General features: G+C 42.4%; 3 protein-coding genes across 4 annotated transcripts; 2 read left to right on the forward strand and 1 right to left on the reverse strand.

The window, feature by feature from the left end:
* Positions 1-2,800: 2,800 nt before the first annotated feature.
* Positions 2,801-9,385, forward strand: gmeb2 (glucocorticoid modulatory element binding protein 2; the record flags this gene model as incomplete). The annotated part of the gene is made up of 9 exons (XM_080764620.1): positions 2,801-2,952; positions 3,845-3,933; positions 4,056-4,192; positions 4,326-4,429; positions 4,839-4,996; positions 6,459-6,527; positions 6,969-7,106; positions 7,567-7,689; positions 8,274-9,385. 9 exons carry the CDS (start codon positions 2,801-2,803, stop codon positions 9,005-9,007), a joined length of 1,704 nt encoding a protein of 567 aa, XP_080620746.1. The 3' UTR covers positions 9,008-9,385.
* Positions 9,386-15,650: 6,265 nt separating this feature from the next.
* On the reverse strand, positions 15,651-17,020 carry pdyn (prodynorphin; the record flags this gene model as incomplete). The annotated part of the gene is made up of 2 exons (XM_080762873.1): positions 15,651-16,349; positions 16,898-17,020. 2 exons carry the CDS (start codon positions 17,018-17,020, stop codon positions 15,651-15,653), a joined length of 822 nt encoding a protein of 273 aa, XP_080618999.1.
* Positions 17,021-31,699: 14,679 nt separating this feature from the next.
* On the forward strand, positions 31,700-45,928 carry stk35 (serine/threonine kinase 35). Of its 2 annotated transcripts, XM_080764625.1 has the most exons (4): positions 31,700-32,877; positions 36,212-37,046; positions 44,423-44,886; positions 44,923-45,928. In XM_080764625.1, the coding sequence occupies exons 1-2, from the start codon at positions 32,238-32,240 to the stop codon at positions 36,958-36,960; spliced, it is 1,389 nt and encodes a 462-aa protein (XP_080620751.1). In that variant the 5' UTR covers positions 31,700-32,237; the 3' UTR covers positions 36,961-37,046; positions 44,423-44,886; positions 44,923-45,928. The 2 variants fall into 2 exon arrangements, with proteins under 2 accessions (XP_080620751.1, XP_080620750.1); XM_080764624.1 differs by having other exon boundaries at positions 44,423-45,928.
* The last annotated feature ends 26,161 nt before the right edge of the window (positions 45,929-72,089 follow it).

Consider the following 72,089-nt stretch of genomic DNA (forward strand, 5'->3'; position numbering starts at 1 on the left):
CTAGTTGAGACTTGCGTTGCCAAGCGTTGGTGCAATGATTGCAAATAATCTGTCCACAATGTATCACAAGTTCACGACACAATTTATAGACCTATAATTATGTGCCCTTAAAATAATGCTGATCTGATGGTACATAATCATGCTTTGCATGCATCAGCATGCTCATGATGCTGATGATTTAGACATTGAGTGCGCATTGCTCACTCAATGTCTAAATAAATGTCCATTCTAATAGTCATCTCCAAACATGAATGCCCATGCAAAGCAAATGGAACGTTACTTTTTCAGTTTCACAGCACCACTACGAAAGACAAACATTCATGTGAACCATGGCCATTAAATTAAAACTTGTATTTTTGTCAGTTACTCGCTCGCTACAGTGAGTTTAGAGTAGACCTCTAGAGGCGAATGCCGGAAATGAAGGAGGGGACACACACACCGCCGGTAGCTTAGCAGATCAAAAATAGCAACAACGGCCAGCTCTGTATGATCAACCTTTTTTTTAACGGCGAGACGGGACGATCAACCGCTTCTAGTTTAACCCCGAAGACCAAAAGGGTAAGCAGCAGATCCACATGATCCACCTCGGACTGTCCGTTAGGACATAACGGCCGGCGGCTCGGATGGATCATGTTAGTTGTTAGAGAGCAGAGAGTGTAAACAGAGCACGCAGAGAGCGGGGCCGTCTCGTCGTCCCGTTCCGTTACGGCGCCGTGCGTGAAGCCGTCCCTTCGTCTTCACACACGACGTAACGTTTAAGCGTTGCTTATTGTGGCCGTACGTGAGCACACAGCTGGCAAATACGCGTGCACGTCAGCCACCGGTTAGGTTACTTCACTTTATAGCGGTGAAATTCTAGTCATGATTGTCGACTGCTGTGAAATATCACAATCCTGGAGATTTCACACTTGAATTGCTACGTTTGTGCTAACTCGCTAGCGAATGTAGCTTAGCTAGTTATTTTTGAACCAAGGCTTCAGCCATCTTGTATAACTCGCTTTGGTTATTAATATTATTGGAACCTGTTTTTCCCCATGCAAACAACAGATGCTACTATTTTATTTAAGTTATTTTTTATTTAAAAATAGGGACACCAGAGTGGACGTGGTTGTATTGTCAAATAATAAACCATTGGTTAAACATACAATGTATGGCGGGCTGTGCGACCAACAGGAAGAGTGGGCACCAAAACATTCTGGGCACTATAGGCGAAATCTGGGCACCAAAAGTGAATACTGGGTTCATGTCCCCAGAACAGGTTTTGCACATATCTGGCATGGTATTACTGGAATGCAACTACATTCAGAGGATTTTTTTTGTTTTTTTCATCCAAAGAATTTCTGAAAAAATGATTAGGTTAAAAAAGTTTTAGGTATTCCACTACAAGGTTAGGCCGGGTTAGACATAGCTTTACTAAAAGGTGCCCAGTCTTCCCCCATAAATTGACAAAACACTGTTCTCTAGTGCCCAGTCTTTACCCGTCCTGTATTCTGTGCAATAATACGCAAAAACTTGTATTTTAACTGGCTAGAAATGTTAAGGGCTGTTCACACCAGACAAGGTACCATAATAACTTAACTATAACTATAGTTAAAAAAAAAGTTATAACTGAAATGGGTGTCAGAGTCCACACCACAACCATAATAAAGACAATGGTGAATGATATAGTTATCGTCATAGTGCTTGCTTCGTGTTAATCCAATGATATCATCTGTAAGAACGACTACTCTCTCCACTGGGTACACTCCACATTGTTGTAGATTAGAAGAACAACCCAAATATTTTCAAATGGGGTCTGTGCACTCTGTGGCCTAATACGGAAACATTTGGCGGTCCTTGACGTGAAAATGTTTGAGCAACACTAGCTATAAGATAGTCCTTCACCTCCAACAGAGAGCCTGGCTTTGTGCAACTTCTTCTGGGTAATACTATCTTTTGTGTTGTCCCAGCCAGGTGACATGAATGATGCTTTCAATTGTGTCATTGTGATTGTCATAAGTCACTTTCAAACATGTTTGAGGTCATTTTAATGCCTACTCTGGGCTTTTTGGAAAGTTTTTAACTTGATAGATTATTTTGAATATACTTTTGATATATATTTTTATCAGACACGCCCTGGCCTACAGGGCCTATAGTATATAAACCCATTGTAACTTAAAACGTCTTTTAACCATGTTTGATTCATTGCTAACACCCGTTGTTCTGGTGACTGATATTGGCCTTCCAATATGTGAGGGGGCCGTAATTTTTCAACTACTTTTATTTTTTATATTTTTGGGGGAAATTACAAAAAAGAAAACCCCCAGGACATTAGAAGAATAATATCAGTCACTCAGTAGAGCCAAGGACAGGTGTTAAAATGGAGTTTTAAGTTACAATGGGTTTGTATAGGGAGGTCTGATACAATCATTATCAAATATCTAAATACTGAGTCAAGCAACTTAAAAACTGTCTGGTCAGATCAGGTGTGCACACAAAAGCCATAGTAGTAGGAAAGTGAAATGTCCCTTGAAGAAGTACTGTACATCCTGGGCTTTATTATGATGACCATGGCTCATTGTTGTTTATCAGGCTAATTGCTGACACATTCAGATTAAATGAGCATGTTCTAAATACAAAAATGAAAGCATAATAGGAAAATGAAATGAGTGGATAATATAATAGTAGTCGGGTAAAGAAAGGAAACATATCCTTGGCCGAAACTGAGCATTGCTCTTAAACATTAACATGCAGGTGCGAAGAGTAAGACCATCACTAGTCTCTCCGTTCGTTGCCACGCTGCGGTCAACCGTTGCCGCCCATGACAGCCGAAGTCAGCATGCAAGATGTGGAGGAGGTGGTGATTGTGACCATACCAGAAGACACTGGGACAGAGGAGGTCCAGACAGTGGAGCAGGAGGAGGGAGACAGCAAGACGTTACTGGTGACTACAGAGCTCACCCAGCAGCCAGGGTAAAATACACACACACAGGCAGAAAAATGTTCGTCGACTACCCTTTTTCATTGACGAAAACTATAATAATATAAATAAATATATCTTGTCAACAAATTAACTAGACTAAAAGTGGCCAAGAAATCCAGTATGAGTCATTTTATACTTGGTTGCATACTGAAAAACAAGCTCACAACGTGTCGCAGCGGGACGTGTAAAATCAGTCATTTCGACGGCATCAAAGCCCGTCAAAATACATATTAGTCGACTAAATCAACTGTAGATTTTGTCGACTAAAATCTTATGATATTTAGTCGACTAAAACTAGACTAACACTAATACATTCCGGGTGACTAAAATGTGACTAAAACTAAGTGAAAACTATTGAAGAGACTATGACTAAAACTGAAATAGAAATTTGCTGCCAAAAACTACACAGGTATACAGTAGGTGGAGAAGTGGGCAGATACACACGGACACCATTCTTTGGCAGCATTCAAAACTGTGTGTGGAGACTTCCTTCTTATCTTTAGTTATATACTGTATCGTATAGCCTCATGTCACAATGTCTATAATATCTTCATAATGCCCAACCCTACACAATACACACAGTACATGGTAATGAACAAATTGTTCATTCAATCTTAACACGTGATCGGGACATCCCTAGTACCAATATTATATCCATATCGTGAAATTAGACTGGATACCATCTGTGAATTTGGATATTGTACTATTGTGATATGGCATAAGTGTTCTATAAAAATATAAATATCGGCAGATAGTTACTCAAAATCAAATGATCGGAATCGGATCGAAAGCAGAAAATCGTGATCGGGACATCGCTAATCATGCTTTATGGCATGCTTTATGGCCATTTGCTAACATGCTTGGGAATTATTGGTGTTTTAGGGAAGGAGATGTCCTCACTGTGACACAGATAGAACCGTCGGCTGACACCAGCAGCACAGATGCTCTGGAGAAGAATGAAGCAGTCATAGGTAATGTGTGAAATACCAGCGAGCCAAACACTATACCACTGCGCCGAATATTGAACACTTATCTGATATCTTTAGTTGCATGATCAAACGAGAAAGGCTAACTGCCTTCTGTCTGTGTGCAGTGAAGCTAACGGAGGAGGTGGAGTTGGGGGTGGACGTGGAAGCTGACGTCTACTATCCCATCACCTGCGGCGAGGCCAAAGCCACGCTGGTGTGGAAGAAATTCGTCTGCCCCGGCATCAATATCAAGTGTATCCAAGTATGTGTCCTCATCACACGCAGCGGTCTTTATCAAACAATTCAACCTGTGTGCAAATACGCCCTCATATACGCATGGAAGGACAAGAGGCGATATATCTGACACCTCTGATTGTAAATTATTTTTCTCACAGTGTAATGATCAGCTCATTAGTCCCAAGGAGTTTGTCGGTCTTGCGGGGAAATCTACACTGAAGGACTGGAAGAGAGCCATCCGTCTCAATGGCACTATGCTCAGGTCTGCTGGTCTGGCCACGTCAAGTACAGCAAACTTCAAATATCATCACTTTATGTGACAGTATTGAGCACATATTTAAATAGAACACACTACTTGCCTGACATTTGTCTGCCTAGCCATCGTTGAACCATATGCAGTTCACAAATGAGCCACAGGATGGCACTGTTACATCACATATCAACTGCAGTTACAATTTAGTTTTTTTGCAGACATTGTCATTGGAGTTAAAACAAATCTATACATCCAAATTAAGACTTGCATCAACACTTCAACTCATTAGCAATATGTTTGTATTGTCCAGCATGACCGTATACATGAAGCCATGAATATTTGACCGGTTCAGCACTATAGACAGACATTGCCATTAGTAGCTCGTGACCGGCTAAACTAAACTCTTGCTTCCTCACAGGAGAATCATGGACTCTGGTGAGCTGGACTTCTATCAGCACTCCAAGGTGTGTTCCAACACATGTCGCAGCACTAAGATAGACCTGGTGGCGAGCCGGGCGTCCATCAGCAGCCAGCAGTCCACCGAGCTCATCCCTGTTACACCCTCCACAGCAGACTGTAAGCACCCAGAACCATTACCTGATAATACTCTACATGTTACACCCTCCACAGCAGACTGTAAGCACCCAGAACCATTACCTGATAATACTCTACATGTTACACAAATACACACCCTCCAGAGCAGACTGTAAGCACCCAGAGCCATTACCTGATAATACTCTACATGTTACACACCCTCCACAGCAGACGGTAAGCACCCAGAGCCATTACCTGATAATACTCTACCTGTTACACAGCAGACTGTAAGCACCAGAGCCATTACCTGATAATAGTCTACCTGTTACACACCCTCCACAGCAGACTGTAAGCACCCAGAGCCATTACCTGATAATAGTCTACCTGTTACACACCCTCCACAGCAGACTGTAAGCACCCAGAGCCATTACCTGATAATACCCTACATGTTACACACCCTCCACAGCAGACCCAGAGCCATTACCGCCTCACTGATAATACCAGGGGTCGTTTTCTGTGCCATCAAGATAGAGATGAAAGGTTCAGTGCCATAAGCCCATGAGCACTCAGCGTCAGAGTTAGGTCATGACTCATGAGGCCTAGTCACATCCATTGTGGCACAGAGGTTGTTATTCATGGTTTATTTTTTATCAAAAGCACAACACTATATTTTACAGGTACTTAATTGTGTAATGGGGTTAAATATGTAGCCTGACATGGCTGACATCACTGCCAAAGTTTTATTTATGTATTATTATTTATTTAATTATGGCAGATTCGTGTGGTTCCGGGCGATTCTACAAAAAGGCTTCTAAATCCTCAGTTTTCTGAAAAACCCTATATCAGTGGTGCTCACCCTTTTTCATGTCAAGGACCCCTAGAATTATCTGTATTTGGCTGCGGACCCCCAGAAGACTCCCCAGAAGCAAGGATTTGAGTTAAAAACTCAAATCTCCAGTTTTGCACCACATTGTCATGATTTTTCCAAAAATAGCATCTACAAGCTCACGAGCTTGTAGATCTACTATATTTAAATAGCTAAAGTATAACATAATGCTTAAAGGAAACACCAAAAGGGGTTCCCATCCAGAATGACCCCCTTTCCACCGGTTGGTTCCCAATGGGAACTGGTTCTTAGTCCATGAGCCAGAGCTCCAAAATTGGTGGGAAAAACTAGACCTATATTAAATTGTATATAGGATCAATACAAGTAAATTAATGACAACCCTTCCACAGTAGTATCTTTTTCATATTTCCTCATTTGCATATTTAAAAATGTAAAATTTGTAATACAATAAATCATTGTCTTCGTGTAAGTAATCAACTGGTGCAGTTTCATGGTGATAACAATCTAATATAGGTATGGTTTTGCCGGCTCAATTCATAATTTTGGAGCTCTGGCTCATGGAACTGAACCGGTTCCCGTTGGGAACCAACCGGTGGAAAAGCGGCCAGTGAATAAATATGAATAAAATGCTTAGTAAGTTAGATGTTTGTATTCCAGTAAACGGATCTCCCGCCGCGTTCCCAGAAGCAGCTGAGGAGAGCACAGAATGGGTGACGGCCATCGGAGGTGAGCAAGAACCCTCAATGACTCAACTGCATATTTACGCCACCAGGGGTCTGCAACCATTTTAGAAATGATGTGCAAATGCTGCCTACCCCTTGTATTACACTGTAATACCGTTAAAATGCTTTTTACACACCGTTTAAATGAACACTGAGGATCACTGTGTAGTAACACAGCATTTGCTACTCTGGTATGTATATGAGTTTTAATTAATATACCATACCCACTACCCATCGTACTTAAAGCTTTGGTGGGGGTGTGTGTGTGTGTGTGTGTGTGTGTGTGTGTGTGTGTGTGTGACGTGTGTGTGTGTGTGTGTGTGTGTGTGTGTGTGTGTGTGTGTGTGTGTGTGTGTGTGTGTGTGTGTGTGTGTGTGTGTGTGTGTGTGTGTGTGTGTGTGTGTGTGTGTGTGTGTGTGTGTGTGTGTGTGTGTGCGTGCTCCAGAGGACTCGGTAACGTTCTGGCGTGGGATGAAGGAGGCGGGGCTGTTGGGGGAGGTGGTGGAGGAGTTCCAGAAGGAGCTCCAGGACGTCCTGAAAGCCATGCAGGACAGAGTGGCTGAGCCTCCGCTACAGGTCAAAGGTTAACAGCCAGCAGTGTTTCAAATCTACATTTTAGTTTTAGCCATAGTCTCTTGAATAGTTTTCATTTAGTTTTGGTCACATTTTAGTCACCTGGAATGTTTTGGTGTTAGTCTAGTTTTAGTCGACTAAATGTCATAAGATTTTGTATGGTATATAAAATGTATTTTGGCGGGGCCTTGATGCCGTCGTAATGGCTGAAAACAGCAGATCTACAGTACAAGCTCACAACGTGTCGCAAGCTTGTGGATCTGCTATTTTCAGCATGCAACCAAGCGTACAATTACTTATACTGGAACTCTCGTCAACTAGTCCATTGTGCATAGAGCCCATTGAAACAGATATCGAATATAGGTCAAAATTGCAATGATTTCCATAAAGAAAAGCTGCAGTTGTTTCTATTGCATGTCATCGAATGCGTCATGTTTGTTAAGCTGCAAACGTGCAATTTCTGTGGCCAGATGCTGCTCTTCTCAATAACATCGTCCAGAACTTTGGGATGCTAGACCTGGTGAAGAAGGTGTTGGCCAGCCATAAGAGCCAGATGGATCGCTACAGAGAGCAGTACACACGCAGCCTCGCCGGTTAGTCACATTATCCTTATTCACAAACCTTGCATCTCCATATTTCATCTTTTTTATTTAGTTTTATAAATAAATGTCATATGACAGCAGTGTTGATTTTGACAGCAAATTTAGATTTGAGTTTTTGTCATGGTCTTTTGAATAGCTTTCATTTAGTTTTAGTCACACTTTAGTCACATGGAATGTTTTAGTGTTTAATCTAGTTTTAGTTGACTAAATATATGTTTTGGTGGGTCTTGATGCCGGGTGCCAGGGTGAAAGTGAGTCTCTGTGAGTTTTATAAATATTTAACCAATGAAAAGTAATAACCAGAACTAAAGAATAACTCCAATGGATCCATTGGAAAATGTTGTTCTTTATTTTATTTGTTATTTTCTTAATTTGCTGAAAAGCGATGGTTCTGACATACAGGGTTTCCATCCAACAGCGAAAATACAGTATTTTTGAAAACTGTAATCAGGAAATTATTGCAAAACAATGTTTAATTGGACAACATTGGCTGATTGTTTAATAATAGCCATCAAATGTTGCGTGTGTTCCTGTGCATGCTAATGAGTTGTCATCCACGTCACCACTGCCTGCAGCCTTGGAGCAGCAGTGTGACGAGCACAGAAAGCGAGCCAAGGAGTTGAAGAGCAAATCGCAGCACCTCAACAACGTCCTGATGACCCTCGCCCCCGCCGCGCCGGCCCCTCCCACCCCCAAACGCCCGCGCCTGACCCGCGCTGCCTCTGTCCCGGCCGTCAGCTCCGCCCCCACCCAGTTCACGCTGCCCCTCAACCAGCTGAGCGGGCTGCCCCTCGGCAAGCTGCTGACCGTCGGGGGTGGCGCCTCTGCTGGCGGCGGCTACACCCTCCTGACCTCGCCGATCGGAGCGACCGAGCTGGCGCCCGGCACCTCCAACCTGACGGTACTCTCTACAGCCGCGGCGGTTCAGGAAGGCACGGCCGGGGCCACCACCACGGCCTTCCTCAAGGTGGTCGGCGTCGGCGGGCCCCAGTACCAGCTGGTGACGCTGCCCGCCTCGTTGGGCGCCACTCTGCAGAGCCTGAGTTCCGCTCAGGGGACAGTGCTCCAGCTGCCCATGGGGAACTTCAGCGTGGTGGGCAGTACGACGAGCACCACGGTGGGCGGAGGAGGAGACGTGCTGCTTCAGGCAGAGCCGCAGCTCAGCTCCCTGCAGGTTGACAGTGACACGCACATCGTGGTGGAAGAAGTGGGTTCCCAGCAGGTTGAAATGCACCAGGAGGAAATGGTGCCCGCTGGGGCTGACGGAGAGGAGGCCAAAGAGGGGGAGCAGACTGTGGAGCAGCAGTGAGTTTAAAACAAAAAAGAAAAGTCTTACGTACTTCTGACCTCTGGTGAATCCTATACGGAGGTTTTGACGGGGTGCATACGTTTGTTGGACATACCAACGGACCTACAGTCATTAGTCCGACAACACCGTCGCTCCCGACTAGGGATGATGAACGAGCACCTTATCGATCAGGCTTATCGAGCCGGGTTCTTTAAAAAAAATCACCCGTGTCTCCCGGCATGTGCTGCGGGTTAAAACGAACCCGTGGCGGTTACAAATCACCTGTGGCGTCCACGTGCGGTAACGTTTTGGGTAGGGTGTCGGACTCCTGACTGTAGGACGAGGGTTCCCAGTGGGGAGAGTGTCGGACTCCTGACTGTAGGACGAGGGTTCCCAGTGGGGAGGGTGTTGGACTCCTGACTGTAGGACGAGGGTTCCCAGTGGGGAGGGTGTTGGACTCCTGACTGTAGGACGAGGGTTCCCAGTGGGGAGGGTGTTGGACTCCTGACTGTAGGATGAGGGTTCCCAGTGGGGAGGGTGTTGGACTCCTGACTGTAGGACGAGGGTTCCCAGTGGGGAGAGTGTCGGACTCCTGACTGTAGGACGAGGGTTCCCAGTGGGGAGGGAAAAAAGTGCACTTCAAGCTCTGACCAAGAGCTTGCAACGCTTTCATAGTATTTTGTGTTCTCGACCTTTACAATAATTCTAAATGGTAATATAAAGACAGGATCATGTCGTGCCTGGGGTTGTAATGCACTGCCTAATCACAAGCAACACTCTGCATATGAAAGGTTTGAACACGTTTATAGTTCATTGACCTCCTGATGAAATACAATAAGAAATTACTTTATAATTCACTGTCTATCAATCTAAGAAAAATGCCCTTATAATAATAATAATAATAATTGTTACTATAATTTTGCAATACCAGTTCTCTGGTCCTAGAGGACCCAGACTATTATTTATCTATGGTACCGGTCAGTGCATAATTCAGGACACTCGTGGATCAGTTGCAATGGCACCTGTGCAAATCAGACAAATCAGTGTTGTTAGGCATGTGCCATATAGGGCTGAAGGGCAATACCACTGCACTAATGGACTTCAACATTATTCATGATTGTTTTAAAAAAAGAAAATAAAGTCACCTGATCACCTACAGGTATGAAATAGGCCTGGTTAGACTATAGAATGAATACCAGCCCGTGCTGGGCCCGTGCTCAGGAATGGGGTTGAGAAACCACCGCTATACTTCAAAATGTTCTGTCAGACTTCACTGGCCACTCATGAGACTAAACTGACACTACAGAGTGATGGCTGATTTTATATTTCATAAAACTGAGTCACACTCTGAAAATAGCAGAGCTTGATGATCGGGATATTTTCACTGCACGACTCCATCATCACAGTACAATCAACTTAAAGCTGCTATAAGATGTCAACATTTTAATGACCTTTAATTTTTTTTTTTTTTTTTTGGTATTCAGACAGCCAGTAATGGGTAGAACGCTCCACCCCAAAAAGTAGTCTCTGTGACACATCTAGGGGCCACAATCTGCATTCAAAGATATTCCTAGAAGCTTTGTTATTGGTCGGAAAAAACCCGGTCACAATGACTAACCAATCAAAATCGACAGGCAAATCGACCAATGACAAAGCTTCTAGGAAAATCTTTGAATGCAGATTGCGGCCCCTAGTCACAGAGACAATTTGTTTTTGGGAGCGTTCTACCCATTGCTAGCTGTCTGAATACCAAAAGAATAAAAAATGAAAAGGTCATTAAGATTTTGACATATTATTGCTTATAGCAGCTTTAATGGTTATTATTATTGTGTCGCTCAACAAAAAGTACCCATTTTGAACTGTAGGACTGAGTATGACTCAAACCAAATAAATAGTATATCCTACTACTGCTTTGTGTACAAGTAGACGCTGTCAAGCCTGTCATACAAGTTAATCCATTCTGGGCAGGAACCCCTTTTGGTGTTTTAAGCATTAGGTCATACTTTAGCTATTGAAAAATTGCAGATATACAAGCTCGTATAGCGCGGCACAGAGTGCAGCGCTACAAGCTTGTAGGTCTGCTATTTTTGAAAAATCGTGGAATTGTGGCACAAATTTGGAATATATATTCTTTCAGAGCGAACGTTTTTAACTCAAAGGTTTGCTTCTGGAGGGTCCCTTGAAACACAATATGGCCAAATACAAATATATATCATTTTTGGGGTCCTTGAAATGAAATATTTTGAAAACCACTCATATAGAAACATAGGTTTTTCAGCTTTAGAAAACATTTGTAGAATCTAGTGTCAGCCCTAAATGGGTTAATAGGTTTTTCACTTCTTGAAAGTTGGTTGTTTTTGCAGAGCGTCGGTAGTCTGGCAGCCAACAGGTTTCTTTTGTTTAAAGTGGGAAATTTGGTATATAGTTTTTTTTATTGGCCTAAAATATTGTCTATATACATACATTCATGAATCCACTTGCTGACCGGCTGTCGGTATTGGGCCATTTGTTTTATAGGGGTTTATATGTGACCATACCATTAACATCCTACAGTACATAAGGCAAGATTTTAACATTTTCAGTATGCTTTATGTAGCATGTAACTAGGGAGTCTGAATCCATTCCAAGCATTAGTTTTGCACAAAAAACACTCCTTGGGCTAAAAACAACCATAGCCACTTGCCCAAATGTGCCAAAAATGTGCTGACCTCATCACATTTGTGATGACGGCTATGGCCGTTTTTAGCCCAAGGGGTGTTTTCTGTGCAAAACTAATGCTAATTCAGAATCATGAAAACCCCCTGGTTTGACACATGACATGCTACAGTACTTAGAGCATAATGAAATGTTGGCCTTATATAGGATGTTAATGGTATATTCACAAATTGCTCAATGCTGACAGCCAGTCAGCAAGTGGATTCATGAATGTATGTATATAGACAATATTTTAGGCCAATAAAAAAAACGATATACCAAATTTCCCACTTCACACCCCCGGCTGCCGAACTAAAGGGAAAGATTAGGCTTCTGCGATGGGGAGCTCCCATAACACCTCAATACATGGGCTCTATATGCACACAGAATTAGGGTCTTTCCACACTTGGGCAGACAGGCGCGGCGGTTTTCCGCTCAGAGCCGGCGTCTCTTCCCGGTTTTTAGAGAGCTGGTGGATAGAAAAGAGGCTCCACCCACATGGCCATTTAGTGGGCAGTGGTTCTCAAACTTTTTAAATTTCAAGGATCCCCCCATAACTTGAGTTACACACCCGTACAGGGCCATTTGGAACACGCTCAAGGACACTTTGAGAACCACTGGTGTAGCAGAGTGTTTCCCAGACTCTGTTTGACCAGAATGGAACAGAGCCTTCATTGGTATCACCGGTAACAAGGAAGTAGGGAAGTGTCCCAAGTTCTTTCTAAAATGGCGTGTATGCATATAGCCCATTCACACCCATTCAAGAAAGGTGACCACAGCTTCTACGATTTCTATACTGTTGAAGCTCTCAGGTGTTCCAACATGTACAATTTCAAATTTAGATTTGTATCTGTTTTATTGCAGACATTTTATTTATGTTTTTGTAAATTGCCATAAATGCATTACAACTATTTGTCAATGACTTTATGCCATTTAGATTTGCAAACAGAGGGTCAAATTGTACATTTTGTAAATAAATTGTTCATTTTTAAGAATGTTCTGTTGATTGTCATATTCTTTTAAATTTTTTCAAGAGGATGTAGGCTATAGACATGTGTTTTACATTTTATTTAGAAGATGAAACAGTTCATTAACTATCACACAAGGATTGATCATTATGTGACCTGCTATATATTTACTTTGCATGCAGCTTACTAAAATGTCCACAAGATGGTGCCAAAACGATAACCAAATGCATACATGGATCATTATGCATCATCTATGCAGTTAGTTGTGGACTGGACATAGAGCAGTGATACTCAACCTCAGGCCCGCGGGCCACATCAGGCCCGCGGGACCATTATGACTGGCCCACCAATGAAAATCTAAAAAAAAAAAGAAGAAAAATAAATCTGGAAAATGAAATAAAAATAAATAAATCTGAATGAAGTTATCTTTAATTACATTATTATAAGTAATACTATTAGAGTTGTACTATTACTCGAATGAAAATAAAAGCTTGGGGGGGGGGGGGGGATGCAATGCAAATGAAAGACATATACTGTGTATCCCTATTCCCTGACATAATTTTATAGCTAAACGGACAGAATTCTATTTTATTTGAATGATGAAACCCAGCTGCCATTAATAGTTGGAAATGGAAATTGCGGAAATTGCGGAAATGGAAATTGCGGAAATTGTAATTGCGGAAATTGCGGAAATGGTAATTGCGGAAATTGCTCTTCACTTATAGCTATCTATTTTCAGGTAGATTGTTTTATTTTACTCAGTCAGCCATATCACTACTCATTTTTTTTCATGAAAAAGGTCATAGCTGGGTAATCTATTTTCAGGCAAATTGTGTTTATTGTATTTTATTTTACTCAGCCATAACAATTTATTTTCTGTTAACCAACTTGCTGGCTGGCAGGCAGGCAGACAGCTACTCATAGACAGACAGACAGCTACTCATGGAGAATTGGACAGGCAGGCAGTCAGACAGCTACTCATAGACAGGCAGACAGACAGCTACTCATGGAGAATTGGACAGGCAGGCAGACAGCTACTCATGGACAATTGGACAGGCAGGAAGGCAGACAGCTACTCATAGACAGACAGACAGCTACTCATGGACAATTGGACAGGCAGGAAGGCAGACAGCTACTCATAGACAGACAGACAGCTACTCATAGACAATTGGGCAGGCAGGCAGACTCATAGACAGACAGACAGCTACTCATGGACAATTGGACAGGCAGGAAGGCAGACAGCTACTCATAGACAGGCAGACAGACAGCTACTCATGGACAATTAGGCAGACAGCTACTCATAGACAGGCAGACAGACAGCTACTCATGGACAATTAGGCAGGCAGGCAGACATGCAGCTACTCAGACAGGCAGGCAGACAGACAGCTACTCATGGACAATTGGACAGGCAGGCAGGCAGACAGACAGACAGCTACTCATAGACAGGCAGACAGTAAGACAGCTACTCATTGACAGACAGACAAATAACTACTCATGGACAGACAGACAGGCAGGCAGGCAGGCAGGCAGGCAAAGAGCTACTCATGTTATGTTATTATGTTATTATAACAGCTACTCATGTTATGTGCAAAAATTTGTGCAGTTATGGAAACAGCTCTTTGTGTTTATGCAAGAAAATGTAACACATTTATTTATTTACATATTGTGTGCATGCACATTGTACTTTGATACATTTTGCGAAAAAAAAGCAATTGAAAGAGAGAAGTTATCAAGTATCATTAATGTCGTAATTTTATCTACTGGCCCCTTGCCATTTTTGTAATGTGGCCCACAGGTAAATCTATTTGAGTATCCCTGACATACAGCCTTGACCCTTGAATGTGGATGAGAGTCATAGACTAAAGCTGTCTAATTTGCCCACGTATGCAGCTGTTTTCAAAGTGGATTAGTCTGCCATGGTTGTTATGCATGAGGAGTCCACCTGGGGGGGGGGGGGGGGGGGGGGGGCAGCGGACTGACCTCATGCTTCTTCTATGCATGAGGAGTCCAAGCTGCTTCTTTTCACCTGACAGGGGAGAGTTTCCCCGGACGGACGTATAGTGTGGATTGGAAGGAACACGTTATTGCAGTTCCTTTCCCCTCCATCAGGCAGGTAGTTTAGAGACCAGGATTACGGCATGTTTTTGTGAGGATACCTACCTATAGGGGACACAGGGAGATGCACGCAAACTCCACACAGAAAGGCCCTTTCGCCAACCCCACCTCTATGGGCACTGATGACGCGGAGACGGGAACACGCCCCCAGTGCCCACAGCGGGAATCGAACCCAGGACCTTCTAGCTGTTTTTCCAGACCACATTCATGGTCTGGTGACTCTGGTCTGTTTTACAGACGGGTAAAAGGGCAGGGGCTGAAGCCCCCTTTGATGTCTGTGTGCACTCCCTGCAGGTCCTGCATGCAGGATACTGGAGGCCTATAGTGTTGATAGCTTACAAACGAAATAACATGATATCTATTGAAACTGTGTGTTCTATCGGCCTATAAACCCCACAGGTGTCTAAGGCCTGTCTATAATATTAATAACTCCACTTTCACAAAGCTTCCATCCATCATTCTTGCACATTTGCAGTCAGACACAATGTTTCCTTCAACACATCAGTTGCTTTTATTAACGGTTTTATTAAACAAGCATCATATATTGTATAATAAACAGCAATTTTTCCAGTAGCACATTGTTTGTCACCTCTGTCACATACTGGGCGTTTGAACATGACTGACACAAGCTGCAGACCTTCATTTTACAGATAGGCCTATATAGGGAATATAAGCCGCATTGTTTTGCAACCATATATGCAAGGTTATTGGGTGACAATTCAAGTGATTCTGTAGAAGTTTTTATAGCCTATACACACACACACACAGTAAAATCATTGTGCTAATTTAATTCTGATGGTGTACAAAATCCATTTTTGTGCATTTGTACACTCTCAGACAGTCAAATTAACACTCAATGTTATACAGTTTCGTGTTGATATATTAATCTATAGCCCTAAATCGTCATAATTGGCATAATCATTTGGCTCCTCGACTGAGCGCACGGAGACCTTGAAATGGCGACGTAAAAAGCCGCCGTATCTCTTCTGATTGTCCCATTTCAAGTTGTTCAACTTGGGCCGGATCCTCCTCATGAACCCTCCGTAGCGCTTCTGAAGCTCCTCCTGTTCTTGGCTGCCCTGCTCCGGGTCCGTGGTGGAGCTACTCCTCTTAGACTTGGGGCCAAATTTGCGTAAAAAGCCGCCATAACGCTTGACCAGTGGCTTCATTGACTCCTCGTCGTTCTCATATTGCCCCATGTCGCTCTCCGTGCTCACGTCTGCCAGCCGCCGCTCCTCATCCTCCGAGTCGATCTCCGGCACCGGGAGGAGATCTCTCGCCGCGATCACTTTCACCAAATCCTCGTATTTCGTGTGGAGCGCCGGCGCTCCGGACTTTAACACGAAATTGTCACCACGCCACGGAGAGGCGAATATTTTGTTTTTGTTTCTGTCAATGCGCTTAATGAATCCACCGTAACGTTTAACTAGCCTGGCGACGGTCTCTTGAAAGTCTCCATCCTCCGCACCTGCACTATCGGCCAAATCCATCAAACCTGTGGTGGTGTGCGCCGCTTGGAGAGCCTTTCCACAGTTCTCCAATTCGTCTGAGCTCAGTAGTGTTCCATCACATTCTGAAGAGCATGTCTGGGGAAAAAAGAACCACATATTAATGTCTTTTGGACAAATTTACGGGGCATAGCCTATTGTGCATAATTAATTCCGCGCTCCCGCAAAGCCCCCCCACGTGATTTTGGAAATCAGTGTTATAATTGCTAGAAGGAATGATTCTTATATGAGTGGTCGTTCTCAAACATTTTCATGTCAAGGACCCCAAAATTGGCTATTTGGCCGCTGATCCCCATCTAAAGGGACCCCCATGATGCTGCTGGGGACCCCCTGAAACCCTCTCAAGGACCCCCAGGGGTCCCCGGACGCCAATCTGAGAGCCACTGTCATTTATTGGCTCATATAGGCTATATTCCATGATTCTAGAAGAAGAGAAAATGTAATTTTTGTTTAATTCATTCAGTATTTTTTGCGTCTTTGCACAGCCAAATATACAGCCAAAGTCAACTGGTAACTTTTTGGAATGACTTCGAATGAGTTCCATTTTTTGTTGCTGTTATTATTATTATTATTATTATCATCTCGGCATTTTGCCAGTAGGATTACGCGACCGCGCTCTCTCTTACCAAGCTACTTAAAGGTCCGTCTGTATTGAAGATCTGTTGGGCGCATTTCAGACACTGTGAAGAACAATCTGTTTGGATGTATGATGGTAAACTCAGCATCAGAACCAGGGAATACCACTCCATTATTTCTTGACTCGACCTCTGAAAGAAAACAGATTCGAGATCAATTGTAATGCTATTACTCTTAACCTGAGTCTGATTTTCCTGATCCGGGCAATTTGGAAATATATAGGGTAGCCTATTTGCAGTTGATGAAATTGGTTAGCTGAATGTTACCAACATCTGAAAAACACTTTTTTTAATATAACAAGAATGCGTATATGCGTATATACATGCGTATAATAACAGCAGGCGGATCAGTTTGCAAATAACAACTATACCATATTAATATCTGACAATATAATTAGCCTAGTTTCCGAAATGCAAAGTATTAAGTAGTAATATAGGCTGCATTATTAAATATTTACCTCACAGCGGCGTTGGAGAAATAGTTCCGGGCGTGCAGCAGTTGGGAAAGGAGAAGAGGCGCATCTAATAGTGGCGCACGTCTCGTCTCCAACACTTGTTTTGCTTTTGAGTGGCTTGTCCTGTCGCCTTTCTTTTTATTGACGGAGACTTCGTCGTGTCACCAAAGCACATCAGAATATCATCTGTAGCTGACCAATGGGAGAGTAACGCAAGTATAGTAGGCTAGTCTACACCCCCCCCCTCCCCTTTTCTTCTTTCTTTATACCATTGCCCACGCAAGATGATATTCATCAGCTTGGCATTATCCAACCGCCTTGAATTGTTTGTATACAATTGATATCATTTATGCTTCAGATGGAGCTATACCGTTAATATATGTGTCATTTGTGGAGAAAAAACGTTAACCTACAGACAGACTATAAATAAAGTGAAACTAAAGTAATCTCATCCCTTCTCCCCAAGGTTGATTCCTTTGACAGACATATAGTGTCTTCTTCTTTGTCCTCCATCCGTGCCTGTCATGCTTTTCAACTTTATGTTGCTCTGCAACCAAGGTAACCATGCAGCACTGGCAAGCTGCACATCTCACCAAAATGCTTTTCTTGTTTATGAGGAGGCTATAACTAATTAGAATGATGTGGTGGTCAATGTAATCCATGTGGTTATTATAAAGCATTATACACCTTACAGAATATAGTTTTATTTTCACCCATGTGGGAGAGAGGTGAAGGGGAACACATACAATCATTTTTTTTCCTCTCCTCTCACTTTACCGGCAATCAATATTCACTGAGTTGTTTGTTGTTTGTTTGTATCCATGTGTGTTTCTTTTGAAATTTCACTAGAGGCTATACAACAGTCATTAAGACATGCAATTGCGAATCCCTTGACTCCTTCAAAACTGCTCTCAAAGGGCCCCTACGGACGGCTGCAATTCGAAACTGGCCCCTATAGCTGTATATGTTTTTTTCCCTTTTTACCTATGATGATTTCCTGTTTGGCTATATAGAAGTGTATATTTGTACATCTCTAAATGTTTTGATGAATTTAAAATAGTGGGCCCTATTGTAAACAAGTGTAATACTTTATGGTGTCATCCACTTACAGTTAACTTGAAACTTAACTTGAAATGTACTGTAATTCTGCCAACTGTTAATACATATTTCAATCAAATCAATCAATCAATCAATGTCCCTTGACATGCAACACCTTGTTTTTGAGGGGTCATTTTCTGCAGCATGATCTAAATTTCAGTATTAGAATTGTTCATATAGATGAACAATTTAGACCCCAAGAAGTTTTTGCATATGCAGGGCCAGGCAAGTTGTATTGGTTTGCATTGTGAATGTGACGGGTCGTCAAAAACGTATATGTCTGATTACTATAGGCCTGTTTACTTATATGCCCATATGTAATCACTAAAAAAATAATGTTTAACTATGTTTAAACTAATAACATAAAACGTAATCTTCTCAATTTGTCATAAATTGACAAATTGTTACCATCGCTTTCTCTCCTCTCCTACTTCGCTCATGTCTTCATCTGTTGCCTGATTTATTTGCTAGATTTTGTTCACTGCACTTCCCGGTGCACCTCCACCCCAGTGCACCTCCACTCCCTACCACCTCCACTCCAGTGCACCTCCACTCCCTACCACCTCCACCCCGGTGCACCTCCACCCCGGTGCACCTCCACCCCGGTGCACCTCCACCCCGGTGCACCTCCACCCCAGTGCACCTCCACTCCCTACCACCTCCACTCCAGTGCACCTCCACTCCCTACCACCTCCACCCCAGTGCACCTCCACCCCGGTGCACCTGCACTCCCTACCACTGCTGCTATCAGGGGGAAATCGTATAAGCATGCAACAACTGGTATAGAAGCTGCTACTTTCTTCTGTTTTTATCTCATCTCATCACACTCTAACTCTGTATCCCGTCCCTCATTGAAGGCCTCCTTTCTAAAACAACAGCTGGATCGAATTCCACAAGCACAGCACACGTCATTCACATTACTCATCATAGAATGGAGGACAGCTCTCATGAGGTGACACAAGGGAGGTCTATAGATAATAGATCTATAGGGATGTCTATAGAAGAAAGCTCCCAGGGATGGTGGCCAAGCTTCTCGTCTACCTTTTGTAATGCCTTGCCTTTTTGTGTTTCTACTTGGCAGGCCTTGGACCATTGTTGAAGACAGGCCCCGAGTCGATTATCCACACAACAAAGCTCAGCTTTAAGCAGATGTAAATCGTGTTCAAACAAGCAGCTTGTGGATTTGAAAAGAGGCTATTAGATGCTGCATAATGATGGCATATGGCCTAATTGAGATGATACAAGAACTGAAGATCTCTGTGACAAGATCTCTGTAGTATAGGCCTCTACTCAGTGGAAGCATATGTGAGTCAAATTGAATGGCTAAATAAATACACCACCTGCCTCAGCTCTGTTCATATACAGTACCTGTAGGCTAAGAATGTCTTAACCATGGAAGCCTATACCACACTCCTCACCAGAATAACATTCAATTCTCTATTCTGTAGCTTGAGTACTGCAGAGTTGACAATCGTTTCTTTTTAAATACTTTATATTTATTTTTTTTGTGAACAGAGATGACCATCATTCTATTAAACAAACACATATGTATATTTTTGAGTGGCGCTACCCTATCCTATATTCAGATATAGATTTTTGACAATTAATGGAGAATTTACGTCATATATGTCTGAGCAAGTCGATAAGAGCGCCCCTCACTTCACACAGGTGTGACTTTTAGGTTTGTACACATTCACAACTACACAATTATTTACTATATTACCATATCATGCTGTTCCGTTCTAAACCGTAAGGAAGGAACGTAGAGGGAGTGATGGAGGTATGTCATTTTTCACAGTAGCCTTCATACCGGCAGCTCTCCAGCTTCCAGGCCCAGGAATCCAAACAAGACGGCCATGATCTCTGTGCCCATAATACTGACAAACACATTGCTATTGTTTTCCGTTGCTTTTTCAATAAATGATTAATCCTCTCCACTCCTCCGGCCCTTGTCACACACACACACACACACACACAGACACACAGATACACACACACACACACAATACTGCGTGCGTGCGTGAGTGCGTCATAAATGCCCTTGTTCTCCTCTGTTTGATCAACCGGTATGGATTCACATTCCATCGTAACCTGGTGACACCTGCCTCTCAGATGGAACAGACACCTGCCTCTCAGATGGAACAGAAACCTGCCTCTCAGATGGAACAGAAACCTGCCAGGTGACACCTGCCTCTCAGATGGAACAGAAACCTGCCTCTCAGATGGAACAGACACCTGCCTCTCAGATGGAACAGAAACCTGCCTCTCAGATGGAACAGAAACCTGCCAGGTTACACCTGCCTCTCAGATGGAACAGAAACCTGCCTCTCAGATGGAACAGACACCTGCCAGGTTACACCTGCCTCTCAGATGGAACAGAAACCTGCCTCTCAGATGGAACAGACACCTGCCAGGTTACACCTGCCTCTCAGATGGAACAGACACCTGCCTCTCAGATGGAACAGACACCTGCCAGGTTACACCTGCCTCTCAGATGGAACAGACACCTGCCTCTCAGATGGAACAGACACCAGGTTACACCTGCCTCTCAGATGGAACAGACACCTGCCTCTCAGATGGAACAGAAACCTGCCTCTCAGATGGAACAGACACCTGCCTCTGAGATGGAACAGAAACCTGCCTCTCAGATGGAACAGAAACCTGCCTCTCAGATGGAACAGAAACCTGCCTCTCAGATGGAACAGACACCTGCCTCTCAGATGGAACAGAAACCTGCCTTTCAGATGGAACAGACACCTGCCTCTCAGATGGAACAGACACCTGCCTCTCAGATGGAACAGAAACCTGCCTCTCAGATGGAACAGACACCTGCCTCTGAGATGGAACAGAAACCTGCCTCTCAGATGGAACAGACACCTGCCTCTCAGATGGAACAGAAACCTGCCTTTCAGATGGAACAGACACCTGCCTCTCAGATGGAACAGACACCTGCCTCTCAGATGGAACAGACACCTGCCTCTCAGATGGAACAGAAACCTGCCTCTCAGATGGAACAGAAACCTGCCTCTCAGATGGAACAGACACCTGCCTCTCAGATGGAACAGACACCTGCCTCTCAGATGGAACAGACTAGTGGTTTATACCACTCCCACTCCCATGCATGTGCTGAATGCACGACGCTATACCTTTTTTCCACAGACAAAAAATGTATAGAAACTAAATAAAAACTAAGCCATGATGACTAAAACTATGACTAAATATATTGGTACTTTCATCAACAAATAAAAACTATAGAATAAAATGTTAGGGAGCCATTTTATGCGTGGTTGCGTGCTGAAAATAGCTGCGGCGCGTTGTGACCTTGTAGATCGGCTATTTTCAGCATGCACGGTGAAAATCTGCCCTTGTGACGCACAAGTTCATTCACTTGTCATACAACTCAAACACAGACAAATGATGGAATCTTATAAGATGATTTACGGCAAAACAAAACAGACTGTTAATATTTTATTGTAACTTTATAATGGACAATATTCATAAAAAATGCACTCTCAATTACAATGTTTATCAATGCTTCCAGTAAACGTATCAGTTTTAGTTATTACAATGTTTTGACCAATCTGTAAGAGTATAGTCTGGTGTGTCTGGTTTCACACAACTGCTTGACAAGTGGTATACTGCCTGAAGGTCAAAGTTCAATTTCTCGGGGCACCCGCTGGCCTAGTGGTCCAGGCGCATGCCACATATAGGCTCTGGCCTGAGACAGCGGGTCGCGTGTTCGAGTCCCGTTCGTGACGACCTTCGCTGTGTGTCTCTCCCATTCTCTCCCTTCTCCCTCTTTCCTGTCCATCTTCACTGTAACTATCAATAAAAGGCACAAAAGCCAAAAACAAATCTTATAAAAAAGTTAAATTTCTCCTCTGAGCAAGCAGGAAGGCTCTATTAGCTCAGTAGTAAACATTTCAGCATTTGTGCAGGAGACCTTAAAACAGTATACAATTACAGAAGTAGGAATCCAGGCTGATTGGCAAGGTTGGCCTGATCTTTTATTCTTTCTCACTTCTTCCTAGCGAAGTGAGAGAAAAAAAACCCACCAAACGGAGGCTAGCTTTAAACATAGCACCTTTTTAGCATGGCTATTTTAGGCACGTCATTACATCATTAATGAAAAAGAAAAAGCCTTTTTCACACCTACCTGCAGGCAACAGGTGCATAGGGGACAAAGTTGTCCACCAGAAATAATATCTATAGGATCACAACCTATATGGACAACTCGGTCAATTTTGTTGCTAAAGTCCATAAGTTATAATGGGGGGTGAATAGGGCAAAATATTAAACTGAAAGATATTTCCACGAAACTTCTCAGGTTGATCAATGATATGAATACGAACATTTTTTGTATTGCAAGTTTCCATGACATCCAATATGGCCGCCACAATATGGTGGAATAAGTGCATCTGGCCTCGATTGGACTCATCTGTGATTCATGCTCTGATGAAGGCTGCATAGCCGAAACACGTAAGCGTTCCTTTTTGGTGTGTGCCAATAAAGAAATGGAAATGTGAGTACTTTGTCCGCCGCTTGTTTAATTTTTGGATGTGCTACCTTTTTGGAATTTATTTAATTCCTATTTTTTGATGTATACTGGATTTGGGTTTGGCACTCTCATTTATTCGTCCAGGGACGTCTGTCTTAATAGGCAGAAAGAATGTATGTTGGTTGAAATCAGGTGATATTTTGGGCCAGATAAATCGCTAATTCGTCCAGGTCCTGCATGACTGTGCTTGCTGGGTAGTGAACACTGTTCCATTTTCATAGCATGTTTCTTCTCCAACATACATCATATCCCAGCACACAGCCCTGCACCCCCAGCCTCTCTAGTGTCACTTTGCACCTCGGCTCCGACCGATGAAGCAGATCTGCTATGATAATACTGAGGTATGCACGAGCATCTAATGTGACAACGCAGCCACCTTAACTTTTCCCACCATATCTGGTGTGAAGGTTACCATAGCAGCCATTATGAGTTGACGTTGTCACCATAAATAAGTCTTCTCGAGGGAGGATCATTTTCTTAGTTTAGTTAATTACCTTTTTTTTCTTTCTCCCTCCATCCCTTTGGTGATAGAAGAAGGGTGAAACACGAGGTGTTTCAGGGGAGGGAGGGAGGGAAGGAGGGAGGGAGGGAAGGAAGAGGAGGAGGAGGATGAGGAGGAGGGGAGGGTATGCAGGGGCGTAAACACACACAGGAAGGGACTTTCTCAGCTTCAATTCTTCTGATTACAACCATGACCTGAAATTGACGTCAGCAGCTGTTCGGGTAGTCATTAACACATTATGATGAAAGCTGCTGAGTATCTACAGTATAGTAAGAAGGTGCATGGATGATAATTTGATGACACATGCCCACACAAAATGGTCCATGGAAATGAACAAACTGGGGAGAGATGTCACTGAGAGAAAAAGGTTTTCTAGAACGTGAGGAAGATTAATTTATAAATAAAAAAATATATATTAGGTGGTGGTTCTTCATGGTGTGTGTGTGTGTGTGTGTGTGTGTGTGTGTGTGTGTGTGTGTGTGTGTGTGTGTGTGTGTGTGTGTGTGTGTGTGTGTGCGTACGTGCGTGCGTGCGTGTATACTGGCGTGCGTGTTGGGGAGTGGTCTGAAATGGATTTCTAGGGCTAAAGAGCTACACAAGTGCCGTATAGCACCTGCCCTCGCCTCAACGACCTTACAGACGTATGCAATGGCTCAACTTATGTAATTTAGATAGCATTTTATGTAGACACGGTTGTTAGGTAATTGTCTTGCTTATGATTCTTATTAACTATTTCTATGTATTTTAAGTATTACCGTGTGTTCTTGCAGTAAATCGCTCTGGATTAAGAGTGTCTGCTAAAATATGTTTTGGACGAGCAGTAGAAATGTGGTCTTTCAGGCAGGGGAGTGCACTGTTACCATTTCCAAACTTAAGGCCAAGTTACATGAAATTGGTGCAGTCAAAGATAGACCCCATGTGCAGTTTTAAATCCGTATATATAATATATGACCACATACTAATGAAGTATATCTAATATACAGTATATGTGACAACATACTAATGATGTGCTGCATTAGGCTCAGGTCCATGCGTCCACTTCTGCTGCCTCCATTTCCTGTCATTCTTTCCACTATTTAAATTTGGCAGAAATGTCTCAAAGTACGATACAGCGATCTATGAAAAGATGCAGTCTTATAGATGTAATCATGCACAGTATATCTGACATCGTGGCGAGGCATTTGGTTTGATATAATGGTAGACAAAGGGGCTTTACTGCTTGTGGACATTGTAAAATCACCAGCCCTGCACCAGAGGTGAGTGGGAGATATTCGCACACGCAAGCATGTGTAGCTCCGTAGTTACGTAATTATGCCTCCGTTGACGACCAAGGTCATTTTACAGCTGCATAAAGGAAACCAGTGAATGTGGGCCTCTTGAGCCATGCAGCATTTGACACAAAAAACGTTTTGAAGAAATGTGACACGCTCACACAAAGTAAGCATAAGCCTGAAGACTTTTTTCTAAATGAGTTTACAGCCTATATTGTAGTTATTATAATGTATACTGTTTAAGAGTGTTTGGCTTTTATACTTCATATTGTGTGTGTGTGTGTGTGTGTGTGTGTGTGTGTGTGTGTGTGTGTGTGTGTGTGTGTGTGTGTGTGTGTGTGTGTGTGTGTGTCCAGGTGAGGTGACGCTGGCTCCAGTTTGCCTATTATATCAGGTGCTAAAGACAGGATTGAAATGATGAATGCCAAACAAAACTGCTTGTTCACTGTTACTAAATTCCACATTAAGGGAGATAACCAGGCACAGTACGTACAGTGGGCCTCTCAGAAATTGTAAGCAATGTTTAAATAATGGAACAGCAAGATTTGGGAATTTAGGAATAATAATAATAATGTCTTCATCGTGATGCAAAATGCAATAAAATATATCTACTTGACATTTACTTCTGATACTTTCGATGTTAACTAAATCGATACGTGCTGTGCTGATGTACTTAAAATGTACGGAATACGGTGGTTTGGTTTTCCATGTGGTAGATTCGTGGTGAATTTCCCAGTTGAATATAAACTATGGGGATTTAAGGAAGAAATATTTTTGGCTATTTTGAACAAAACAAACTCAAACTAGCATAATAGTTTCCTTTGTTTTCCCATTAAGGACTTAACAGAACTTTGGTGTCTGACTGAGCTCTTGCTCTATATCGAGACTCATTAGATTTTCCATTATACATTTTGACCTTCAATCATTGAACGAAAGATGGTATTGACAGGACAAATGTTTTGGTGATGCCATTCTAAATGAGTCGACATGGCTGACGCATGTTCGGAACTAAGCCCCCCCAGTTTGCGTTTATTTGAGAGTTGCATGTTTGAAGAAGATAACAGTGGTCTACCTATTGTTCTGACCCTCACCAATAAATGATGCATCAGACGGGCACCTGCTTGACTTCCCACGTTGCCCTGCCGTGGGCTCAGACCCAGCATGGCCCTCAGACTACCTGTTGGGAAACTAAAAGCATTTTCACGTCTCGTTGGCCGGAACACTAGCTGGTCTTCCCCCTGGGTGCTGAATCTTAACAAGATCAAAACCATCTCCCGCAGCTAGAAGCTATACAGCATGGCTTATGTATTTCACTTCTTCTACTGTATGGTGAAGTGCTAAGATAAATGTAATGACATACATTTTAACAAAGGTCACAGAGCAATGATGTTGAGCTTTAGAACACTATAGAATGTGACCCATGGAAACATTCATAATGAATGAAGTTTGCTCGTATGTAAGTATAGGTACGTACACATACATAGACTACTCTGTGTGTGTGTGTGTGTGTGTGTGTGTGTGTGTGTGTGTGTGTGTGTGTGTGTGTGTGTGTGTGTGTGTGTGTGTGTGTGTGTGTGTGTGTGTGTGTGTGTGTGTGTTGTGTGTGTGAACCGGTGCATTTGAATCCATAACCTCTGCAGTGGTGGGCACTGGGCAGACAGCCACTTTATCACTGCTCCACTCGCTATATAAGTGATTCTGATCTTTTTTATTTGTCACAGACTTTCATTCATAGTCTAGGTATTGTATTTCTATGTATTGTTCCCTCGTCTAGTTTTCATGGTTCATGGTTTGTTTGCTCCAGCTGTGTCTCATTTTGTAATCAACCCTCATGTGTATATCAGTTTTGTTCCCCAGTCAGTCCTTGTAGAGTCATTGTATCCTGTCACCTGTTTCAGTTGTTCATGTTCACCCGTCTTCTGTATTAAAACAATAATTAATGGTTTTGAACACTACCATGCCGGGCTGTCCTGCGTTTGGGTTCTTACCTCACCTACACGTGACATTATTCACTTTTTAGTTTTTTTTTTACCAGCTGTAGTTCTCTGCAAATGACAATACGTATCTTCATTTGACATGTCACATTTATGAGCAATATGGTCAGCTAGGTTTAATGCAACAGTAGGTCGCAGATTACTATATGAAAACTGCAAAACCTGTCAGTCAGTCAGTCAGTCAGTCCCTCCGTCACGCTTCCATATAATTATATGGTTGTCCGTCTGTCACGCCTCATGACACGTCACGCCACCATATATGGTCATCAGTCCGTCATGCCTCGTGACACGCTCCATATGGCCGTCTCCATGAAGATCATGATACCTCAAACCCCGGATAGCCATACATGGAGAAGACTGGATCATCACCTATACATCTATATATATTTATATGGAGCTGACCTGTTCTGACATCCATATGTTGATCCACCCCCACCTGTCATTCGTCTTCGATGTCTCCTTTTTGACTGATACTTGTCCATTCAAACTCTATAGACGGGCCCGCCCCAAAGTTATTAGCGCAGCCGCGCCCGGCAGCCGGCGAAAACTAGAGTTCTCATCAGGCCCGAAAAGTAAGGCTGGGCTTACTAGGCTTAACTGGGCTGGCCTTACTAATTAGCACACATTTAAACAAAAGGTTTCCCAGACCTGAAGTTACGCCCTCAGGGCGTCTTTTACTCAAACACATAGAAAATAACGGAAATTGAGCTGGGAACTTTGGTCCATGTGAAATGTGTGGCACAGTGAAAAAAGGAAAAGCACATTGTGGGTGTATGGGATTTTTCGCTATCAATCTATCACTAAACACGGGGGTGAAATTCACCCGAACACCTGCCTGTAGAAAAAAACAGGGATGAGGGAAGGGTGATCTCATTCTGTATTAAAAATATATAATAATTTTGTCTATTCTAAAAAAGTCATATAAACACTGAATTTGAAAAACCCATGCATTTATTCCAAAACTAGATATGCACCGTTATTGAAATGTTGATCCACAGCATGCTTGGGTTGGTCCTATACTCTATGGTTGGTCCTCAGATAAACAACATATCATCTGGCAAGTTCTTCCAAAACACCAGCAGGGGGCAGTGGTTGGCTGCTGTAGGCCTATATGAGACAGGTTGACCAATTGTTGCCATGCCAGTGTCTATAGGGAACAATTACTGCCATGTACTGACAGTTATATGCATACATCATGCTACACAACACTGTGTTAGAAAGAGGAGCCATTGAAGTACGTAAAATCGGGACGTTTTGGACATTTAAGACATCACTTCATATACAGAAGTTGAGGCCGTGGGAGGAGGTCTCATCCTCTCAAACAGACAATTACTTATCTTTCTAAAAGCAAACTATCCTATCTGGCTAGATTGGACCTATATATCTGGAATGCTATACCTATATCAATGAAGTCACCGCAGGCAGACAAAAGATTATATACTATGGACTACTATCTCAGTATATTTGAAGCACTTATTCCTTTACAGGGATGTTGGCCTTCAGGTTGTCATGGAGACATCATCATACGCATGAGTCGAGAGGGAGAGGAAGAATGAGTGGAGAAAGAAGAGAGGCAGAGAGAGAGAGAGGGCGGCTGAGTCAGAAGTGCATGTCCCTGAAACAATAATACAGGCTCCCTGGGTGTATATGTATATCCACTGAAGAAGGAGAAAAAAGGCATCTCTGTCAGAGGCCTGCTGGGTGAAATGCAACAGAAAGAGGGTTCAAGGGGCCAGAGAGATGCAATGTGCAAACGTATAAGTTCTGTTACAGTGTGAATGAAACATCCGCCTCCGCTTCATCACGACCTGCTGTTAGTGCTACTATAACTCGTCGTGTTCCCACAGCAGCACAGATAGACACACTAATGGCACTGACTGGACAAAGAGCTAACGGTACGCTTTATTCTAATCTTATCACTAGATGAGGGCCCACCGCCACATAGTGTCGTTGCTGTCGCGAGGAAACCACCTAACTCAATATTTGATGATTTATTTATTTTTCAGTGCTATTGAACACTGATGCGACAGCTCTGAGTGAGTGTTCGGTTTATCCTAAAGTCCAGCGGCACATACGGAACACACAGACTACCCTCTCTCCAATGCTGGCAACTATTAAAATCCCGCCACGGTATAATGATACACAGGAACACACAGGTGTACCGAATTAGCACTAGACTGGCATATTTACATGGGGGAAGTTCCCCTGGAATTAGTAGAAACGGCATATGAATATGAATAAAAATAAAACACGACCTGTTATATTCCCGAATCAGATTCGTTCCATATCAGCTCAATCGTCGGGGCGCCCCAATTGGTAAACAGGCCAGAGGTATGTCTGTCCTGGAGAATTCTGACGTGTCTCTACTTTTTCAGACGCTATATAGGAATCTCTCTGTCACTCCGTGACCTTGCTTGAGCACAGGGTAACTGCTTAAAGGGTCTACTTTCCCCCATCAACACCCAAAAACAATATTGAACCATGCAATGAAAAGTAGTAAAAAGTGCTTCGGACAAAACCTCTTAACTCCATTTGACCCTCAAACTGTCAGCTAACTCCACCACCTCTCCCCCTCTCATGCAAGTAATTCACAGTCACAACACCAACTTTGATGAGGCAGTATTGCATTGTTTTCAAAATATATGTTTTTCTTAATTTCCTGAATTTTTTTATACTTTCCATTTTCTGAAAAATGAACATTTTGGAGTTAGTTGGGTTCTTTCCGACAGCAGAGATATTATGGACGTATATTTAAAGTAGTTCATGCAGGTTCAAATGGTAATATTGCTAAATTCTCATTGTGATCTCTTTTAATTCCTCATGAATACCTGATTGCATTTAACCTACCTTTTTTTAACTGTATTTATTATGTTTTATAAGTGTATTTTTTTTAAGTGTATATATGTCATTATGTTCTGATGAATTGAAAATGGAGGACCCTAATGTAGCCTAAACAATCAATCAATCATCACTTCAGCAGAATTGATGGTGCAATTGTCACTGTAACTCAAAAATAGTAGCCTACATTCTGACAACTGACATTCTCAAAGATGGAAAGAAATCAGCATAATTATTTAATTCAAATATTTTTTAATTATCTTGGATTCTAATCTTAATTTTAAGAAGTTTAAAAATATATATATAATCAAATCCAGCTTGTGAAACAGGTTTATACAAAACTGCTGATATTTAGAATGACAACATTGTGTACCTATCGTAGCAACTTCTTCTTTGTTTATTACACTGCAATTACACTCTAGTACACTCTAGCCGATGCTGCTAATCTACATGAATGCTAGGTTTTTACTTTTGTCACACATGTCTCACATTGTATAACAATCTGGGACAATCCCTGCATCAACACACTCGCATTCTGGATAAAAGGCCCCATCACTGTAGCATGTTTTAGATTTTATTCAGATGCCTGTCTTGTATACAAAATGCTGTATGTTTAAAAACCAGGGATGTGGGCAGGGAAACAAACCTACCATCTATGATGTCACTGAGCATCATGAAGGTATACTGAAAGATACCCACCTGATCGGCATCAGCAACATTATGAAAATTACAAAAATACAATCCTGTGTTTAGTGCTTATTTCCATCACACATTTTTTTTGTATATATATGCTCTCTTCATAATGTAAATAGTTCTACTACTACTACTACTAACTAACTACTACTAACACTAAATAATAATAATAATAATAATAATAATAATATGAATGATGATAATTAATATTCTTATTAATAATAAACAGATATATATATATATATATATTATAACATTGTTGTAGTAGCATAGTTAATAAAATGCGTGGAATAATTAACTTCATATTATCTCTATTCCATGTTGTCATGCACGCTGGTTTCTATGATCATGACATCATGAGTGGTCAACTCAAATCCCATGCCTTCGACACGTGTTTCGCGGTGCACGTGCAAGCACATGCTGGAAATGGGTACACCATGTTCAAAAGAACACAATGTATCCGGGGTCAACGGCAGGAATTGCACGTGCGAAAGGACAATGCATGTATTTCGCGTGATACGCCAGAGGTAACATACGAAGTAATAACAACCACGCCACGATATAAAATCTAAATCTGGGACGGTATATATACATTTCAAAATAAAAAACAAACCCAGCGTGTTGCGTCTCCACCCCCTGTGACGAGAATGGACTTTCCCTCATTTGCATTTTATTGGGACCGCTTTATTAGAAAATATAATAATATAATATACCATGAACAAAACGTGCACGTTTTTATTTTAATCATACTCTATATGTTGTATAAATATCGTAGGTCCCATTTCGTATAAATTATAAAAAGAGTACAAAACATAGATTTGTTGTTGTTGGGCTGGCACATATTATACAACACTCCTCCCCCGCCCGCCCAGATGAAGGTGAAACTGGGCAGCAGGTGTCACTTGGATTAGCAGTTTGCAGATCCGGTCTAGAGCGGATACGGAAACGGTATATGTGCGAGCGAGCATGTGTGTGTGGAAAAGATGGGATTCAATAGGCGGGCTCTAGACCGGATATGAGTATTGAACGGTAAACACAAAGCAGGCTCTCCACGTAAAGCCTGTGACGAGTGTTGCCAGATTGTGTGAGATAAACATGAGTCCATGAAAACAAGCCCAAAAGAAGCCCGAATGAACATAACCGATCTCCAACTAAGCCCTCTTAAACAACTTAACAAGTGTAATGCTTAAGCTTGCCTTTATGGTGTCGTCCACTCACAGTTAATAACAGTTTTTGTATTGAGTTGTGCTTGAAATGTACTGTAATTCTGCACAAACTGCTCATACATACTTCAATCAATCAAGGTTCCTGGCACAGCATATTTTTAGAGTTGGACAAATACATTAATTTACCCCTCACCCTATGTTTTTTTTTACCTAATGATTTCCTGTTTTTTGCTAGTGTATATTTGTACGTCTCTTTAATGTTTTGATGAATTGAAAACGGTGGACTCTCTTGTAAACAAGTGTAATGCTTTTATGCCTGGTGTCGTCCACTCACAGTTAATAGTTTTTGTATTGAGTTGTGCTTGAATTGAAATTATGCAAGTGCAACAGACAGAAAAAGAAGCCCAATAAAGTCACTTAGAAAAAGGCGACATGGCAACACCGCCTGTGACGCGAGGCTAAGGCCACACCCTCTGTTCCCTCTTTGTACTTTGGAACAGGAGGAACATTTTGTTTATGAATCCAGATTAGGGGGATCTGGATCTGTACTGGCGGCTGAAGACAGTGACATACTTTACTTTAATACTTTCTGAAGCACTTGATTAAGGACAACACACACACAGCTGCGACGCGAGACCAGCTGGCGTTTCAACCCGAACTAACTTTGAAACGTCAGCCTCAACAAAAAAGTTCAAACTTTGAAGTTTGAATTTTAAAAGTAATGAAAGACACACACTTCTCCAAGACCAAGTCATCATGGATATTTGCAACAACGGGGGGAGGCGAAAGATGAGGAGCCTGCGCGCGTGCAGACAGCAGCAGCAGAACGCACCGCCGCAGCCGGCGGACGCCAAGATGAAGCAACAGCAGACCACCAGGCGGGACATTAAGAAGGACCACAAGGTGGTGGACAAGAAGAAGGTCCTCCGCTCCCTCACGGTGCTGGAGAACAACAACAGCATCACCGCCGTGCCCGTGTCGCACCCGGCGGAGGACAACATGATGGACCAGGACCAGGACTGTTTCACCATCAACTTCCTGAAGAACGAGCAGCAGCAGTCGTCGGATCCGTGCCTGGAGCAGGCCACCATGGTGATGGCGCCCCGCTACACCCTGCTGCGGGAGGTGGGCCGCGGGAGCTACGGCGTCGTATACGAGGCGATCGCCCGCAAGACGGGCGCCCGCGTGGCGGTGAAGAAGCTCCAGTGCGACGCGCCGGAGAACGTGGAGCTGGCGCTGGCCGAGTTCTGGGCCCTGGCCAGCCTGGGAAAGGAGCACGAGAACGTGGTGCAGCTGGAGGAGTGCGTGCTGCAGCGGAACGGCATGGCCCAGAAGATGAGCCACGGGAATAAGACCTCCAAGCTGTACCTGAGGCTGGTGGAGACCTCTCTGAAAGGTACGTTTACTTTACGAGAGTGTAGTAATTGCAGTGTAATAAACAATGGAGAAAGTGGTTGTGCCGCAACAAGTCCACTATGTTGTCATTATAAATACCTCTAGTGCGACGGTTTTGCGATGTGACGCCTTGTAGTTGTAACTTGTCGGAACTAGTCTTTTTTTGGCAAGCGACGAAATCTTAATTCGTGCATCAAAGATGATTTATTTATATCCACATAGTTGCAGCTATTCCTCGCAGATTTTTTAAAAATCATAAATAACTTCCAAGGTGATGTTGTTTACATAATATTTAAAAAATAATTAATAATGTGTTCAAACGATCGATCGATGTTGTGACACAAAAACAAACCTTTATTCGTTCATGGATGATGTGGTCATTTGGTGAATTTAGCGTAAAAGGTGTCGTTTTATGTTCATGAATGTTGTGTATGTTGTGTAACCTATACGTTAAGAGGCAGAGGCAGTAAAGAGCACACAGTGCTCCGCTTAGTGCTCACAAGAGAACATCATGTACTATATGGCCAGCAGTTAACTCATTCATGGTACACTGAGAGTTTACATAGTAAACACATAGCCAAGAAGTGGAAATTGTGGCATATGCTCATATGCTGTGTGGCATTTTCATACAAATGCAATCGATCCTATTAACTTTTATTTATTTAAAAATTAAATCTCACGATTTCAGCTGACCTAGCCTACTTATGCGTCCCATGACCCCATCCAATTTAATAGCCCAAATTGCTCATTTTGTATCATATAAGTACAGTTTGTAATTATGAACTAATGTTAATATGAAATATCGCTAATTTTTTAAACTCTGGCATCTGCCACTGATTCTTTGTGCAGCTTTTACAACCCTTCTTTGTATGGTGTGTTATGTCATCATGTACCCCCCCCCCCCCCCACACACACACACACAAACTTATGAAATATTAATCCTCATCAGACATATGTTGTATTTGATAAAGGAGAATGTCCTTGATTTAAATTGATTATTGTTGTTTTTGTTGTTAATAATTATCACAGACCCCACCCACAGTGTATGGTTTAGTCTTTTAGCAGGCTTCAGAATATTTACTAAACAATCAGCTTGTGAATTAAGTAATTTGCATCCTGCTGTATGGTGGTCTGCCTGCTGACATCAGCATATAAATGCCATTGCTTAGGATGAGACATTGCCTTCTGAGTTTCTCTGTTAGTGGGTCAGGATACAGAAGAGGCTTTTGAGGAAATGTTTTGCTTCTGACTATGTTGTGTGATAACAAACACAGTTAGTAAATGGGTCTTGGTTGTCATAACCAATACCAAATTTAGGCCCAGTTACACAACATTTGAGAACTAAATCATGTACAAATACAAATAGGTTTTGTGGACATAAACCATCTATTGTTGACTACTCAATCTAGTGGCAATAATATGCACATCATTATTAAGCAACCTGTAAGAACCATACCTGTAGCTGTTATGCCTGCAGTTTAAAGGCTGAATGGGTTAACAGTACTTACCAGCCATCTATAACAACAACAACACCTAGGCTAAATGTCATCCATGTTTATATCCATCCATGCACGTAAACAAAGTTCGCCCACTGATTTACACCTTTAAACATGTGATGAATTAATCAGATTCTGTTTTTAAGTTTTGTAGGCCAGTGCCACATTGGGAATAGTCCCCAGTAACAATATTGGGAGGACTGTGCACTTAATTGATCATTTTGAAAGCCAATTTCACTGCTGCCACAAAGCTGTTCAAGTGCAAGGGCTTGAGCATCAGGATTTGTATTGATCCCATCTGTTTTCCGGATATTGTGATACTAATCTACTTATCACTTTGTTCTTGTCAACTAACAAAACATTGTGTATGTTTTGATGTTCTTCCCTGGTCTAGCAGAATGTTCTAGTGTCTTCTTTGTATAATTTCATTAGATGAGCAAGATAAATGTATTAAAATGATTTCTGGTAGAAGCACTGTCATTATTCTAAGATTAGATCAAAATTTAGGTCCAAGCCCTAATATGCTGGATTATTTTTAATGTATTGGTTTTTAACTGTGAGAGCCTACATCTTTCACTGTCACTATTAGAGAAGTTGCATTGAATACTCTCTAATCAAAACTTGTTGTGCTTCTGCCACACCACTCTGCCCACATAGCTGGAAAATGTGCTGACGAAGCCTGGCCCATTATTGTGGGCTACAGACAGATTCATGGTGTGTTCAGCACGCTTCAGTTACTGGACACAGTCCAAGTTACCAAAGGAAAAACACCAATTTACTGCTGTATCATAATGTATGCAGACATTTCTATTGGCTTCAGTTGTTCATCTATTGCTGCTGTAATGAACAGATAAAGTAAGTTTGATGTAGAACAACGATAAATATTATGCATTTAAAACACTGCTGCACAGTCAACAACTCAAGTCCTCACTTTGAAAACTAAAGTAAGACAAACTATATGACAAACTCTGCCCCTCCCCTATGTCAGTTGTGAAATCTATGGCCTGGCATTTACCTTTTTACATGCAGTGGTATATGAATTATTTATACATTACAGGCACTCTGCAAACAATAAATGTTGGTACAATTATAATCCCCCTGAGTTGGTAGTCTTTTCCTATTATTATTATTATTATTATTATTATTATTATTATTATAGGGATACAGGGACTATTTTTCTTATTTAAATTATTAGTATTTTTGCTACGCATAGCTGTATCTCTCTTTTCTGTATTTGTCCTGTGTTTGATTACTGTCTGCTGTACTGCCATTGACAACTGTATTTCCCTTGTGGGATCAATAGGCCTACCTATCTAATCTAAAGGTTATAATTTGGAATGCTAGATGATGACTTTGACATTTTAAAGTTGTGCGGCTGTGCCACTTCAGGAACTAGAAAAGCATAACAATGCCTTTCTAGTTCCTGAAGTGGCACAACTTTAAAATTCCTCATGTCAATAAATATGAATAATGGGAGGTGTCACTGGTGTTGCTGAAGTTCACTGTTATGCAGAACTGAATCAATCATAGGTGTCTCAATCATAAGTGTTTCCAAGGTTCAAGGTTGTACTTAATTTTTACATCTTGTGTACAGGTACATAAGAGTAAAACCTATTTTTGTTTGGCTTCCTTAAGACAATGCAGCAGCATAGATAACATCAAACAGAAAACACAGCAAACAAAGGGATAGAATAAAGAGTGCAAAAATGAGCAAACAAAGCATAAACTTGTGTATAGTGTGTATAGGCTATGTTCCAAGTTCCAAGCCTGTTTGATTCTACTGCTCTAGTGATGTTGTGTGAACTTGTGACCCCTCCCCAATCCCTCCTCTTGCCACAGGTGAGCGTATCCTGGGTTACCCGGAGGAGCCGTGCTACCTGTGGTTCGTGATGGAGTTCTGTGAGGGAGGCGACCTCAACCAGTACATCCTATCGCGGCGGCCTGATCCGCGCACCAACAGAAGCTTCATGCGCCAGCTGACGAGCGCCGTGGCTTTCTTACACAAGAACAACATTGTCCACCGTGACCTCAAGCCAGACAATATCCTAATTTCACAGAAATCCGGCACGCCTGTCCTCAAGGTGGCTGACTTTGGCCTCAGTAAGGTGTGTGCCGGCCTCAGTTCTGGCGACAGAGACGGCGACGAGTGCACGGTGACACGCAAAACGAGCGGCACCAATAACAAGAACAATGGCGTCAACGTCAACAAGTTCTGGCTGTCGTCGGCATGCGGCTCGGATTTCTACATGGCGCCCGAGGTGTGGGAGGGCCACTACACGGCGAAGGCCGACATCTTCGCCCTGGGCATCATCATCTGGGCGATGATCGAGCGGATCACGTTCATTGACGCAGAGTCCAAGCGTGAGCTCCTCGGCACCTACATACGGCAGGGCACTGAGATCGTGCCCGTCGGGGAGGCGTTGCTGGAGAACCCCAAGATGGTTCTCCACATCCCTCAGAAAACCAGGAGCTCCATGTCAGAGGGAGTGCGGAAGCTTCTCCATGACATGCTGGCTGTCAACCCTCAGGATCGGCCTGACGCCTTCCAGCTGGAAGTGCGAATGGACCAAGTAACGTGTGCTGCGTGATGACCACCAGCTCGCACCCCCGCCCCCCTTCCCTCTTCCTTTTATCAAACCAACCCTGTTAAAGATGGGACTTTCCCCCCTCCCAGGTAAGTTTGACCTCATCACAAACCCATGGAGGCAATAGCTACAGTGTTAACTCCATGGCCGCTTTGCTAACCTCGTAGCAAGAACAGGTAATCCTCAGCAGAGTTAATCCATTTAGCCTTTATTATTGCCTGAGGGTTCATTCATAAGCCACTGGTTCATTCACCATGTCACTGGTTGTTCTGTTTAGCTTACAGTTTAGCAGCTCTTCATTGATAACCCAAAACAAAGAAAGCTTGCACCTGCTTTAAATGTCCTCTCCCTTTCTCTCTCTATTACATCATACAATGTTTCTCTTCATCTGCCTGTAGTTTATTTTAGTTCCTTTTAATCAAACCCAGGCGCGTTGCCCTCAGGGCCAAAGTGTACTCTGGTGGTTTTCCAGTCGTGCCAGTCTAAAACCTCTCCTCAAGTCCTCCCTACGTACAGATGTTTTTTTTACAGCCTGCTCCATCCCTAGGGGCATTTTAATGCAGCTTTCCCCATTCCAGTGCACCTCCTCTCCTTTGTTTTGTCAGTGTGTTTACAGTTTAGATATGTGCCTTGCCTTCCACGTAAGAGAAGCCCATGTGGCTTAATGCCACGCCAGGTTTGACTCACTGTCGAGAGGTAAGTCGTCGTTTATTCCACACCCCTTGTTAACTGTATACGGTAAATGCCCCCAGGGTGTTAACATGAGACTTCGTTGCCCCATGGCCTGTACCTTTACTTCTTGTTCATCCTGTTCTCTTGGTTGGAAGCTCTGGCAGAAGTCAGTTACAAGAATAGAGCTTGTTAAGTATTAGAAATAGGTGGGACTAGTGCAGCATATTTGGGACATGTCCTCCGCTTATTGTTCCTTGAGACAGATAGATCTTCTTATCTTTAGGCAAGACTAGGTAACGCCCATCCAGGCCATACCCAAGTGCTAGTACTAGTCGCTAACTGACTGCAAGTATTTATATTGGAAGCTGATGCTTGGAATTGGAGTTGCTTGCTCAGTTCTAGTAAATATGGGTTTAGCCGAGTCATTATAGCCAATCAGGCTTCAGACAGACTCACTGCTCAGAAAAATGTCAAGGAATGTTGTACATTTAAGGGTGATTTATACGTGGTTCTGTGCCGCACCAGACATGGCATATTTACAAGCTCATAATGTGTCGTGCTATGACAAGTCAAGTTCTGAGCTTGTAGATTGGCTATTTTCTGCTTTTTCTTTTGACTAGTGACGACTAGTTGCCTGGCTGATGTTGTGCCAGTATTTGAGTCTTGGTGAAAAGAAGAGCTGATAATGCAGTCATGTGGTGTCGGAAGTACGTGTGTTTCCCACTGGGAAACATGTTGAACACATTGTTTTTGGACGGTGAAGTCAGGGAAATGTGGATTCTGGCCGTAATACAAAGTGGTGGAGCGGGAGTTGTTGGGTGGCCATAAGTTGTTGTGCCTGTCGTTCGGTGACAGCCACAAGGCTATCAACAACAGAAGTCAGCTGTCTTCGTAAAAAAAACTGTTACAGTGGAAGGTTTCCAAGTTGTTTTGTTTGTTTTAGACGCATGCCCTTGCAATACAGATGTGGCAACACTGCAGGTAGTGGACTACTACAATGGAATTCTTGTACTACAATGTCGACATAAGTCGACAAATAAAATCCAATAATACAAATACAATGATAGAAGTTATTTTGATAGTGTAAAATAATTAGCCTTTTGGTATCTGTCCTTTTCTTCTTCTTCCACATGTAGAATCAGTAACAGCCCCAGATGTGATGCGGGCAGCCGGGCACACATTATGTCACATAATACATTTAAATTTAAATAGAATTTAAATAAAATGTAGCCCTCTGCCCCTACAAAGAATGACTGTAGGTTACTTAGGTCTGCGTCATTTTATCAAGGTATAGCTTGCACAACTCCAACCAGTCTCAAACTTCTTGAGCATTCTTACCGGGTGCACGGTCGGCTAAATAACTTTTAACAGAGACATTTCTAAAAGAGAAAACCAGCACTCATGGAACTCATGTTTTACTCTTAATTCATTTAAATGTTGACATGGTATGCTGCAGAGCAGCAGCAACGAACGCGTTTCGGCATTCAGGCCTTCATCAGCGTTGTCTGCTCAAAGCAGCAGACAACGCTGATGAAGGCTTGAATGCCAAAACGTGCGTTCAAGGTCTGCGCACAGACAATCTGTGGCGCTCTGGTCTGTTGCCCTTGATTTGAACCCATCTTTACCACCCCACCCCCATCCACACTTACATACAGACAAACACCTCATAGGCCACCTTTGCCCTGTTGGACTAACAACTCCTCATGTCCAGCTGTCCACAGAAGTGTACTCAGTGTATACATTAACATACAGTATACACTACATTTAAAAAAGAAATAAAGTTATTGAAAAAATAACTGTACTCTAGTGAATAGAGAAGGACTCCATTGCGTGCCACCCAGCCAATGCAGAATGGCCGCTAATTCTCACTCTTGAGTGACGTGGTGAGATAGCTGGCATGTTATGCAACTGGCTTTGTGTGTCCCTGCGGTTGGCCAATGGGAGAGCCCGTCATATCCAAGGAGGTAGTGCAGGATTAGTGGCTGTGTTTTGGTTGACGTGCAAGTGTTTGAACTAAGTAGGGGGCAAAGTGGGCGATGCTGTCAAACACTGGTGTCAAGAAAGATGGACATCTTCTTATCCACACTGTCATTATAGGGGGTGAGCATTTGCGCCCTGAAAGTGAGTTTGTTATTGTTCCTATGTATGGCCACACCCATTATTGGCATTATCTGTTGAGCACAGTACATGCATGCACAAGCACACGTTAACGCCCACACACCGCAATCTCCAACCGATATATCGGTTTGTTTGGCTGGTACTTAAACGTTTTAGACGACATCGCAGCAAATCCGCAGCGTGTGTCCTGCCTGTGTCCCCATTCTTAACCACTTTAAACCTGGCAAAAGAAGAAATTAAATAAAAGCTCACAACAATGCAACGCACTGCTTGCAATTGTTTGAATAAAGCTCAAGTGGTTAAATGAAATAAAAAGCAATTGTTTGTCTTTACAAAATATCAGTCAAAACACCGGTCATCACAAATCGCAGTCTCTACCAAACTCTGGATCATCGGTCAGGCTCTGCCTTATAATATGCCTGGACGTTGGCTCTCTAAACACTGGCCAGGCTCAGCAGCCCTCAACTCAAACCCTCCACTCACAGACAGCCCAGTAGAGACGTCATCTTATCTCGCCATCTGATGTCACAGGTTGAAAGGAGCACGCTCTGTTTCGCATGGTCCATCTCTTGTCCACTCTGCCCTCTCCGTGCTCCCCCCACCCCCCTCTCTCTCGCTTGCTCCATCACTAGACAATGAGGCTGCGTCTCCTTCTGGCTGAGGGCTTATCCAGGCTCATGTTTGGAACATTTTGTCCTGGCGCTGCCTGCCAGCCAGCATCCACCTCTGTGTTCTAACCAGGCCAATGCGCATTAAGCTCCACCTCGCCAGACCACATATTCAATGGTTTGTTTTGGGAATCCTGTTTTGTGAGCAGGACTTTGGAAGTCGAAAGATTTCTCCGCGACTAGCATGCACATGTCACAAATACGAATGAAAACAACATTTCCCTCAGTGTAAAGAAATAAGTCCAAAAAAAGGGAGATCTAAAACTCTAAATAGCAAAGCACCCTGAGCTATATACACTCTCTGCATCTTGATGTAAATGATCAGCGTGCCAGCCAGGTAATTGTTGATGTAAACCGATACAGATTGGCTCTTAAGCCATGGACATAACACTGTACAATTTGGAGAAAGGCAATCAGGGCTGAGAGAATTAAGGAAACATGGGTTAAATCTCTCTCTCTCTCTCTCTCTCCTTTTCTCCCCCTGCTCCCTCTCTCTCTCTCTCTCTCTCTCTCTCTCTCTGACCATGAATCCCCAGTGGCAAGCCAGTTGTTTGGGAAGCAATTTGTCCATAAGGTACACTATGTACTATAGAGTCACTAAGCAGGGTGTAACATCACCAAGGACTGAAGGCATTATTGTTGGTGCCAGTGAGAGTGGGGTCTTCATATGATTTCAGGCGGCGTGGCAAGGGGCCGGCCTAGTTATGTAACAGCATTTTCTTTCCTTTTTTCTTTTCTTTTTACATATGTGCAGGCAGTAAATATAGATTACGCACTCGTAAAACAACCAGTTGCTGAGAGGGTGGTGAAGGCTTTTCTGGTGGCCCTCAAGGTGCAGAGGGAGCGCAGCAAAGACATTCCTGCAGGCTATGTTTCTTGTTTCTTCACAATTAAATGTTAATTCAAATGTATTCGCAATAAAAAATGGGTTGGACCGTTCAAGCCACATCAGAGTTAGCAGGAAGTCAGGGTGGCGCAGAAGTAAATAATTCTCCCCCCACCACCACCGCCGGGTTCGCTTCCCTGCAGCAGCGACTTCAGCTTGGCCAGGCGCTCCAACAAACACATATTGCGTTCAAGGTGGGACACCTGCAGGGGATTGTGTCCTTGTCAGTGGTTTGATTGAGGCGCCTGTTCAGCGCCGCGGTGATGGGAACTGGGAAAGATAGCATGAACCTCTACATGAAGTTATGCTCGCCCTCCTGGTGAAACCCCTCGCTTGTCAGGTGTCTGGTGACTCCCATGTGTATCAGAGCAGGCATGTGGTATAGTTTATACCCTTCTCGGGGGCCAACAGTGGGGGTTGACAGTGACCGGGACAATAATACACATGAAGTGAATTGGCAATGCCTAAATTGGGCATCGAAAGAAGAACAGTACATGAAACAAACGTAGATGTGAATTTTGTGAAAAGAAGAATACGACTTTTTTCTTTGTGTTATTTTGGTGTTAATCCATAGTTTATGAAGTCATTGTTCTCCTGTCTGTTCAGATGGGAAAACGCTGCCCACCGGGGAACCCTAGTGTTTCCGCTCGACTGTCTCCATTCACAGATCCATGGTTGACTGGCGATGGCTTTGGAACTAATATGATAGTTGTTATATAAGCACTAAGCCCCCCCCTCCCTGCAGTGTCACTGTGGTCACCATCAATCAGTGCGTTCCGCTCACTCACGCCATGACATGGCAGATAACTGCTGCTTGGCTGTGTATTTACAGTTTGACAACGTTTGTTGTTTCGGTTTTTGATTCGTTTCACCTCAGCGCCTTCACCCGCAGTACCTGTCCAAGGTACTTGTGTGCTTAATATAACGTTCCGCTGTTGGCTGTTTGTGGAGAGCCTTTTGACATTACCAGTGAGAGCTTGTTCTCAACACTGAATTATAGATGAAAGGCAGTGAGTGCCTAATAGCGGCAGACGTGCACAAGAACACACTTTTCTTCAGTGAGGGTGACAGGGTGTCCTCTCGAGGATAGTTTAACCACGCAAATCCTAGCACGTCAGTCGCCAGTCGGCTTGTGACTTGTGAGCTAAGGCTTGTAGATCGATGATTTGACATACACGGGAGTATGTGGGTTGAAGTGTGGTTTTTGGAGATACTGCGTCATTGCCGGGATCAACTGAGGCTCGTCAGAGGCCCTGCCAAGCAGCCTGAGGCAGAGACAACTAAGATCCCAACAATGCCTGTCCCCCCTACAGAGACAGAATAACTTCAAGATGTCTGGATTACCTGCAGCCTGTAGATGGTGATTTCTTCATAATGAAAACAAATGCCAACATCATAATTGGATGTGTGTGTGTGTGTGTGTGTGTGTGTGTGTGTGTGTGTTCCTTTTACATTTGTAAATGTTCCGTCTGTGTGCTCCCAAAGGTCAGGAGTTATGCAACTTTCATAATAACTACAACTAGCTTGAACTGGTTTTAGAGTCTCGTGTGCTCTTCCCCCACCATTTCCCTGGTTGGTGAGCTAGCACTATTCCCCATGGAGGAGGGCTTGTCGACATGTAATTACAGACCTTCAGTTACAGGGGGAGGAGGAATTTCTCAGCTCTTTCAATGGCTCTTTCAGGGGGAAAAAATATCCACTTAGCAGAGTTTGAGGGGATGATACAAATCATACAATATACGATCCATGCGACGGTTCTTTCAGTTGCAAGTAACCCTAAAAGCGACAGCTCAGCCCATGCGTCCTATCAATAAGTTTAGTAGCAATCATTCTATTGGTTACTTTTGGGATAATCAAATAATCGAGAAGCCCATTTCTGATTGTGTTATACTTCATCATAGAAAGATGTGGTGCAAACAAGCTTGTACAAACAAGGTATTTTCAGTATTTGTGAATGTTTTTGGAAACATCATGCTAAATAAATATAGATTTGATTATTAAGTCTGAGGTGGCGTTTTTGTTTTGTCTCATGAATTTTCGAGGCACAAACTTTAATGCCATCCCAGCAGCATGCATTTAAAGTTGAAACCTCCCATTTCATAACAATCCAACATAGTTTCTCCCAAGTTTTATAGCAGAAAGCTGCTATTTAAGCTCCAAAGCTCAGAGGAAACCAACTCCCACCACCACCACCACCTCTGCAACGATAACCGGTCTCCACTGGATTTATTTTACAAGCTAGCCCTCTTCTAGGTTATGCAACTTTTGGGGCCTGGGCTGTTTGGTAGGTGAAGACACAATGGGTCTCCGTTTATCCTAACCACCACAACCAAAACATCACTACTTTTTCACCCCATCTGTGCCAGTCTAACCTTGTAATTACTTGAAGGCAGTTTAATTACTAGAGATATGGTGAGAGTTACAGAAGTCTGCTTCATGGCTTGATGAGCTATCATAGCTGCTCATCTCGGTGTGTTTACTAACGGTGAAAGTTATATGGGTGTAAAACTTGCATTTGGTACGTTGAGACGCTGAAGAACACAAATCAAACAAAAAAAATAAACTGATTTCCATGCTGTGGAATCAAGTCAAAAAGTTTCAAATTGTTTTTTCGATATAGTTTGGGGTGATTTGGGGAATTCAAGACATGTCTTGAGTTGGACTCCTCCTGCTGATTTGACCTACTTATACACACACGACATGTGCTCTGGTTTATGTAACCTATGGAGGGAGAAAGAACTCCCATAAGCTATGTGTCAGCCTGCGATCTATTATTAGAGGGCAACAATGAGCTCAAATAGGAAATGTACCAGAGGTGGCACTGTCAGTTCTGTAGTAACCTGAATAATCTGGCTGGTTCCTTGCTGTGACACAATCGGTGACTTCATAACTGCCAACGAATAAGTGGCTTTGCTGTCTTGTGTGTAAATTAGAATGCTACATGTAGCTTATTTGTAGGCCTTATTTGTAACACAATAGTTGTTGTTTTTCTGTCATTAGCCATGTAAGGAATATGTGGAAGTAAATTATTATGGCTTTATTGCTTGCTCTAGTGTTGACTTATTTCATGACGTTTCCTATGATAACCACTTCTGACAGCCTTCCCTCCTCTTATCTCCAGCCTCTTTCCCCTGCAGATTTGTTTACGGAATGGATGTGGAATCCCATGTCTGCATGCAGACAGAAAAGGGGACCATACAGAACCCTGAACTGTGAAGAAGACTACAACTGCATAATCGCTCCCGGCAGGTTGACAACTTTTTGAGACCCCCGGAAAGGGAACGGTAACAAGTCCAAATCAGGTTGTGATGAGCACTACCAGAGCTATCACATTTTACGTCAGTCATTACACCAACACAGTCATGAGGATATTTGCTGATCGATCGGTTTGGCCCGTGTCACGAAGTGCTCACAGGGACATTGCCCCAAAGAAGAAATTGGATCAATTAAAAAAATAATTATGAATGTTATTCTTTTATCATTCTTAATATTTGTATTTTTAGCCTGAGCATCCCACCCTGTAGGCAATTTACCAGCTCTGTGAGCTTCTAGATTGGCTATTTTCAACATGCAACACTGTTGTACGTCCTGGCTCCATAAACACTGTGTTCTATGCAGGAGAGGCCATCGCACTGTGCTAGCCCCTTCAGAGCAGACCACCAAGGGAACATCTTTCACTAATCAGGATGATAAAGAACAAGGGACATTATTAAAACTCTACAATGTGAACATTTTGGGTAGACAAGTGTTTCATGGTCCTCTTTGATATAGAACACACAAGGCATTCAATTTTAAAAAAGAAAATAAATCCCTTCTCTCCCTTCCACAGATTCCTCACCATATTGTGCCTTATTATCCTGTCCTTTTCAAAAGGAGGCAGAGCAAATTTGGTTCCTAAATAATGACGGCATTATTTTTCTTTAGTATAATTATGTAATTTATTATTTGTCCCTCTATATCAGGCCAATATCGATTATATATATTGTGCATCTTAAATTCAAACTGCCCTGTCCATCAGATCACCGTTTTAAAAATGGTTGAACAGAAATTAACCGCAGTTTATACCAAATTGTACCTGCTAGACAAATTGCATGTTGCCATTATTGAGCATGGTGTTATTGATATTGTTGACTCAAGACCAAAAAATACAATATTCATCATGAAAAATTGGCTGACTGATAACCTAAAATGTCGTAGAAATATATATTTCCGGTTTAATTTTGATATTTTACTTTTACAAGAATGACACACTGTTGCTACTGTGAATTTTGTACAGTATGGTTTCAAGTTGATGTTTCTGTGTGATATTTTAGTACACTCTGCGAATTGGAATGACATAATGTATACCATTTAAATGGCATTGGGATATTCTGAGTGTTTTAAAATAACATGTCCTGTACCTTATTTGACTTTGGATATTGTTCTATGCAAAGGGTTGTTACAAAATTGCTGTTGTAATATATAAAAAATAATATTTGGATCATTTAAGGGAACAATAGAACATTTATAATCACTATTGTTTCATCTTTGTTATAGAATGATTTTCTTTTTTTATATATATCTGCATTGGGTTGCTTCAACTTCAGGAAAGTTTAACATTTGCTATTTGGATACGTTCCCCCATCTTTTTTTTTTAAATGTTTTTACTCCATGAAAGTGCTTGAAATGTAAGAATGTCATATGTGCAACATGCCCTGTATAACAGGGTTGAGGCACCTGATTGGTGTACACTGTTTGAACCCAGTTTCCATCAGTGTCAAGAATACAACCTCAAAATCGTGGTTATGTACGTATAAACTTCAAAATCCTGAATCCTAAATTTAAAGGGAAACTTTTGTTCCCATTGTTCTGATGCGAGGTCACTCAGTAATGTCGTGTTGCGAAAAGATGACGTCAGACACGTTATCAGAATACGTCCGATATCGTGAAACCGCGCGCTTGACCTCATAATTTTGTCAAAATGTCACAGAAGACATATGACATCCCCCCCCCCCCCACATTAGTGTGTCCCGTTAACTGATGATTGTGCTGTTTTAAAAAGCATGTGTTCAAATCACGGTTACTAGATTACATACTGCCAACAACGATAAGTCATCTTTATATGAAGTGAGGACATTACTGTAAGTACACCTATTGTTTCAGAAACACTACCATTGTGGAGCCCTCTGGATTTTTTTTTAATGTTATTATTTTTCTGTGGTATTTTGACCCCTGGCATCCTGACTGCAACCCATCGAGATTAACAGTTCCGAGAGGAATACAACGTCACTGATTACTACTCCAAAGTAAAAAAAAAAAATAATAATAACTCTTGGAGTTAGTCCGCTAAATTAACTTGGGATTGTACTGTGTAGACATATACCAGGGAAAGATGCATCATTATACCACAGGGTATTGGGCATATTGTCCATCAATAGCTTTGTTCAAAAAGAATCGTAGTGTGTGTTGAGATTTTTATTTAATGTTTTATTTTCTCTCTCTCTCTCTCTCAACAGTTGACAGGTTTCCAGGATTGTAGTTTAGGGGGGCAGGGTTGTTATTTGGACTACCCGTTCATGGCATAGATAGGACATACACAAATCATAGATAGGACATACACAAATCACGCCTCTTCCACTGTATAGCAGTGCAACATTTTGGTTTAGTTTACAGTGACTCTCTTACCTACGCACTATAGTGTGAAGTGTTTGACAGTGTGGTGGAATTACCTCATTCTATAGGATTCTTTACCGTGACTCTCTCTATAGCCTAATGTTAACTCAAAGGGCACCTTTTTGTTACCTCAGACTCGATATCCTCAGTGTTAACTAACCTCTAACAGGATGTTGTGGCTTTTTTCCTTTTTTTTTTGGCTGTTGCTTCTTCCACTTGCATTTCTGACCGCCAGTTTAACCTCGGTTGCAGATAACACCTAGCATTTTTGTACCTTTTTTTCAGTGAGTAGATACTAGTTACCTATGAATGAGCTACACAATTGTCTCTTTCCTGCAGTATACCTCGGTTGTAATGTTACACCTGTGTGAACAATGGGACCACTTGAGACACAAACTAGAAAACCGTGTTAGTAAAGTTCTGACCTTTTCACCTCTGACCTGTGTTCCACACTGAAATTCTGAGTGGCAATTTAATTCGTTGTGTCAAATTTGTTTTAGCTAAATCCCTGTCAAGAACGTTTTGGACATGTCACAGGCAAACAGGTAACTTTAATAATCATGAAAAATGCATATGTATAAGCTTGTGAGTTCGTAGATCTGCTCATTTTGCAGCATGACATCCTCACAAAATAATGGTTTAAGTGGTTAAATTGACATTCAGGATTTCACTGTAGTATGACAGCACTCCTTGAAGCACCAAACCAAATGTGGCATAAACTGTATCTTAGTTGTACGTAATATAGCATAAGGGAACTGAGGAGTGTTCCAAAAAACAAAACCTCTGCTAACTGTACATAACTAACAAAACACGGTGTCATCCAGAGAGCCTCTTGGTCACTTTCCTTAGTTGGCCTTTTGTTGGAGTGCACCACAAAAAATGTCATATTAGGACTTTGTAGTGATTGATTCAACTTTTTAAAAACACACTATTCTATGCAACACATTTCACTCTCGCTGTTAGCACTGCAAGGTACTGCTCCGGTTTTACCACCCACCTGGTGTCCCTATTTTGGGCATTTCGTAGTAGGAAAAAATTCTATAATGTTCAAAACGTGGGGGGAAAGGGCAGCTCTACAAGCTCACGACAATTTGTAATGCGTTTGTAGATTTGCTCATTTTTTGCCCCTCAACACCGCCATGAATGAAGTGGTCAAGTTCTTCCATTTTATGACTCCTTTACTTTCAAAGTTTCGATGCATATTTCCAGTTTGTACAGATACAGTTGCAGTAATGTTGCATTCACAATGTCATGTGTATTGATTTGTTCCTTCATGAAGCTGACTGGAGCCATTAGATGTTTTATTGAAGCATCATTTTTTTGCTGTAAATATGTTTGACAAATTGTTGTTGGTTTCTTTTTCTTAAAGTAAAAGCTAAAAGCTGAGAAAACCTTGTGATTTCATTATTTCAGTCTCTACTGTAACTACTTTATGATACAAGATGAGCTTTAATATGAACTAATTATTCCTCTCACAGCACTGACAGGAATGTCAGGCCTGACATCCCATGCGACAGGGCTGGTAACATGGTACCATGGTAAGATGACAGAGCAATGATTGCCCGATTAATTAATAAAATGTTTTACTATGAGGGGACAGCCCTAAATAAGACGTTTCTCTTTTGATAGTAAGTTGGAGAGACAAGAAGGGGATAGTTCTTATGCCAAATTTGAACACAGGACACAGCGATTACATGGTTGAACCATCAGAATGCTTCCCGGCTACCCTTTGTGGGACAGGCAGGAATGTGGGCTGGTCTGTGTTGTGTCTGCCATAATCTATTCTAGACGAGCCAGTGCTCATACGAGTGTGCCCGGTCTGAGCTGCTGGTGCCAGACGCCTGATGAATATTTGCAGGATCACTGTATATTCAACCCAGCACCAAATGAATAGTTGTTTCTCAGTAATCCTTTGGATGTGACTGGCTGTCTGCCTCACCAGATTACCCAACGGTCGGTCCTAAAAATGCAACCAGGTTCACACATCTGTGACAAAAATCCTTATTAGGCCTCCTAAATTTGTGTTGATACATTATAGTATCGACACATGATCCTATGTGTTTTACATTATAGACAGTTACTGTTGAAGAATCCTGACAGAATCCAAACTTGATCCGATATTGTAAATTGTGTACTGTAATTCAACTTTGACGTTGGAGAGGGCCACTATATTTCCACACTCACTAGAGGGCCACATTGCACATTACTGTTATAGAAAAGGAAAAAAATGGTACAAGCTCAAAACGCATCGCACTGCGACGCGTTTTGCTATATTTGAATTCAAATCCTGAATAATGTTTTGCTATTTTTGAAATGAAATCCTGAAAAGTAAGGTTTTTATTACATTTTAAATGCATTTAGTTATAGTTATGTTAATTTTATTAACTAAATACAAATTCATTGGACATAAAAAAGGCAATAACATTTTAATACTCCATTAAGCAGGCATTCAACAAAATGTGTAGAGCAATCAATCTACAAGCTTGTAGATCTGTGATTTTTGCCATTCAGTGTACAACAAAGACCCAACTATCACTTTGGTGTGCAGTCCTGTGCACAATTGGGCTTGGCCGCTGTCGACCAGGGTCAGGCGAGGTCAGTAACATTCAGTCTACCTGAACAAATGCACAATGACAGGTCTACTGTCTTCATTGTCACAGTCTGCGACTGCGGTCGCATTGGGACTTAATTCAGTTCAATTCAAGTCCAAAGCGCGACAGTAGTTCGCAGAAATGGTTGAAATTGTATTATTCTGACACAACATATTCCACTTAATCCACAACATACTGTTTGACCAGCATTTAAACTGAAGAGGTGCTTTGTCTTCTTGTATTGTTTTGTCATTTGCTCTCATGAGCAATCAGGGCTTGTCTAGCCTATGTTCGTCTAGTCCACGTAACTAAAAAAGTATTTTACCATTTGCTGGGCAGACATAAATAAACCATGAATGACATTTAAATAATATAAATCTGATAATCGTCATCAACTATTTTTATTGTGACCGAAACATAATGTTTTGTTAAGTGTTTTTATTCTGGTGAATATATATATGGGTGCACGATTATCAAATTATGACCGATATCCAATCTCCGATTATTTGCAGTGTCACATATACAGATTATGCTGCATTCAAACATTAAAAATACACAAAACTAAAGCAACAGAGCCATTGACGATCACATTATTATTTCGTCACCAACATCTGTGAAAATAATCTGGATTATTTTGAGACCGATCCGATACCGATATGGCATTTTCATGGCCGATTTCTATATGCTACCGATTATATTCGCGCATCAATATATATGCCAGCCCATAATATCACTGTGTTAATCTGAGAACAGCAATCCTTTAAGTAGGCCAATTTACCCTGAAGACAGCGGAAGACCCCCCGGGGGGGATGATCAGCAAAAGGAATCTCCAGCATTAAAACCAGAAGGTCTATTGTCTTACAAAAATCAACTCCATATAGGTGATTAATGCACTGATATGCCATCATACTGAAGGACTGAGACCAAGCAGGGTACACAATGTTTCCACTTATGCCAATTGACTGGCTCAGTTTTTTTTCCCGGAAGGTCTGCATAATACCATGACTGATTGGCCAGAATACTTTGATAAAAGACGGATGGGTAACAGAGGACTCCCTTGTTGACGGATGCGCGTGCCTACACTATAAAATGCTGAGTTTAAATTGAACCCAGAGAGTGTATAGCCAAACGGTTCTGGGTTACATTTGTACTCTTTGAGTTACAAATGAACACTGAGAATTTCACAGTGTTGTTTAGTCTCAGTCAGTGTTAGATGTATGGCTGTCACGCGCACGCACGCGCACACACACACACACACACACACACACACACACACACACACACACACACACACACACACACACACACACACACAAATGTCAGTGTCCTCTGTTCTCATGTATGTTCAGTTGGTACATCATGTTCTGATATGAGCAACCGCTGAGGGAGGGGGGAGCGGGGAGGCGTGGTCCGCCTGTGAAATGGAGCATGGTGTTATAGTGGTCGTGGTGAGTGAATGGTGAGGGGAGGGAGGGAGACAAGAAGCGTGAGGCTTCGTGGTTGGGGGTCTTTGTGTGCAGAGACAGAAGCAGCTGTCTTATGGGAACTATACCCATGATCCTTACAGGGAGGGGGGGCCGGGGGGGAATTTGATTTCCCCTTCATATTCCTTCCTTACTAGGAATACAGTATTAGTCCCCTTCCTCCCTCCCCCGCACCCATGCGAGGGACTTAGATTTGGTGATGATAATTCATGGTAACATCTTGTGCTTATGATTTCCCCACAGAGAAGTGTGTGTGTGTGTGTGTGTGTGTGTGTGTGTGTGTGTGTGTGTGTGTGTGTGTGTGTGTGTGTGTGTGTGCGCGTGCGTGCGTGCGTGCGTGTTGGGGGTCGCACATGGGTCAGATTAGGACTGTGGGTTAAAACAGTAAAATGATGAGGGGGCTGTGGCTGTAAAGTCGATTTTAAGGATCTTGTAGTGCAGGCTGCGGCTAAGTGCTTTTTTTCTCCTTTCTCCCCCCCCCCCCCCCCTGTTTTATGTAACCTAACTGTCAGCGGCACCCTGTGTGCATGCGTCATGTAAACACCAGACTTTCAACACAGAGAGCACTGAGAAGCTTTACAGGTCCTCTGCATCCATCTTGACCCTCGTCTGGACTTAATTGGACATTGGATGTGCCACTACAGTTCATAACAATTTTAGTATTAATTACAAAAAAAAATACATTTTGACGAGTCATAACTTAACTTGCACCTCCAAGAAATATTAATAACATTTTTATATTTTATATATATTTTATATTTTTATATATTATAACATAATTTAAATTCTTAGGTGTAAAATAGGCTTAGCACCTAAATTATATAACCTAAATCATCTGACATGGCCTGGCAGCCATGCATACCACCACAAACGGGTTAACAGGTTTTGCAGCTGTCATGCACTTGTCTTGCCCGTTCTTGTCCAAGATAACCGTTAGTGGTTAGTGCGGGTGCTTGTTCATTCAAAAAGAGATCAATGCCTGTATAGACGTGTGTTTGTGTGACAGACACTGACAGAGAGACAGTCAGTGACAGAAAGAGACGAGCATCTGTGTGGAGGGGGGGGGGGGCAGGAAGCAACTGAGCACAGCATATGCCATATAGTACAGCATGTTCTTTAGGATAGGAGGGGTCGTAAAAAGAACCCTGGAGATCTATGGAGTGACTTGTAAGGGCCGGCCGGGGGGATCGGAGGACAGGCTCCTTATAGTGTACACATCAAAGTCTGGGGTGTTGTTGATCTCACCCTGATTGCAGTCTGATTCCATTCAGACTGAAATCAACACTCCCCGGACTTTAGCGGTGTGCAAATTCAAACGCAAAGGACAGACAGAGGGAGGGAGAGAGAGAGACCAATATAGATTGCAGAGAGGTTGGTGTGACACCTATTTAGCAAACATTCCCTCCCTGACCCATTCCCTCCAGTGTACTGTATGCATACTGTGCACAGTACTGTACATCATGCCGCACGCACCTTCCAGCCTACGAGCTCAGAGTACCGTCACATGCACAAGCATCAGTGCAGCACTCTCTTTACACCAGACATGTCTGTCCCGGGGGCCAATCGTCGTGGCACAAGGGCAGATTTTATATAGTGGCCCATGGCTTTCTTCCTAAAATGTATTATTTATGGCCCGCCAGCTAGTAGTCTATCCATGTGAAATTGAGTGTTTTGACTCAAAGGCTTTCAGGAAGAAACCAAAAATACACAGTGAAGACATGTTTGAATATTATAACCACACCTGCAGGTCTTATTAGACACATAGATGAGACACATACAAAACAGAAAAAGTACAAAAATCATGGCACTCCATGATACAGCCACACTGTAGAACCACATCCATCTTCAACTCCAAGTGAACAAATGTGTTCTTTCCTTGTTACAACTCACTACCTTCAACGGCAGATATACAACTTGACACGCACGTGCACACACACACACACACACACACACACACACACACACACACACACACACACACACTTCAACCTTTAGTTTCTGGGGCCACGAACGGTCACAAATAACAGCAGTAGTACAACACCATGACTCACTGCATCACAGTAGTACACAGCTTAAACAACAATCAGCAGCACAAAAGAACATATAAAACGAGGTTCCTACTTTGAGCCGTACGTCGTCTTCTACTTGACGTCATCGGTTGTGTAAGACAGTGATGGCCAGGGTCAAACTTTGGAGCCCATGGATAGAGAGATAGAGCCCCCCTCTCTCCCTCTCTCCTCTACTGTAGTTCATCCTTGGACGAGCCCTCCAGCAGCATCTCCAGTCTCCGTACATCCGGCATATACTGTATCCTGTCAAAACCACCGGTACACTAGCTTTAAATTCTAGGTACAGTCACTGAACATTCCTTCATCAATTCCATTTCCAGCCAGTCAATAGGTTAAAATAGGTGAAGTTTGTTTTATATTGGATCATTGACAGACATATATATTCAACAACAGAGTCAAAAAGTACTCAACTTGATCTGTAATTTGTATTTTCAAATGCTTTTAAGCCTAATGATGTGGCTCAAAAAACTACATTAAGGATTAAACAAGTTAATGTCACGCGTGGGGGAGGAGTTAGTTAGTTACTGTGTGGATGTACTCAGTGGTTCTCAAACTATTTCATGTCAAGGACCACCAAATGAATATGTATTAAAACACAATGCAAGAAAATATTTTTTTTGAAAATCACCGCCCACTTTGACAACCAGTGCTCTACAGTGTGCACAAGAAATCTGGTGCTGACCGGCAAAGCCGTTTTCCAAGATGTTTAATTGAAAGTGAAATGAACACTCGGGTTTGTACAGTACATGACGCAAAACGTTGGTATCATTCAAGGTCTTGGGCAACAGTGTACAGACTAGAGCAAGAGAGCATATAAATCAACAGTCTCTTTTATCCATGGGGGAAGTACTGATGTCATGTTGAGACTGAGGGACCGGAGTCACTACCACTGGCATTGTTCTCTACCTCTGTCACATCCAACATGTGGAAACGGACTCAAGTAAACACAGCTGTGTGATTGAAGGGGTGAGCGATACGCTTTTCTCCTTGTCTGGAGAAATAAAAGGCAAACACCGTCAAACTGAGACTGAAAAGGTACACACAGAAAGCTGTGTGTGAATTATATACACACACACACCTGCATGCATGTGTTGCGTTTGCCAGAGATACCTGATAGACAGGCAGAACCGCAATCACATCATCTCATCTTATCATAACTTATTATAATCGTCAAGTGGCAATGTCCCAAGTAACGGGTTCACACCAAGCTATACGATACCCATCATCAATCATACGATACCCCAACAGGTTTAGAGTGACCTGGTGACCTCTAGTTAATCCTGTGTTACCCAGCCCCCCCCTCTCCCCTATCTTCCCTTATCAGGTCCTCATAGATACCTGGATCATTTGAAATATCAGTACTGCAGGCATGTTCACTGTGCAGTACATGTTTAATCCTAATCTTATCGCCAACCTGAATCTATTCCCATTTGTAAATTTTGCACACATGCACCCACACGCACAGCGGCACACCTGCAGGTACATAATTAACGTTTTTTTACATGCGGTAAATGGTGGTATTCAAGGTATTGGGCAGCATTGTACAGTAGCCTACAATGTTATGTTACTGCAGGCCCTACATAACGCATGCATGCATGCATCAGCAAGACAAGTCACTTCCTGAACTGGCTTTCAAAAAGAAAAAGCGTGTCACGCAAGCAGCTTACATAACATGCCACTGACTCTGCCATTAAAGCACACAATGTTCTCTTACTTTTCAAATGCAGTTACTTTTGCAAAGACACATGGCCTAAAACAAAATGGGATTCCATTATAATTAATTTTACAGGTAAAACATGAGCCAGAGCCACATAATTAAAATATCGTCAAAAAACATTTTTTATATGAGACTTTTCGCTTTTTCTCCACATGCTATTCATAATCAGTGAGAGACTTCACAATGCTGTCTGCATCGACTAAGGCGAGGGTCAAGGCCGTTTTGGAGAATCATTGAGTAATGGCACCGACATACAGCCATGTACCAGATGGACGCGACGTGTCTTTGAGGAATGAATGGCCTTTATAAAAGGACCATTCATTCCCCAAAGAAACAGTACATTTCTGAAGGTTTTTGTGGTTTCTATTACGTTCTGAGACTTTTAGTTAGATGCATCTCTCGCACTCTGCATTAACTCCAGTGAATGTGCATCCTGTTCTAGGCTCATTCAAGGTTGTACATCATCATCATCACCACCACCTTTATTCATACTCGGAAATACAGTTGAGGGCAAGCACTCATTTTCAACATAGCCAAGGTTACAATACACAAAATACAGTGCTTCCCAAACTTTTTCATGTCAAGAAAGGACCCCCAAATTGATACTAATTAGCCCACTGTCCCGGACCCCCATTTGAAAGGATATGCCAGGGACCCCCATGAGAGAAGGTTTTTACGGCTCTAGCAGTGATTCTCAACCCATTTAATTTTAAGGTCCCCCAGTTTGACATGCATTAGACTACGGATCCCCATTTAATGGTATTTCTATCTCTGGGACCCCCAATTTATATTGTGAAATCAATGTTAATTTAACTCTGAGAGTTTACCCTAGCGGGTCCGTTTGGTTCCATTTGTACACTTTGGTTCCAAACTATCATTTAGCTGGGGACCCCCTGGAACTCCCTCAAGGGCCCCTCGGGGTCCCAGACCCCACTTTGGGAACCACTGTTGTACATGCATTTATCTCAATAATGTCAAACTTTCCAAATGTATTCCAGTGTCACAGATACCTTTAATACATGTCATATGTCACCAGCAAACAACATTGTCCACATTGAAATGCATGCAGTATTAAAAAGAAAAAATAAACATGCATTGCATCCGCAAATCTTTTTTTAAAGAAATAACATCCCTTAACCGTTTTCAACCTATAGACAGTGTCCCTATTTTGGCCGTGACATCATATGCAAAAAGGTTTCACAACATTAAAACATTTCCCCAAAATGAAAGAAAGACATTAAACTTTAAATGTTATTTTTTACAAATAGCAAATCTACAATGATGTGAGCTTGGAGTGTTTCTATTTACACTATTTGTCAAAATTGTCATAACTTTTTTAAATCTGAAAAACAAAATCAGACAGACAGAGACACACACACACACACACACACACTTTCCCAGACAGATTAAAAATACAAGAGGAGAGGATGTTAGAAGTCGTCTCCAGCTTGTCCCCAGCTGACTCTCTCCGACTTCAGCAACATCCCCCACGTCTGTCTGTCTGTCTGTCCGTCCGTCTGTCTGTCTGTACTGACCCACTTCTTTATTCTGGGCTGTGTTCCCGGACAGAAAACACGCGGCACAAGCAGACAAACACGCCAACAGGGCGAGACCAACTTGTACAATACTAGCTCTGTCTTTCTGTCTTTTTCTTTCTTTCCGTATGATATTTTTGGGGCCTTTCTGCCTTTATTGATAGGCCACAGTGGAGATAAGACAGGAAGCAGGGAGAGAGAGACTGGGAATGACATGCAGCAAAGGTCGTCGGGGATTGGGATTGGAACCTGCGGCACACTGTAAGGCATGCATGCAGCTATATGTTATATGCGCCTGGACCGCTAGAGGCGGGAGTGATGTTTTTAAATATAAATAAACCACATAAATGGATCCCTGGCTAATAAAGACAAATATGCCTTAATACATTATAATTGCCCTCGATGACCTTAACTCTGAGAGTGTTTGAATGCGGGTCCATTTGGTTCCAGGGGCTGATCATGGACTACACTCACTACAGGAATGGAGGAGACAAGCTGCAGGACCCACGCATCTATCAGTGGGTCTGATGTGAAGTGAAGTGAGTCAGCCAGCAGTTTCCTCTCCTGGGAAGAGCACATGTGGTGTAGAATGTCCAGCACAGCAACGTACACCTCTTTCACCTCAGATGACTGAAGTATGTCCAGCACAGCAACGTACACCTCTTTCACCTCAGATAACTGAAGTATGTCCAGCACAGCAACGTACAGCTCTTTCACCTCAGATGACTGAAGTATAATGTCCAGCACAGCAACGTACACCTCTTTCACCTCAGATGACTGAAGTATGTAAAGCACAGCAACGTACACCTCTTTCACCTCAGATGACTGAAGTATGTACAGCACAGCAACGTACGCCTCTTTCACCTCAGATGACTGAAGTAGAATGTCCAGCACAGCAACGTACACCTCTTTCACCTCAGATGACTGAAGTATAATGTCCAGCACATCAAAGTACAGTACGCCTCTTTCACCTCAGATGATTGAAGAGGTTTGGTGTGTGCATGGGGCCAAAGATCCTATACGGGCCTTCTATGGAAACATGAGAGCAGGAACGATTGCAGCATTTACTATGGTGAAAGAAATGCAAATGCCCTGCTCTCCTTTCCATGCCATTCCCGAAGTCTCCTGAACTTGTTTCGAATTTGTCGAATTTGTCGAATTTGTTTCGAAATCCATGGCATACACCGCATCTCCAGTAGATAAAGAGTGCAGGCCAGGGTTACTTGCGCCCTGAAAATAGCTGATCTACAAGCTCTCAACGCGTCGCAGTGCGATGCTTGGTGAGCTTGTAGATCTGCTATTTTGGGCCAAAAGTGCCCTCTTATGGGATTTCAGCCCCTGCCTCTCTAACACTCTCTGCACTGCACGCGCCTGCATGAGAGAAATGGATGCATCACCGCCTGGCATGGGAACGGCACTGAGCGTATTCACTAACTACTGCAGAGGGTGTTGCGTGAAAGCCCTGCAGAGCATCAGTGAATGTGAGTCTCCCGTCTCCCCCCATTCACGATATATACACTGCCCATTGTGTCAGTAAAGCCCCTATGATTAGGGATTGGGTTACCCAGCCTGTACGGTCGCCCCTTTTCCATCTCGCCCCACTACTCTACCTAGCTGTAAATAACAAACATAATTCATGTTGGTGATTATATAAATGGTATTATCATATTAATTTATCATTGTCAAGTTCACTCTGTATATCCACAGGCATAATAGCAGCCATCATGATGCCATTACAAAACATGGGCTACATGGAAGAAATGTGTTTAATAAAACGAAATTAACTGCTAGAAGGTCCTAAATTAACTTAACTGTCTCATGTTATTCTTTCTTAAGTATAGAGATAGACTACTATACAATCAAATAAATCTGTATGCAAGATCATTTCAGATTGCAGAGACGACGGTATATACTAATCTGACAAGTATAGTTCTGCATATCAGCCTCAAGACCAGGACGCTATGTGGGGTTCTCAACGTTGTTTGGCTGGGGGGCAAAAAAAGGAAAAAAAGGGGGGGGACCCCCCCCCCCAAAATAATTTGGCAACCCCTGAGGGGTCGCGACCCACGGGTTGAAAACCCCTGTGCCGGGCTATGAGACTTCCATCAGGCAACTGTATGAACAATAGACAAGTTGTTATGGAGGTTATGTCCATACTCCAGAGTAGACTGTCACTGTCCACCATGGTGTTTTGCTTTGCCAACCTGCAGCCTTCCCAGAGATTATAATCTGTGTGCACTATGTTGTTCTCCCTCCCACACTGTGCATTCACCAACAGTACAGAGTGTTCACTTGCTAGAACACAATGTACCGCTGCAGCGAACGACCTCATTTGACTGCATACTAGGCTGGTGTATATAGAAGACATGGTACAGATCCATACCATTAGCACTCAACAAGGAGGCAGTGCTTCCCTCTATAGGCTATTATAGGAACTTTCTCTATTGCTTCCCTATAGCTTTCCAAGGATTCATGGTATAAATTGTTGAATACCGGAGAACTCGCCAGTTTACCAAGTCGCCGTGCGAAAAGTCTTCATCAAATGTCTTCATCGTTATGCTAACATGCTGTCTTCATCAGTGTAGTATGTCAAACTCACAGATAGTTCATGTCCAACGTGATCAAATTATTTTGTGCAATTAAATGGTCAGCTAGAGGATGATAAAAAGGTGAGTATATAGTGAATACCAGTGATAAGTAGGCCTACCATTTCAGGATATTGTTTAGGCCTACTAATGAATTACATTGTTTCGGTACTTTGGTGTTTAAACTTTAGAATTTACTTTCTCTAGTGTTTACAACTATCCTCTCTCTCTCTCTCTTCTCTCAATTCAATGCAATTTAAATGAAGGTGAAGTAAAACTAAAATGCACTAAATCGCGGCGAGTACAAACCATGTACAACCCAGATTCGGCACAAACAAGGGGCTAAATTATTTTCGCTCCTATGCGACCAAAATGTGGAACGCCCTACCAACAGTCATTAAGACATGTGAATCCCTTGGCTCCTTCAAAACTGCTCTCAAAGGGCACCTACGGATGGCTGCAATTCGAAACTGGCCTCTGTAAAAGCTGAATTTTTATCTGGATTGTACTATGTTTTTGTATGGACGTGGTGTTGGGTGCCTGCACATATGCACACATGGCATCAACGCATGGTGTTGTGTGCAGGCGCCCTACACTCTGTCTTTCGTTTTCTTTTATCCCCCTGTTCCCCTCACTGTATATATATTTTTTTCCCTTTTCGCTTCCTATATGATGAATTCCTGTTCTGTTCTTTAACTACATAGAAGTGTCTATTTGTTTGTCTCTAAATGTTTTGATGAATTGAACAATGTGGACCCTGTTGTAAACAAGTGTAAGGCTTAATTGGGTCGTCCACTCACAGTTAACAGTCTTTGTATTGAGTTTGTGCTTGAAATGTACTGTAATTCTGCAAACTGTTAATAAAGATTTCAATCAATCAATCAAAAGTTGGTAATCTGGCGAGTTCTCTGGATACCTAAAAGGGTATGTGACCTGCAGTGACACTATAATGTTATGGAGGTTATATCCTTTCCAAAGTCCCCGTCCCCCCAGAGCGAAGCAGATGTTGTTTAATTGTGTTCAATGAAAGTGTCATCATGTATTTCCGCTATTGTAGAAATGCCAGCAGCGTTAAAAGGCGCTGAGCATCAATTCTGCACTGAGACAAGTCTGATGTTTTGGAGTTTAATTAAGCTCTCACTCTCAATACAAATACACCAACGTCAAAACGGACTGATAATGATAAACACAAAGAATAAACAACCAGTACGTAACATGAATATAACTTAACCACATTTAAACCTATGAACATGAAAATATAATGCATTACACACGTGAACACATGGATTTACCTCACTGGCTGTGGCTGCATAAGAGGAATGAAGGGAATGGAATGACAGGAAACCCATAGCCTATGAACGACAAGTTCCACAACAAGAACAAACGTCAAACTTTAACAAAAACGAATCGGATCAATGAAACTCATAAACAAATCAAATATACATCTTAAATGTGGACAAAGAACCCAAAACATTGACACAGAAACAACAAATTGAACAAAACAAAACAAACCTTGGTTAATGACACGCTGCTTCCAGACAAACTTTCACCGTCTACACGAAACCGGACGTGACGCTGCCGCAATTCCAAATTACAAGACAAAATAGTTACCTTTCCCAAATATCATTTGTGAAGTGGAAAATAACAAATAAAACAAAATAATGACAGAAAAATTCTGGCAGCCAAATTTAACTTAAATTATATGGAATTAATGGAAGTCAGTGGCCTACAACGTCTTACTGGAATATATGATTGCACGTGCGCACAGGCACAGTACGGTAAGGAGATTATAATGTATTCGTTATTATTAATGTTGAAGATTTGATTGTACTGTGGAGCTAGCTATCAAATGTAGTAGACGGATCATGAGTTGTTTTGTGTTGTATTGTTGTGTTGGATGAATGTTGTATGTAATATAAATGTATGTAATAATATGGAAGAAATGTTGTAATGATGATATGTTTAACTAAGACTCCAGGAAGAATAGCTGCTGTGACTCACAGTAAGCTAATGGGGATCTAATAAATAAAATCAAGAGTCCATGCATACAGAAACTTCATAAACACCTGAAAGTATATGCTATGATTACTGTAGCCTACATATTTAGCTATTTTTATCTGAATATTCTCTATTCTTTTTGTCTTCTTTTGTATTGTTGCTACAATGTTGTGGAGCCAAACACCTAAATCATTTGACTCTTGAGTAGGAGTAGGCTACTAGTATATGTGATGTATAACAAATACAATCTTGAATATTGAACTGCAACCTTCCCAGCCTCTGGAAATGAGATGTGCAGAAAATAGAGACGAAGGAAATGAAAAGATTCCTCATTTCCGTTAACAACAGATATTATGTAAATACAGTATGTTGTCATTACCCCTTATGAAATGCTTGCTGCTTCCCATTCACACACACGCACGCACAGGTGCACGCACACACACACACACACACACACACACACACACACACACACGCACACACACACACACACATTTGTGTATAGGCCTACATGTGTTTGTGCACGTGTGTAGATGGCATGCACGCATGCCTGTGTGTGTTGGCGCAAACATGAGTGACGAGGCAACATGACTAATGTGAACAGTGAACACGCTGTCGTGTAATGTGTGTACGCTGACCTGGTCTGCATGCACCAGGAGGCTAATCTGCTGCTGCCCAGCTCTGGTGACACAGCTCAGGAAGGTCATGGAACTAATAAAAGCAACACCTACTGTAGTTACTGCTGAGTGAGTGTGCGTGCGTGCGTGCGTGCGTGCGTGTGTGTGTGTATGTGTGTGTGTGTGTGTGTGTGTGTGTGTGTGTGTGTGTGGTCACTACAGCAGAGATAGGATCCAACAGGAAGCACACACATCTCCAGAAATTCTACAGGTGCTGGTCAAAAATATATACGTACAATGAAAAGGAAGGGATGTCCGCACAGTTTCACTGCTCCCGGGAAAATTCTTTATTGGTACAACCTTTCCACCCCTTGTGGGTCTTCGTCAGGTATGATACATACCTGACGAAGACCCACACGGGTTGAAACGTTGTACAAATAAAGAATTTTCCTGGGAGCAGTTTGTTAAAACCAGTTTGAGCTGTATGTATGTGTCAGTGTGCCCAGGTCATCAGAATTCATGTTTGCTATAGTAGCTCATTCTCTTTTTCGACTACTGTATGCGTTCACTTGCCGTGATACATAAAATTTCTAATTATTAGTAGTATCAAATTATAATCCGGCCCAATCAATTTAGTATTATCCAGTAATAGTATTCTCCATATTGTAATGTGTTCGTGGCCATATACGTCATTGTTGGAAGACAATAAAAGAAATACTGTAGACGCAGATGTTCATTTATCAACACATTCGACAGCTGTTTGTTCAACAACAGAAATCAACACATAGGCTATTGAATGATGTATATTATGTCAGTCAGTGAGCAAGTAGGCTACAGGTTTTTATGGTCATCCAATTGACTGGAAAAGGGATGTACGATTGAAAGCAGTGACAGCTATGATGATTGTAAATCATCTTGACCCACAGGCAACCACCCACAAGCTGCAGTCTGGCTGTGTGTTTGTGTGTGTGCATGCGTGCGTGCGTGTTTGTGTGTGTGCATGTGCGTGTGTGCGTGTGCGTGTGCGTGTGCGTGTGCGTGTGCGTGTGCGTGTGCGTGTGTGTGTGTGTGTGTGTGTGTGTGTGTGTGTGTGTGACCCAGATGCACATCATAACAAGGCACTCACACACAGATAAACTCTAGAGAGATGCTCCCTCAGCCAGCTGGTCAGAGCCATGCTCCAGATAGAAAGCTCACTGGACTAAACCAAAATATAAGAATACGAGACTGCTCTCCCCATTTTCATACCTGAGCACTGTGACCGACCCAAAACAAAGACAAAACAATTTTGACACGGTACAGACTCACTGAGCATCGAGAAAGGCTTTCATAGGCAGATCTGCTCTCTCTAGAGTCTAGAGAAGACAGACTATGCACCCACTGCACACAAAATGAAGTGGAGACATTTCCTATAACTGTCTGTCCACTGTACCAAAGACATCAGAGACACATACTTCCCACAGATTACAATCGCCCCAGCCTCGGAAACCACATGCAATTTTATTTACAATCACCCAGGTGATCATCTGCATCGAGTGACCTTGGTATATAGAAATTGCTTTATCGGATATACTGACCTTTGTATATAGGCTACACATTTTGTTTTGATTGTATTGTTCCACCTTTTGCTTTGGCAATGTAAACATATGTTTTCTCATAAAAATAAAGCCCATAGAATTGAAGTTTGCGTGCGTGCGTGTATGCGTGCGTGTACACACTGTACAGTTTGGCGCCACACAAGGCTCTAAGGAAAGATGGGTGTCATTAGAGAACAACATGACTATCAATAAGAAAGCCTGCATTGCTGAGAAGCTAGAAGTATATATGTCTAGTGTTCTGCAGTGTTCACTATAGCCTAGATCAGGGCTAAAGTGGCTCAGGGGCCACTCAGCAAAATTCCAAAAGTACTGCAAGGACGGTCAAGGACCGCAAGCTAAGAATGTCACTACGGACACGCCACATTTCCATCTATAAGGCCACTAAACCACAATGAACAAAAACATTGTGATCAATGATGAAGTTACAAAATGAGTCTTCATTCACAAAATGTGAAGAGAACATATAATGAACAGATTATCACAGGTGAATAAATAAGTAAGTGGTTAATACTCATGGGGCCAAACAATGAAAATAACCGAATGAGAAAGAGGTTGCTAAACCCAAATCTAGTGCTAAACCCAAATCCAGTATACATAAAAAAATAGGAATTAAAAAATTGAAAAAATGGCGGACAAAGTACTTACATTTCCATTTCTTCATTGGCACACACCAAAAAGGAATGCTTATGCGTTTGGGCTATGCAGCCTTCATCAGAGCATCATGATGAAGCATCATGCTCTTCATCATGATGCTCTGATGAAGGCTGCATATTTTTAGTGGTATGACCATGACAGGCCACAGTTACATTAAGCAGGGGCCGCGGGTAGCACTGGCCTAGATAGCACACCAATGGTACACAGTGTTCACTTGCTATAGAACACAATGTAGGCTGCAGCCAACGTCCTCATTTGACTGCAGACTGGTGCTAGATCCATACCATTAGCACTCAACAGCAAGGAGGCAGTGCTTCCCTCTATAGGCCATAATAGGAACTTGCCCTTTATGCTTCCCTAGCTTTCCAAGGATTCTGTATTGATTCATGGTATACAATGTTAATTGGCTCGTGGTCTACAGTATAGAGGTATGAAAATGTACATATTTTGTTCTACCATCATGAAAAATAGTGCAATAAAAACAAACATATTTATAGTACGGTAACTTTGTCTGTTTTAGAACCCTGTTTATCTCTTGGAGGCATATTGATCATCGTGACAGAATTCACAACCCCGTCGCAGCAATGATTGTTTGAGCAGTTCTTCTAGGCATATGGACAGGCTGTATAGGCTAATCATCACATCCTTGACCTCCAATTAGCTCTCGTTAGGGATACTAATCAAATTGTTTTCATTATCCTAAATATGATGACCTGTCACTGGAATTACACAAAATGTCTTCTGACAGCTGGTGTCTCTGTGATTGAGTTATACTTTTGACAAATGTCCAGCTAAATTGTCCAACATTTACTTCATATATCATATTTACACCATGGATGACTGTAATTGTGCTGTCCCACTGTAAAACGGCAACAAATATAACACATCAATCGATAGACAGATAGATACTGTAGACAGACAGACAGACAGACAGACAGACAGACAGACAGACAGACAGACAGAAAAGTGCTCCTGACAACTCTCCATTGGACTCTCAAACTGTCTGCTAAAGCAGCTAAGTAGTTGCGTAGAGCAAAGCAAAGTTACTATATTTACCCATGGTAACTGGACTAAGCTCAAGAATTTGTTTACAGCCAGGCCCTGCTCATAGAACATTTCATGGTAGGGGTTCAATGCCTTGCTCAAGGGCACTTCAGCGGTGGTAATTTTAACGTGCCGGTCCGGGGATACGAACTAGCGACCTTCCGATATCAAGACCGCTCCGCAAACCGTTCGGCCACGGCTGCCCCAGCTTCTTGTGTCGATTACGTTCGACTCTGTAAAGCACTTAACTCCACCATGCACTTATCCCCCATCATGCAGTATCTGACAATATATAAAGTCACAACACCAACTTTGATCATGAGACAATATTGCTTTGTTTAGAAAAATATCTATAAGGTTTTTCCTGAAAAAATATAGTTTTCATTTCCTTATTCCTACATTTTAGAGTGAGCTGTTTTTTCTGAACGACAGCAGAGTAAGTGCAGTAGACTGTTATTTTCAGTCAGTGGGTTCATGTGAATGTCTGGTGAGGTGAGAGCAGTGCAGTGCAGGTTCATGTGAATGTCCGGTGAGGTGAGAGCAGTGCAGTGTTCATGTGAATGTCTGGTGAGCTGAGAGCAGTGCAGTGCAGGTTCATGTGAATGTCTGGTGAGGTGAGAGCAGTGCAGTGTTCATGTGAATGTCTGGTGAGCTGAGAGCAGTGCAGTGTTCATGTGAATGTCTGGTGAGCTGAGAGCAGTGCAGACAGTGCAGGTTCATGTGAATGTCTGGTGAGGTGAGAGCAGTGCAGGTTCATGTGAATGTCCGGTGAGGTGAGAGCAGTGCAGTGTTCATGTGAATGTCTGGTGAGCTGAGAGCAGTGCAGTGCAGGTTCATGTGAATGTCTGGTGAGGTGAGAGCAGTGCAGTGCAGGTTGTCTGGTGAGGTGAGAGCAGTGCAGTGCAGGGTTCATGTGAATGTCTGGTGAGCTGAGAGCAGTGCAGGGTTCATTTGAATGTCTGGTGAGCCGAGAGCAGTGCAGGTTAAATGTCTGGTGAGGTGAGAACAGTGCAGTGCAGGGTTCATGTGAATGTCTGGTGAGCTGAGAGCAGTACAGTGCAGGTTGAATGTCTGGTGAGCTGAGAGCAGTGCAGGGTTCATTTGAATGTCTGGTGAGCCGAGAGCAGTGCAGGTTGAATGTCTGGTGAGGTGAGAACAGTGCAGTGCAGGTTGAATGTCTGGTGAGGTGAGAACAGTGCAGTGCAGGTTGAATGTCTGGTGAGGTGAGAACAGTGCAGTGCAGGTTGAATGTCTGGTGAGGTGAGAGCAGTGCAGAAGAATGATGTGGTGAGTTATGTTATGCCGCTATGGGAGCATGGCAAAGTGCCAGGGACCCCCTTGAAAACGAGTTGCTGCAACTCAAGGGAATATCCTCTAGTGAAGAATATCCTCTAGTGAAATTTCAAATATGTGCCAACTGCCAAGAGGCCTCAGTAGTGTGCCCAGACTGCCCACACAGGGGGGGGGAGATAGTGCTTAGGGTTGCTAAATAGCTGGGCTGTCACTGAGTGTACTTTATTTAAGTGGATTATGTTATGACTTGTAATCCTTAGCCCAGTGAGAGCTAATCTAGGTACTAAACAGGCTAGCTACGGAGCTACTGTAGCCTATACAGTAAGGCCAGCAGACGTAAATTAGTCGTCAGCCAGTGTTGATTTTTTTAAACAGAACATTTTGATTTAGTTTTAGTCAGTCTTTTGAGTAAAATTCCACTTAGTTTCAGTCACATTTTAGTCATCTGAAATCTGCAATCTAGTTTTAGTCGACTAAATATCACAAGATTTTAGTCAACTAAATCTATAGTTGATTTTGTTGCATTTTGGCAGGCCTTGATGCCTTGCGTCGTAATGACTGATTTTACAGTTGGTTGCATGCTGAAAATAGCAGATCTACAGGCTCACAACACGTCGCAGCGCACTTCGCAGGTTTAATTCAATGCATGGTTTGGTAACCAAAACTTGTTTTGAATGCAAACCTTTTGATGTCTATATAGTTTACATTTTTGATTATAGAAGCTTAATTGAATCTCAAATCTCAATGTTATAATATTAATGTGTTAGAAGTGAGTGTTAGAAGAAGTGGCTGGTTTGTCAGTTATGTGGGCGCACAGGCCTGTAGGGTTTCAGCATGTCGGAGACATAGCTAGGAGCCTGGCCATTCAGGGCTTTAAAAGTAAAAAATTTAAATCAATTCTGAAACTAACGGGTAACCAGTGGAGAGTAGCTAATATGGGGGTGATGTGGTCGGGTCTTTTGGAGTTGGTTAACAGTCTGGCAGCTGAGTTTTGTACTCGGGATAAAGTTTTTTTTGCAGAGACCGGAATAAATAGTTACAATAATCTAGACGAGATTATTGTGGAATGTATAGCGAACCATGATGCGTGTATGAAATGACATGTGCCCAATTCAGTTATATAGGGCCTACATAACTGAATTAGATGGGCACAGACAGTTTTGATGGCAACAGGACATCCCTGCATCAAGTAAGTAGCCCTTATTCTAAAAAGTCCTCCTGTGTGTTTCTGCAATGCCATTACAGAGTGGTATACGTACATACATAGCAACAAGGGAAGTATACTGCAGCAGTATTTACAGTGGAAGGCCTAACAAACTAAAAAACACTGAAGAATAAACTCACAAAAAGACAGATGAAACTTAGCTTGAAAGCAAATTAGGAAACAAAAACCCAGAACGTAAGAAACTGTATATAAACCCTTCCAAAAAAGGGACCCCTAGCTGCTCTCCCTGCTTGTTGCCCAAGCCACTACTGAACCTTGGCATCCTGCAGCCTCCCTTTTATACTGGGTGAGACCATACCAAGACACAGCACTAATTGGTAACCACTTAACTCAAATAAGGCAAACTACGGCCCATGAGTTGATTTACACAATTATATATGGTTTTACTAAACTTATTCCAAATACACAAAAACATTTCAGGCACCACATTATTCACATAAGAGAACATATAACACAAGAGCTCTTGAAACATAAGACCCCTCCTGCTCTATAGCACTTGGTACCTTCCCCCACTCAATCAAGAGGATCACCAGTATTGCAGGAGAGCCAGGTGCCACACAATCATTAAACACAATTCCCAATCAACAGAAATGCTGTTAACACCCATGCACCATCTTTGTGTCCTTTTATAATTATATTTGGTCTCTGGGAGGAGGTCTCCTGTAGTCGAAGATCAGCTCTTTTGTTTTGTTGACATTGAGAGCCAGGTTGTTCTCCTGCCCCCATTGTGCTCCACAGGTTCTCCACATAGCCAACAAATAAAAACTAGACTAAAATGTTAGACAAGCGATCCAGTATAAGTCATTTTACACTTGGTTTCATGCTGAAAATAGCAGATCTACGTGTCGCGCTGTGACGCGTGACGCTTGTAGATCGGCTATTTTCAGCATTATGAGGGCAACAAGGCCCGCCAAAATGCATTTTAGTCGACTAAATCTCGACTAAAACAGCTAAACATTCCAGGTGACTAAAATGTGACTAAAAATAAATGAAAACTATTCAAGAGACAATATAAATGTACTGTCAAAATCAACACTGGGAGGTCAGCACAGGTCGTCCTGGCCCGGCCTGCTGCTCTCCTAATGATGTTTACCCCTTTCAGCGATCCTGCTCAGAGAGGATTAGCATCCCAGCTGTGACAGGGGTGCAACTCTCTCCTATATCTGTGCATGTGCACCCGTGCTACACTAAAGAGCTTTCACGCACGCACGCACGCACACTTTCACATTTTGATGTCATATGTCACATCAACATTATTCATGTTCATTTCATTTGAGAGTTTAATGTCTGCACTGGTGTGTGTGTGTGTGTGTGTGTGTGTGTGTGTGTGTGTGTGTGTGTGTGTGTGTGTGTGTGTGTGTGTGTGTGTGTGTAACAGAGACACAGGAGGAACACACCCATGACTGCCATTACCACTACCACCACTACAACCTACCCATGCCCCACCTGCAATAAAACATGGAATTCCAGGATTGGACTCTTTAGCCATCAAAGAACTCACCGTTCAGGACATAAGTGGACGTCATCATCGGATTCGATGGACAACCATAAGCAAGTAAGTGTGTGTGTGTGTGTGTGTGTGTGTGTGTGTGTGTGTGTGTGTGTGTGTGTGTGTGTGTGTGTGTGTGTGTGTGTGTGTGTACTGTACGCACACACAGCATAGATGTAAAAGTATATTGAATACAAATATAGGTCGTAAGTTCCAGAATCCCTATGCTGTTCATAGCCCTGGTGGGACCCGATGACCAGATGACGCTATGGATAGCTAACGCATTGTGGAACAAAAACATGTCGTCCACGACTCCCCAAGGTCCTCATGGATTGATGACAAACTGTTACGTGTTTGACACAAGGAAGCCATGAGCCAATAATGCCTTCATGTAGCCTTGGTTTGACACGAAACGGAAGCACTGCGATGCTATAGAAATATGTCCTTTCAAACATGTTTCTGTGGGCAAGATCGGGATAAGAGGTCAGGAGACGGAACAGGGTCAATCTGGTTCCATTTGTACACTCTCAGAAATACATTACCACTGAATATTACAACAATACTGTGTTCAGTACAGCCCAGCTGCAAGGCTATCGTTTATTTTCATGCAAACGCAACATGTTTATATTTTGATCAAATATGCTGTTATAAATAATGTAAGCTCGTCATGCGGCCTTGATTCAGATGAATGCAGTTTTTTTGGGAGGGTAGAGATGTTATGATTTCACTGCTGCAGTGTATTTCTGTTATTACTGGAGGCCAGTCATTTGCATGACTCAGTTGTAGAAGAACAGCATACTAATAGCGTGCAACCTCCACTCACTATATCAGGCTAATGTAAATAACACAATATTCCTACCATATAATCGTATGTGAAGCTGTTTTTGAGGGGCGCTAGGCCCTTCTATATGCATCTATTAGTGTAGATTTCTTTTTTCTTAATATATTTTTTATCCCACGATTTTGTAACCCATTTTTCACCCCTGTGCCAATCATCTACTGTGATCCTGGGCTCTACACACCCTCCGCCAACCTGGGGAGAGCAACGGACTTGGTGTAGATTTCTATTACACAAACATTAAATTCCCATTGACAATGAATGGAGAATTTACGCCATATGTGTCTAAGCAAATCGACATGTTACGTCATGATGTACGATGAGCGCCCCTCACTTCACACATGTGTGATTTTTTACTTTCAAGGACCACTGAAGGTCCATATCAGACAAATTATTTTGTCTATACACTGAGCCTTACGATTGCTTTTTGAGTGGTGCAACCACTCCTATAGACAGCTATGTGTGTCCCTGGCTGGGTCCCTGCTGCCTGGGTCACTGCTGGCTGGCTGGCTGGCTGGCTGTGTCCGAGCACGAAAATAGCGTTTGGTTGTGTCACTGTTGCACAGCCCAACACACACACACACACACACAAACTATATAGCCTGATTTCAGGTCCGGGAACCGGGCCGCCACCCTGGGCACGACGTTCCTGTCGGTCTGGAAGTTCCGAGGACCCCCCGGGGACCCCCAGACGGAATGGCAACCACTCATTTCACACGGGTGTGATTTTTATTTAATTAATTAATGTGTTTATTTGTATGGAAGATTGGTTTATGATATTGTGGTGAGAAAGTATGAGCTGAATAGTATACATACATCCTAAGGTTATGGTAGAATCAAAATCAGTATGGTGGTTGACTGCCCTCTGGTGGCAGCTAACTAACCACCACCATCTTGGAGGAAAAGAACCACGCAGTAGCAGTTAAAGCCTGTTTGGCAAAAGAGTAGTATGAGATCACCCAGTGCAGTGGTTTTCAACCCTTTTCATATCAAGGCCCATTATTTATTGTGCATTTGATCCACAAACCACCATTTGATGACATTTAGTCTCTCAGACCCAAAACGTACAATATTCCGTTGTCGAACATAGGCAAACAAAACTGTGTAGATTTTATGCTATCAAGAGTTAAATATCTATAAGGGTCCATTTGGTTACCAACTCTCCATCATTTAGCTGGGGATCACCTGGAACCCCCTCAAGGACCACTGGTTGAAAACCAATGACCCAGTGGATTGTTGATTGTTGAAATTGCCAAAAACTCTGGGTTGAATTCGGGTTGATTTGCATGTGTTCATATACCTCGAGTGCGAATGGATCTATTTGTACTGTGGAATGCACTTCCCATTGCAGTCAGAACTGCAGCATCACTCCCAATCTTCCGCCGTAGTCTGAAAACCGACCTTTTCAGACTCCATCATGGCCCATAGCACTTACCCTACCCCTTAGATAGCATTTCTGTAGACTTAGATAGCATTTGATACAGACTTATAGCATGTTATGTAGACAGCACTATAATTGCATTGTATGTAGTCATAGCACGTCATAGTACATATGTATAGCATAGTATAGTATATATGTATAGTTTCATTATATAGATATTCCACTGTTACTTTCTTAGCTTACGCATGTTTCATGATAAATGCTTTTTATGTGATGTATTCCCATGCTTTTTTGTTCTTGCTTAATGTAAATAGCTCTGGATTAAGAGCGTCTGCTAAATGCCTAAATTGTAAATTGTACAAACAGAGTGACAAATTAATGAATTGACACTGAGGATTTCACAGTGAAATGTATTACAAAGTTAAATGAATTAAAGATAAAGATAAATATAGCTCCTTTGCTTTTGACAATGCATTAGTATGGTTCTCAAGTGTGTTAGTTCACCTATTCACCTGTAGTCAAAGGTCAAAATGAGTGAGCTGGAAAGTGTGATTTGATGCCTTGAATGAAAATCAGTCTCCATGTTCATGGCAAGATGCAAACAATTAAGATTCAGATTAAAATACCTATTTCACACACGGCAAAACCCTGAGTGAGTTTGGCATAAGGCACACACACAGTATGATGACTTATCGTGACTAGAATGTCACTTTAATGCGGGCATTCAATTGACAATATCATGATTTGGGAAGAGGTGCTTTTAAAGCTTATGTGTGTACACGACTTTATGGACATTATTTATAGAGCGGAGCTGAAGATGCAGAAATGAAAAGCTTATTTTTATAGGCGTGTGTAAATTTACCAGAGCTATGTTTCCTTGCCTAATCCTGTGTGTGTTGTGTTTGCTCTCCAGTGCAAATGAAAAAACATGTTTTAAGATTGCCTGGAGAAACCATGAGCCTGTTTGATTTAGTATCTGGCCAACCACTGCAAAGCTCAAACACCTCCTGCTGCAAGA

Source organism: Protomyctophum bolini (genome assembly GCF_963924005.1).
Source record: "Protomyctophum bolini genome assembly, chromosome: 5".
In the NCBI taxonomy this organism is placed as follows: Eukaryota; Metazoa; Chordata; class Actinopteri; order Myctophiformes; family Myctophidae; genus Protomyctophum; species Protomyctophum bolini.

Excerpts from the sequence above, each read along its gene's own strand:
- stk35 (XM_080764624.1), top strand. The coding sequence starts at position 32,238 with ATGGATATTTGCAACAACGGGGGGAGGCGAAAGATGAGGAGCCTGCGC. Across the intron at positions 32,878-36,211 it reads GGTGGAGACCTCTCTGAAAG|GTGAGCGTATCCTGGGTTAC; the intron begins GTACGTTTACTT and ends CTCTTGCCACAG.